This window comes from Miniopterus schreibersii (assembly GCF_964146895.1).
Source record: "Miniopterus schreibersii genome assembly, chromosome: 5".
NCBI lineage: Eukaryota > Metazoa > Chordata > Mammalia > Chiroptera > Miniopteridae > Miniopterus > Miniopterus schreibersii.
The window spans coordinates 57,792,871-57,864,959 of NC_138106.1; the positions used below are offsets into that span (position 1 = coordinate 57,792,871).

The following is a 72,089-nucleotide window of genomic DNA, read 5'->3' on the forward strand; positions in this document are numbered from 1 at the left end:
ATCATTATGTTCTCCAACTAGAGCAAATGCTTCAAAGCCACAAGGGCAGGTGGTCCATCAATGCCTTTGCAACTTGGGGTTGATGTCGGAGGGGTAGAAAAAAAGAACGAGAAAACTATGTTCAAAATCAATACACATTTGCCTCTCTCTGGGGAACACGCCCGTGCCTTGCCTGCTCCCCCCCCCCCACGTCTCCTTCCCCTCAGGTGCATTACCTTTGCCTTTCCCTCTCCTATGCTCCAAGCACCCTTCTTTTGCTTCTGTAACTTGTTTCCTGAGCCTACACAGCCAAGCTGGCTCACTTCTACAACCTCTGTAACTTTCTAAAATGAACTTTCTCTTATAATTTGGAGGGGAAAAAATCACTACACATTGAATTCTAGAGTTGCTTTAACTCAGTATCATATTTGAGAAAGGAAACACTCAAGAATAAGGAAATGTCCCAGTTATAATTTTCCACTATAACACAGCATCAGGTACATTTTGCCTTCCTTTGAGATACTCAGATGAAAGGCAGACGTGTATGAATGCGAAGGGTTATTACCTATCTTCTCTTTGAGACTGCGGTTATTTAGTAATCATTCTCATTTAAGTTACTCTTACTGTTCTTTGGATGGCTATGCTTCTAGCTCAGGAGGAAAGCAATTCTTATCATAAAAGCCACCCTATTTGAGAGCCCAGTAAAATTTAAAGCCACAAGAAAATGAATTATATTGAACAAGAGTTAAGGCTTCCAGGCAAAAAATGCATACATGCCAGCAGCATTAAGTCTGCTTTTATCAGCTCTCAATGCTAAGTTCCTGGGGACAGTTATCTAGGGGAAAAAAAGCCTCATGTACTTATGTTTTCTATCCCCTGAGTCCTTTGGACATTAGAGCTAAAAGGAGGCCAGGGGCCACCATTCACACCATGCCCAGGTCCCCTGGAGGATGACAACACAGCCTTACATAGCAGACCTCATGTGGAAATACTTGAAAGGAGACCCAGTGAAGATTAACACCTCCGTAAAGAGCTATTGCAGTGGGGCAGGTGAGAAGACACGAAATCCTAAACACAGACATTAGCTGTGAGGCTGAAGGTGAGCAACCAGTGCTGTGAAACGCTTAGGAGGTGGACTCAGCAGGACTTGGTGGGTAACAACGAGTTGGTACGGATTCTGCCCTCACACTGGGAACTTCGGAGTGTTCTCAGTCACGTCTCATCTAAATCTTTGTATTCTCCCTCCTTTGCTTCAAAGTAGGTCACTGTATCTAGGTGAGTTCTTGTGATCACAAAGACTAGAACAGAGCCAGGTATGTCACCATTTTCAGATAAAATTGGTTCTTTAAGGCCTGCAGACTCACCAATGAATGCCTCTCTCCCCCAGCAACATGCCAGCAAACAGCCTGGGAAATCAACACTAATTAAACTGCTGGCAAGGCACTCTCCGTGGGCTTGGTGAAGAGCAAACTTTGGGAAACATCACTATCCTCAGTGGCAGTGAAGAATCTCCTTGAGAACTGATAGGCATAATTTGTCTTGGCTTCAAGATGTATTTGCATGTGTCCTCAGCAACATATTTGAAATAAGCTAGGGACACAGAGCTGCCATGGTAATTGTACAGGTTGTGGTCTTCATGTGGATGCTCCAGAGAAAAACTAATGGAGATGGAAATAAATCTCATGAGCCACTTGCCATGTGGCCTGTTCGAAGCTGAATCATCCAGGAGGAAATGACAATGTTTTTTGCTAATTGATTTACTGACGGAATGCTTTTCTGCAATCTGTCAGTGCCAAAGTATCATCTTTTTCGAATGTATGTTAAATTTTATATCTTGAAGGGGACCAAAAATCTTGCCTTTTGGGATATTGATTTTAAGGTGATAATTAAGGGAGAAGACTCAGAAAGAACCATTGACTCTCCATGCCCCCTTTCCTGTCGGAAAGATTCAAAAAGAAAAATCTGCTTCTGGAAGGAACTCTTAGGATACTTGCCTTAGCCTAATTTGAATTAAGTACAATAATAGGATCCTAGCTGGGTAGCTCAGTTGGTTAGAGCATCTTCCAGATGTGCCAAGGCTGTAGGTTCCACCCCAGTTAGGGCCCAAAGAGGAATCAACCAATGAATGCATAAACATGTGGAACAAACCGGCGTCTCTCTCTTTCACTCCCTCTCTCTCAAATCAATTTTTTAAAAAAAGTATGATACATAGGGCTTCCGGCAACGGTGTGTTAGCTAGGTACACCCTGTGTCCCATCGTTTCTGCGTTGCCTAGTAAGAATTTGCCAGCCCAGCCATGTATGTATGTGTGTTTCATTCTTCCTCAACTACCTGTAAATCCTTCATTCTCACTTTTAAAGTTTAAGTCCCCAAGCCCCAGCCCCCTTTTCTCCTTTATCCAAAATGACATATATACCCAATGTTGTCTCACTGTCTGAAATTTTCATGCTCTTTCATGTTCATGTGAATTCCCTATGTGCATATATTAAAATTTTTAATTTCAAAGAATTTTTTTTCAAAAAAAAAAAAAGAAAAGGGGGAGGGGGAGGGGGAGGGGAGGGGGAGGGGAGGGAGGGGAGGGGAGGGAGGGGAGGGAGGGGGAGGGGAGGGAGGGGGAGGGGAGGGGGAGGGGAGGGAGGGGAAGGGGAGGGAGGGGGGGAGGGACGCGCCCGCACGCCGGCCGCAGGAGGAGGTGAGGGCGGGGGCCCGCTGCCAGCAGGCGGCTCCGACCGGCTCCGCGGGTCCCCGGCTGGGAGGACCACAGGGGCGCCCGGCGGGTGCTGTTTTTTGCTACAAAGCAGGTCGCCCCGGAGGCGCCGCGGGAGCAGCACTCCGCCAGGGGCCAGGCAGCGCTTAGGGCCCGGCTGCTGCGGCCCCGATGTCCAGCCCCGGCGGCCGGCGCGGCGGTGCGGACTCCCGCTGGGAAAGGCAATAGTGCTGCGGTCGTGAGCCCAGATCTCGGGGACTGCGGGCGTCGGGAAGGCGCGCGCCTGCCCGGGGCCGCCCTGGCTGACCCCCAGCCCTACCTGCCCCCCCCCGATGCCACGCCGGGGCGGGCGCTTTGCGGGCACCGCTCCGACCCAGTCCTACCACCTCCCTGCCCGTCTGCGCGTGAGGAACGCGGAGCTGAGCGCGCAAGCGATTGCCCAGGGTGAGCAGCTGAGCGGCTGGGACTAAAGCGGGGGCTGACTTCAAAGTCCCCCCTTTCTATTGCCCCGGATTCATCTCACTTGTACCCTCCAACCCCTCGGTCTGCTCACCCAGCTCAGGCGTCCCCTTGCACACCCAGGTCTTTTCCCTCCTCCCTGTGTATAGCCGGGCCTAGTTTTCTGGGGCTGAAACGAGGACCTCATGCAAAAGACGAAGTTTTCTAATAAATAAGTTTATAAACCAGAACTTTTAGGTGTATATTTAGTATTTCTAAAATTTAACAAATCTTAAGAAAAGAATTTTTTTAAATTTGATTTTTCCTTCTTAATGTGTCTTTGGTAATTTGATTGTTAGTGCAGTCAGAACTTAAAAGGTGGGAGGAAAGGACTACAATTTTTTTAGCCCCCACATGTGCTAGTGATGGTCCTTAGCACAAACAGGAAGACCAGAAGCTGGAAACCTAATAACCAAGCAATGCTTCTCTTGGTGCAGGATTGAGAGGTGACTGGGGAAAAGTAGGGGGAAGCAAAAGAAGCATATTAGGTGAGATTTTCTAGGGATGTTATGGTTTTATACGACCATTTCAGTATTTATGTATCATCACTGGGGCAGATCTGAAGCTTATACAACTCTGGATGTCCCTTTTTAAGAAAAAGAATATAAAATATGAATGCAAAAATTTTAGGGTCCTCACAAGCACAGGCCGGCACCAGTACAGTACCTGAAGCCTTAAACTTCAATAGCTTCAGTGGTAAATCTGCCTGATTAGCGTGTCCTGTTCTTTAAAGCAAAAGCCTAGCCTGGCCAGGCGTGGCTCAGCGGTTGAGCATCGACCTAGGGTCCAGGCAATCGGGGTTCAATACCCAGTCAGGGCACATGCCCGGGTTGTGGGCTTGAACAATGACTCTCTCATCGTTGATGTTTCTGTATGTCTTTCTCTCCCTCTCCTTTCCTCTCTCTGAAATCAATAAAGATATATTTTTTAAAAATAAAAATAAAGCAGAAGCCTAAGGAAAGGAGGTGTGTAACTCAGTGCCACTGTTTGATGGCATTTTGGAATCCCTCCTACTGTGAGATAATTAAGGACCAGAACCACCTTTTTATCATTCTTGCCTAACAGCTGATGGGAGAGAAGGAGGGAAGCTGGAAGGGAGACCATTTATAAAGAAACAGTTTTTTTTCTGTTCTGTTTTTTCTTTTGATATCATGTCTACCATCAACCTCAAACTTTTCCCTTTTTTCACCAAAGTTATTAACTAACCTGATGATCCACCTCACTTCTAGGCTTAGTCTCTAACCTATTTCTTAAGTAACCCCATAAAGAGCAATGATTTCCCACTGCAGGAGATACCGAACAGGTAGATCGTTATACATTAGGTGTGTTGACTTTCAGTGTACTTGTCTAAATGCCAACTTCTTGGATGTGGAGAAAAGTGTTCTCATAGTGTTATAAATTGGTAAAATCATTCTAGCTATGAATTGAACTATATATAAGCTTTAAATAAGCCTAGCTTTTAACCCAGCACTTCTAGCAATACACAGTGCAGAGAGATTCAGACAACTGCTCCAATCCAGCCTCCACAGTCACGGCTCCTATAGAATCTCTCCATTCTATCAAATAGGAAATGGTGGTTATCTATGATATGATCCTGCTTTGTCTTCTGTAAATGCAGATTAATGACTTTGAAAGATTCATTGCCTCCAGCTAAACAACTAAAGGCCTCATTAACTCTGCTCACTTTATTCAATTAAAACTTTTTTTAAAGAGAAAATACACACAAAAACAAAAAAGAAAGCCCCACAGGACTACTCTACATCTAACAAACATCTTCCTCTCCAACACTCTATTTTTTTTTTAATATATCTTTATTGATTTCAGAGAGAGGAAGGAAGAGGGAGAGACAGAAACATCAATGATGAGAGAATCACTGATCGGCTGCCTCCTGCACACCCCTGCCTGGGGACCGAGCCTGCAACCCGGGCATATGCCCCAACCGGGAATCGAACCATGATCTCCTGGATCCTAGGTCGATGCTCAACCACTGAGCCACGCCCGGCTGGGCTCCAACACTCTAATAATGGAAACATCTAACATTGACCCAACATGTACGGTGCCGGACACTGTTGTTTTGGGACATGTGAGAGCCCGCTTCACTACCCTACAGTCCTCTGAGTAAGGACTATTGCTTTTATCACGCCCATTTTACAGGTAAGGAAAGGGAGAGACCTAAAGGTGTTAGATAACTTGCGCAAGCTCTCACAGCTAGTAAAGAGAAGGTTGGGATTGTGGACAAAAAAGGGGGCACATACTAAATCTGACAAGCTCAGGGGAAGCCTGCATGGCAGCCTTACAAACCTGGAGACCTAAGTAACCACATAGGATGGTCTGAAATGAAAACTTTTCTTTTTTTTTTTTTAATATATCTTTATTGATTTCAGAGAGAGGAAAGGAAAGGGATAGAGAGATAGAAACATCAATGATGAGAGAGTCATTGATCGGCTGCCTCCTGCACACCCCCGACTGGGGATCGAACCTGCAACACAAGCATGTGCCCTGACTGGGAATTGAATCCCGATCACCTGGATCCTGGGTCAATGCTCAACCGCTGACCCACGCCCGGCCGGGCTGAAATGAAAACCTTTTAAAAGTGAGTATGGTGGATAGTTGTGTCCTAGGCAGAGATTTTCCTTTACAAAAGTCAGTCTTTATCATAGAAGCATGGAACAGACCGATGAATCTCAGAGGGAAGGCAGGGGCAGGTGGGTGGATGGGGAGACATTAACCTAAGAATTTATATGCATATATGCATAACCCCCCACGGATACAGACAATGGTGTGGTGAAAGCCTGGTGGGAGGGGTGCAGGGGGGAGGGGATCAATGGAAAAAAGGGGACATTTGTAATACTTTCAACAATAAAGACAACTTTTTTTTAAATATATCCCCATTGATTTCAGAGAGAGGAAAGGAGAGTGGGAGAGAGAGAGAGAGAGGCAGAAACATCAATGATGAGAGAGTCATTGATTGAGCCCACAACCTGGGCATATGGCCTGACCAGGAATCGAACCCCAATCGCCTGGATCCCAGGTCGATGCTCAACCGCTGAGCCATGCCCGGCCTGGCAAGATGAGTTTTTAAAAAGTCAATCTTTACCTTAACTAAGCCTATTATCTTTTTTTTATTGTAAGACATATTTTATTATTTTCACTACTGAAAGGAAGGTAATCTTAATATATGCATTCTTTTTCTTCTTTGTTGAAATTTGTAGACAGCATTTCTTGTATGCAAAAGGTTTCAGTAAGACCCATTTTTTGGTACTTTGAAAAGTTGGTTAGACCTAGCTGGTGTTGCATAGTGGTTAGAGCGTTGGCCTGTGGACTGAAGGGTCCTGGGTTTGATTCTGGCCAAAGGCACATACTTCTGTTGCAGGCTGGAGGCAACCAATCAATGTGTCTCCTTCACATTGATGTTTCTATTTCTCTCTTCCTTCCACTCTCTGTGAAAAACAATGGAATAAATATCCTTGGGTGAGTATTAAAAAAAAAAAAAAAGTTGGCTTTGCTCTTGAATAAACTATGTCTCCTACCTAATTTGTTTTTTAAATATACCTTTATTGATTTCAGATAGAGGAAGGGAGAAGTAGAGAGAGAAACATCAATGATGAGAGTCATTGATTGGCTGTCTCCTGTACGACCCCTACCTGGGATCAAGCCCTCAACCCCGGCATGTGCCCTGCGTGGGAATCGAACCTAGATCTCCTGGATCCTAGGTCAGTGCTCATCCACTGAGCCACGCCTGGCCAGGCTTACCTAATCTATTTTATTTCAATTGTTCATTTGCTGAGAAAACCCTTTTCATCCACTTTATAGAAATTAAATCTCAGTCATAGCCTTTTTGCCTTGTCAACACATCTTACTTAAATACAGACATGCAGGTCAGACATGCTCTGCCTGAGAGCTCACAGAAGTTATGGGCCAATTAATCCAAAGGATAAGGTTACTGTGCCTATTATCTTTTGCATCTATGATAAGATACTAGAATATCAGAATAATCCTCTTTTTTCCAGACCCCTCAGGGCACAATTTCCAGCCAGAGCCTGAGACCATGGAACTGCTCAATATTATCATGTGCTCAAATACCATTGCTATATGCTGTAAATGTTAATTGTAAACTTTCCTATACCCAACAATGTAAAAGTAGTGTTTGTCTCTTCCTTTTACTCTTTTTTTTTTAAATATGTTTTTATTGATTTTTTAGAGAGGAAGGGAGAGGGAGAAAGAGAAACATCTTCTGCCTCCTGCACACCCCTCACTGGGGACTGAGCCCTGAGGGAGAATCAAACTGGTGACCTCTGGGTGCTTGGGGTGACCCTCAGCCAACTGCGCCACACCAGCCAGACTCTTCCATTTATTCTTTATCCAATCTCAGATATTTCTTTGCTTTGCTTTCTTCCGCCTGCCTAACCTACTTTAGGGCCTCCTCCATTGATTGCAATGTATAAGATAAACTGCAAAACTGCCATTTTTCACAGCATTTTCTCAATCCTTTGAGATGTTGCCTCCAGGCAATTGTCTATTTGCTTCAGATAAATTCATAAAACTTCTCTACAGGTTTGGACATTTCTTAAATCAACAGGGTTTAAATACAGTCTGGGTTTCAGCCTGTGTTTTATTTTTATTTTAATATTTTTCCTTTTTTTTTTTAAATATAACTTTATTGATTTCAGAGAGAGGAAGGAAGAGGGAGAGAGAGATAGAAATATCAATGATGAGAGAGTCATTGATCGGCTGCTTCCTGCACACCCCCGACTGGGGATGGAGCCTGCAACCTGGGCATGTGCCCTGACCTGGAATGGAACCGCGATCTCCTGGATCCTAGGCCGATGCTCAACCACTGAGCCATGCCCGGCAGGGCCAGCCTGTGTTTTAATCACAACCCACTTTATTACCACTCCAGTCGCCGCATCTCAGGCCTAAAGCTACCGGAGTAGCCCCTTAACTCACCTTCCTCTTGTCTACTCTGATCCAGCTGAGAGATATTTACAAAATGCTCATCAGGGCCCATCCACCCTACCCCCACTTTGAAGTTTTCTTAGTTTTTCATTGTTCTCAGCCTAAAGATCCAAAGATCATCCTGTCTAAAATACTATACTATTTCACTTTTACGAGGAATCTAATAAACACAATAAACAAAATAGAAACAGACTCACAGATACAGAGAACAGACTGATAGCTGTCAGAGGGGAGGGGGATTTGGGAGCTGAATGAAAAAGGTGAAGGTTAGAAGCAAAAACAAAAAGGCAAACTGATGGACATAGACAATAAAATGGAGATTACCGATGGGGGGAGGGAGCGGTAGGAGACCATAAAGGGGGGATAAATGGTGATGGGAGGAAACTTGATTTTGGGTGGTGGATACACAGTACAATATACAGATGGTATATTATAGAATTGTACACTTGAAACCTATATAACTTTATTAACCAATGTCACCCCAATAAATTCAATGAAGAAAATTTTTTTTAAAAAAAGATCATATTGTCTAGATTCAGCTTAGACTTTCCTCCTCCCCCTCTGAGCTCTAGCACACAGTCCTTTTGTTGTAGGCGGTGGCGAACAGCACCAGGTGTCTGACTGGACCTGGGCTCAGCAACCTCAGTACTTGAGTTCTGGCTAGGAAAGAATTCAGAGCCAAGACTCCAACTAGAAGAGAACGTTTATTTATAAAATCACAGAGTTAGAAGAAGTAATTTGTACAAGAAATGGGCTTAGGAAACAAGTTATAGAGGTAAAGGAAGGCCCTTGGAGCTTGGAAATGAGGAAGCTAGAGGTAAGGTGCCTGGGGGGAGGGAGAGGGTAAGGGAAATACATTGAGCATGCTCCCAGGAAGGAGAGGCATTGGGTCCTCCATCCTAAGGGTTTTAAGGGTGGAGATTTTAGGGACGTTTCCAGGGGAAGAACTTAATAGAATATTTAGCAGCTTTCCAGGCGTGTCCTTTTAGGTTTCTGGTCTCCACTGATTAATTGGTTGGCACCAGGATAGGGGATCATTATCCAATACAGCTGGTCCTGAGGTCAGCTGTGGCAGGTTTGCTGCTCATCAGGGCCTGGCGCTGAAATGCAACTGAGGCCTAGATGTTATCTCTAGGAAGGAAAGGTCAGGGGGGCTCAAACCGCAAGACCAGTGATATACTAGGAGAGGAAAGTCACCCTGGGGGCTAGGTCCCACTCCACAATTGCCCGTTGCTAGGCCCCTGGGACTTTCTTCCGTGGTGACCTTCTGTACCTGGCCCGTCATCTCTGCTCTGCTCTTGTCTAACTGCCTACACTTTCATTTTTTTAAATATGTTTTTATTTTTTTAGAGAGGGAGAGAAACATCGTTCGGCTGCCTCCTGCACGCCATCGAACCCACAACCCTGACGTGTGCCCTGACCGGGAATGAAACTGGTGATCTCTCTGTGCATGGAACAATGCTCAACCAGCTGAGCCACACTGGCCAGGGCAGGCCACACAGTCCTGAGTTGAGCTGGCCCACCTCAGGGATGCCACCAGTCTGGATGCCACCAGTCTGGATGCCACCAGATCCTCCCCTTCCTCTATTCATTTAGTTCAGTTCACCTGGTCCTTTAAGTTTGATACCTTCCTGACTTCTTTTCCCCCAGTTTTATAATTTTATTCAATAATCAGCAGTTCTCGTCCACATTAACTGCTTGTAGATTTTTGGAAGTAGTGACAGGTACATAAGTAACCAAAGTATAGAGCTTGTTTGGTGACTTTTCATCCTCATTATGTCTTCAAAACAACCGCACCGGATTCTTTGTGGGACATTCCTTATTCCGTTGGCCTGGACAGCTTTGTTGAGCCTGGTGTCAAGAGGCACTTTTGGAGTTCCCATCTCCTTCATGACACACTTCCAGATCCCCATGAGTGCCCTAGCAGCAAGCTTCTTGCAGCCCGTTCCATGGCTGTGCTTGTGAATGCTGATGGTGTGCCCTCTGGTCACTACCTTGCTCATGAACGTTAGGTCAGTGCTTCTCACCACTCTTCTTTTCGGGAGCCACTCTGCAGGGCCCAAGTTGGAAAAAGCCCCTGATTTCTTGATGAGATCACAATCTCTACTGCACGATGTTGTACTTAGGGAGTTTTCCTATTTTTTAAGTGTCATAATTGAACAGTTTATCTTTGTTTTGATAATACATATAAATAAATAATACATTTAAAAAGCATGCAGCCCGCTGAGCGTGGCTCAGCGGTTGAGCCTCGGCCTAGGATCCAGGAGATTGAGGTTTGATTCCCGGTCAGGGCACGTGCCCAGGCTGCGGGCTCGATCCCCAGCTGGGGCGAGCAGGGGGCGGCCCATCGGTGGCTCTCTCTCATCATTGATGTTTCTATCTCTCTCTCCCTTCCTCTCTCTGAAATCAATAAAGATATATTTAAAATAAATAAAAATTAAAAAATAAAAAGCATGTATATATGCATAACCCATGGACACACACAATAGTATGGGGAAGGTCTGGGGGTGGGGCAGATGGGGGGTGGAGGGGATCAATGGGGGAAAAAGGGAAAATGTGTAATACTTTTAACAATAAAGATAAATTTTTTTAAAAAGCATGTAAAGAGTATTTGCTTATTATTGATATTATTTGCTTAATGCCTGTTCTCTCTTAAATCCATGAAGTCAGGGTTCTTGTTTGCTTTTGTCCACCACTTGTATCTCCTGTGCAGAGCACATAGTAGACACCCAATACATTTTTCTTTAATAAATGAACAAGAGAATCAATTAGGAATAATTTTGGAACTCAGGATAGAAATTAGTGATTGATATAATAGCATTTTATTTATTTATTTAGTTTTTAAAAAAATTCTCACCCAAGAACATGCTTATTATTGATTTTTTAGAGAAAGGGGAAGGGAGAGAGAGAAATATCTATGTGAGAGAGAAACATTGATCAGTTGCCTTCCCATACATGCGCCAACTAGGTATGGAACCCACAACCTAGGTATGTGCCCCGATCCAGAATCGAGCCAGCAACCTTTCAGTGTACAGGATGATGCTCCAACCAACTGAGCCACACCAGCCAAGGTCACACAATAACATTTTAAAAAGAAGCAAACAGTTTTTCTTCTGACTACTAAACATTTGTAAGAAATTTTACACAAAAATTTGTTACTTCTCTAAAAAAAATACAATAAACACAGTTATTTCTATTTTACATTTGAGAAACCAAAGCACAAATACACTGTACTTTGCCCAAAATTGCTTATAAATTACCACAACCCAACAAGTCCGAAGAAAAGAGATTTGGCTTGCCCTGGCAGGGTGGCTCAGTTGGTCGGGGCATCGTCCTGTGTGGGTTCAATTGCCGGTAAGAGCACATACCCATGTTGTGGGTTGGATGTTTCTCTCTCTCCCTCTCTCTCTAAAATCAATAAATATATTCCAATAATTTCCAATTACACTCAGATATTTTATTTTATTTTACTTTATTTTATTTTAAATTTTATTATTGTTTAAAATATTACAGATGTCCCTTTTTCTCCCCAATGACCCGTTCCACCCCGTTCCTTCCCCCTCGTCAGTCCCTCTCCCCACCATTGTCCATGTCCTTGGGTTGTGTATATATGCAATGCTCAGATATTTTAAATTGTACTAATCTTCTTAATATATAGGACATCACCTAACCCTTTAAAAAAATATATATATATATATTTGGTGCAATTTCTTTCGAATTGTGTTTCCGAAAATGGTGGTGGATCTAAGAATTCCTAAATCATAATCTTAACACACATTCTATCTATTAATGCACAAATTGTAGATTATATCTTGTCCAGGATCAGCTATCTCAATACTGGGTTTATACTTAATGTAGAATTCAGCAATGTTACCTTCAGTTACACTGGAAAAGAAAGGTGACTCAATCAAATACTTTCTATATAAACCTTAACTGGTAAGTCTTTACTGGTTGTTGTCTGTAAGCAGAGGTAAAAAACTAATCAAAGCCCCACCCCCAACCCCCAGTATGACCTCCCAGATCATCTAGACACTTGCTTTCCTTTTGGGTACTTTGGGGCTTGCTCAGTCCACACCTACACTTCTTTCTTTACTCTTAACTCACCTTTACTTACTTCCTACGTCCATGTATTTCTTTTTTAATATATCTTTATTGATTTCAGAGAGAGGAAGGGAGAGGGAGAGAGAGAGAGATAGAAACATCAATGATGGGAGAGTTGTCATTGATTGGCCGCCTCCTGCACGCCCCCGACTGGGGATCAAGCCCACAACCCAGGCGTGTGCCCTGACCGAGAATCGAACTGAACTTTGATCTCCTGGATCCTAGGTCAATGCTCAAACTCTGAGCCATGCTCGGCCGGGCGAGGATATGTGTTTTAGAAAGAGGAAGGGAGAGAGAAACATCGATATGAGAAACATGGGTCGGTTGCCTTCTGTACGAGCAAGACCAAGGATTGAACTCGAAACCTGGGTATGTGCCCTCACCAGGAATCGAACCTGCAAACTTTCCATGTGTGGGAAGATGGGGAAACTGGAGTTTTAAATGGTTGAGTAACTTCCTTAAGACATAAAATGTTATGTGGTACATGAAAACATTTTTGCTTACCTCAAGCCACCAGCCTGGCCCTGAAATTCTACAGTTTCTACAAGTTCTGGCTTTCAACCCTTTCACACATCCAGTTCAGAAGTCTCCAGTAACTTTTGTTTTTCCCTTGGAATTTTTCTGAAGTTTTCAACTTTCCAAGGTCTCCTGATCCACCCCTTAGATAATTATGTTAAAAAGGCTCACACACAAACAAAGGCGAGGAATAGTATTAATTCATTCATACAGCAGTCCCCTTCTGAATAAAAACATACGTACATTTAGCATTCGCAAATTGTGGGGGAGGGAAAAGAAAGGAAGAGGGGGGAAAGTGCCTTTGGACGGCAGGAAGTGGGAGGAGACTTTTAAAAAAGCAATCTTGGGCCAGGGGCCATTTCAGAAGTAAGAAGATTTTCTTTTTCTAAACCTCAACTTCTTTTCTGAGTATGGAAAATGCAAAAAGCAAGAAGGTAAATACATTTTTGTGGCTTTGTTTTCTGTCTTTATGAGTCTTTTCTGTCTTTGTGAGTCTCACCATGAGCGCACTTACTCTTTTGAGAGTTTAAAAAAAAAGTGCCTTAGAATTTTCTTCCCTACACTTGACTTTTTAAGAAGTAAAGTTCTAGACAAGATTGCAGCCTGCTATATTGGAGTGAGGAGATAATAAGAAATGGGTTGCCTGTATTGGTTTTGAAGAGGTGCTTTATCCTGTCAAAAGAATCAAGTATCAGGGCTAGAAGGAAATAGTAACAGGAGAAAAAGGGAGGTGAGGAAAAGACTTTAGAAAAAGGCAGTTGACTGAGGCTAGGGAGATCCTTTCATTTCTCTTCCACAGACATGGATCCTAAACTAAAGGTGCTGGGTCTGAGCTCGCCTTTTTTTCCCCCCTGGGGTTGTTAGAGCCAAGAAATAATTAGAAGCCACACATACTGATGAGCACTGCAGACAGAAACCAAAGGTGAAGAGGCTTTGAGGCTTAGTACTGTGAGGGCTAAAAATATTAAACTTTTCCTCCTACCTTCTAAGTTCTTCTAGCTGGGCTTATAATCAAGTTAGCGGAGACAGATTAGCAGGAGAAAATAAAATTTTAATACATGGGCATGGGGAATTCACATGAGCATGAAAATTCCCAAAGATAGTGAGGCAACATTGACATTTTGGATAAAATAGAACAGGGGGGAGTAGTGGGATCTTAGATTCATAAGTGAAAATGGGCAATTTACAGGTAGCTGAAAAAGATCTGAACTTACATGGCAGAAAAATCTTTGTCAGGCAACTCAAACTATGGGACTCGGGGATATCTTTCCAACACACCCCTGCCTGAAGCCCTCCTATTTAGCACACTTAATTCAAATTAGACCAAAATGAACATCTTAAAATCTCCTTCCTGAAGCATGTTTCTTAGACTCTTGGGAAGGAAAGGGGGGAGGGTCAAAGTTCTTTTTGAGTCTTGTTTCTTAATAAACAGCTTAAAATCAATATCCCAAAAAGGCAGCCTCAGGGTGGCAAAGTTTGGTTTCTTTCAGTACAGAAGAATTGAACTCAGCCAAGGAAACATGACCACTCTCCGGGGCCTCTTTCCTAGATTTTTGCCCTCTCAATTTTAAGGCTTTTGTGAGGCCCAAAAGTATTTGGGAAGAGAGTTTTGCAAATGTAAAATCTGACTATGAATGTTAAACTGTAATAGAGTTGTATGAGTGCCATACAAATGTTAATTTGTCCCACCTTGATGGATGAGGGAAAGGCTTTAGATTTGGGAGCTAGTTGACATAGTTGGATTTAATTTTATCTAAAATGCCTATCTGTGTGTCCATAGTTATGTAACCTCTCATTCTCAGCATTTCAAAAACAAAGTAATAAATTGTCACCAGATGGCTGTGAGGTTTAAACAAAAGAAAATAAGGAATGTGTCGAACAATACCTGATAGAAGATAGAAGCTCAACAAATGTCAGTTTCTCGAATTACCCAACATCCCAACTGTCCTCTTACTTATTTTGGTTTATTTTGATTCAATTAACCAGTATGTATTGAGTGCCTACAATGAAAGGAAAAGAAATTCTACCCTGTGGGGCTTACAATCAAATGGAGTAACAGACATTGATCAAATCCCAAGCAAATGTAAAACTGCAGCTGACAAGTGGTGGCTATGAGGAAATACGTCGTAGATTTGACCTGGTCCGCAAATACCAGAAAGGGTTACCAAAGTGAGATTCTAAAAGAGTACGATTTTAAAATATAAATAGAAGTGGGTGGGTGGGTGGGGGAAGCCGAGGGAAATCGCTTTAGGTCAAAGTAACTGGGCTGGAAAGGAATGCTGTGACTGGAACTTAAGTCACTGCAGACAGAAATTAAAGGTGAAGAAGGAAAAGAAGCTGGAATGGAATATACAAGGCTGGTAGGTTGTATTAAGGACATTTGATTATCTTCATATTTCCCTGCTAAGAACAATAAACGGAATGGATGTGTAGCATCCCTCGGGGAAACATTGATTTGGAACAGGTCAAGAATAAAGAAATGGGGGGAAGAAATCTTCCAGGTGAGAAATGAGGATAATGTAGGTGATATAAGGGCTTCCTCCAAAGCAGAGCATAGGTCCCTCTATTTTATTTGTATCCATATTTTCTGTCTTTTCTCATACATTCAAATCCTCCTCCCATTTCTCCGTTATTGCTTCGCTATTTTAGCTAAACCTGAGCCTTAAGATGATTCCCAGAGAATGCACACTGCTAGCGAGTTCAGGGACTGTCTTGGTGTCTTGGGTGTGGGTTACCTTCAGGCAGGTAATGTAATGTGGTGGGTCAGGCACCAGAGGAATGACTGACTGGCTCCTCTGTCCCCAGCGGAACTCCTCAAAGAAGTCAGGGGAGGGGAAAAAGTCTTGCAAATCCCAACCGGGGCAAGCTAAAGAGAAACATCAGACTGCTGATGAGCCAAGTGTACAAAGAACCTCTGGGAAGGAGACCAAGCGAAAGAGATCTTTGAAAGAAGACAAAGGTAAGAAGAGCACAACCCCTCAGATCCCATTGCCTTGGGTTTAAAAAGCCTGAGGAATTTTTCTGGGGTAGGAAAGAAATGTGTCCCTCTCTTCTGCAAATCCCACACTTCACCTTTGAAGCCTAGCTTCAGCCTCACCTCCCTGAAGCCTTCTTCCGGTCACCTCTTAAAACTTGTTACTTGTCTCCAAACTCCCACAATACATTTCGTTCCATCTTCTTTTTAGCTAGCATTTTTGGCTCAATAAAACCTTTCTTTAAAAAGAGACTTACGGCCGTGGAAATTACAATTTTTGTTTTAAAACTAACTGCTTGGAGTTAAGGACCTCGATGTGCAATGATTTGGGACAGACGGATGTAAGTTTGAAATAACATTCTTGAAACTCCACTTCCTGTTTTTTAAATCGAGGATAATACCTACGGGGCTGAGTCGGGATGGGGTGGAGGGTTGGTTGTAGTTTACGTGGAATGATTAGGTGAAATGCCTGAACTATACCTAGTGATTATTAGTGTCGACATAACTGTGTGTTCTGTAGCTGTGTTCTCTAAGTCTTTTCCTGAGTGGTGTGTGCGAGGTGCCGCGGGAGACCTGTGTGCCCTGAGAACAGTGCTCCCTGATGGGGAGGGCTGGCAGATTTGGGTAATAGTGGCTGTGCTTGTAGCATTGCTGACTGGTTTATCTGCTTTGTGGGAAGACAAGGCATCACTGAGTGTTTATGATCTCAGGTCTAAAACTTTTCTCATTCCCCTGGAATGGAAGTACAATCTCTAGGCAACCTCCTTGGAGTCTGTGGGTTAAGGAGCTCACAAGTGTGTGAGGGACTTTTAGGAAATTAAACAGTGAAACTCCGTAGTATTAAGTCCTAGGTGTGAGGTCTGTCCCTTTGAAGTTTTGTGGTCTTTGGTAAGTCATTTAACTAAAATGGGAACTGTACTATGATAACTAAAAGTGATTGTACTTTCGACATTTTAAAAGGTTACCCAAAAGTTAATTATTACTAATTTTATCCCATTCTTTTTCAGCTTCCTTTCCACAAAAGATGGCACAAGACAATAAAAGAGTAAGAGTTCACAAGAAGCCACCAGTTCCTCCACTGCCCATTAAATTGCCACCAGTTAACCTGCTTCACCGAGACATCCTGAGGGCTTGGTGCCAGCAATTAAAACTGAGCACCAAAGGCATGGTGAGGGCCAGGGTGTTAGACAGTGCTGCTGGGAGAAAGGGTAGCAACCTTACTTTGATTACTAACTCATTTTTCTCTTGTCTTAGAAATTGGAAGTATATAAGAGGCTGTGTGAACATGCTTACCCTAATCAAAAGGTGAGTAATTTGTGGGAAATTTGGCAGAGTGGAAGCTTTAGTTTCATCCTAATTACCTATTTTAGTATGAAAAAGTAGTAAAGGAATTTTCCTAGCCCCTCCACTTCTTCTAAGAAGGCACAACTTCCTTGTCTTCACTTTTCACCAGCTCTGCAAAGAGTAATGAAAATGAGGCTACACCTTTTTTTAAAATATGGTTTTGTGGGTTTTTTTAAATATATCTATTGATTTCAGAGGGAGGAAGGAAGAGAGAGAGAAACATCAATGATGAGAGAGTCGTGATTGATCGGCTGCCTCCTGCATGCCCCCAACTGGGGATCGAGCCTACAACCCGGGCATGTGCCCTGACCTGGAATCGAACCTCCATCTCCTGGATCCTAGGCTGACGCTCAACCGCTGAGCCACGCCCAGCCGGGCTTAAATAAGTTTTTATTGATTTGAGGGAGAGAGGAAGGAAAAGAGAAACATCGAGCAGTTGCCTCCAGCGCATACCCCAACCAGGGATCAAACCCGCAACCTGGGTATGTGCCCTGACCAGGAATCGAACCATAAACCTTTCAGTGCATGGGACTGAGCCACACCAGCCAGGGTTTGGCTGCACTTCTAATAGCACTTTAATCTTTCCAACCCTATTTGTAGGATTTTCCTGACACAGCAAAGGAGGCCAAAATGTTGACAGTATCACAAAGGAAATTGAAGATGAGAAAGGAGAAAAAGACTCTGAAACGTTTGGGTCTTCCTGAAGTGACTGCACCCCTTGAGGAGGGGATGCCTGGTCTTGAAGGGGGTGCTACTGCTCTCCTTGAGGGAATGGACAATATTTTCGTGACAACTTCCACCCCAGATGCTGTGTTTGCCTCCTGGAGCAGAATTGCAGCCACAACCGGGAAGGTGGAGACCATGGCCTTGCCGCAGGAGGCCTCTGGTAAGCCCAATATCAAAGTTGGTTCTGATTCAGATGAGGAAATAAGTTTAATTGATATTAATCTCTGATCAACTTTAGGGTGTATCAAAATGACCTGAAGGGCTGGCGATTCCTGCCACCCCAAACCCCCCTCAGTTTCTGGTTCAGATCTGCGGTAGGGCCTGAGAACATGCATTTCTAACAATTTCCCCGGCCCTGCTGCTGATGCTAGTCATGGTGCCACCACTCTTTGAGAACCACTGCTTTAAATTATTGATGTCATCATGAGGGGATGGCAATCTGTTAGAATTAATTTCTTTCCTCTTGAAAGAATTAGAAGGGAGGGCTCCAAAATCAACTGCCTGAGCTGAAACCCTGGATCTTCTAACATCCATTGAGAGACGTTGACAAATGGTTTCAACTAGTTCCCAGTTTTCTCACTGTAAAAGGGGTTAAGAATACTTATAATGCCTACCTCATAATGTTGTAAGAATTAAGGAAGAGCATAAACTGGCAAGTTCAATAAACTGCCTGTTGAAGTGTTGACATCCCTGAACCTATTTCATGAAGACCATTTCAGAGCTCTGGTTTAGTCTTTTTATTGAAGGAAACCAGAATAAGTCATCCACAAATATACCTCTTTGACATTTAAAAAAAAAAAAAACTATTTTGAGAAGGCAATGAAACTATCTCAGGAAGAAAAAAAACCAGCCCCGGCCGGGCGTGGCTCAGTGGTTGAGCGTCGACCTAGGATCCTGGTGATCAGGGTTCGATTCCCGGTCAGGGCACATGCCCGGGTTGCGGGCTGCAGCCGATCAATGACTCTCATCATTGATGTTTCTATATCTCTCTCTCCATCTCCTTTCCTCTCTCTGAAATCAATAAAGATATATTTAAAAAAAACAAAGAAAAGAAAAAAAAACAAACTCCCCCTTTCCTGCCAAAAGGTAAGATATAAATTCTCCTTTTGCTTGAGACAACTCGTATCAACTGAGAGATGACACCAGAGGAACCTGCAAGCAAATCTTATTCCATTAGTGTCTTCCCATATATTTACCTCCCCACAGTTTGCCACCCTTTGGGGCCTAAAACTGCTTTCCCTTGTCTTATCATTTCTCCACAAATTTATTGTTCTTTGTAGAAAAAGATATACAAGATGGAATTCTAAGCCTCCATCCTGAGTTATTTTTTGTTGTGTTTTCTCCTACATGGTGTGCACTGCTACGCTGTAACACATTACTAAGCTGTTTTTCTCTTATTAATCTGTCTTGTTAAAGAGTCCCAGCTGAAAGCCTAAGATGACGGATGGAGGTAAAGTTTTGCCTCTCCTACACCACCATCTACCCACTTGCAACTATACCACTTCCAACTATAGTTTTTCTTTTTAAAGTTGTAACAGGAACTGTCTTGCATTATTTTCTAAAGGGAACGGGATAGAACAGGTTAAGTTAGAATTCCAGGGCTCATATCTCAAGAGCTAGCACATGAGAAAGAATGAAAGGCTGTGACGCAATTTCAAACATGATAAGATAATTTGGTCTTGCTCTGTTCATACTTCTCTTTCCTTCCCCAGGTGTCATGTGGTGTGTGGTCCATGGACAAAGTCTCCCTGCAGACACAGAGGGTTGGGTTCAACTACAGTTTTATGCTGGGCAACCCTGGGTTCCTGAGAAACAAGGGAAAGTGTGTGCACTCTTCTTGCCACCTTCTTGCAACTTTCCACCCCTACACCTGGAGGACAATATGTTGTGCCCCAAATGCATTCATAGGTAATTACCTAGTGCTTTTCTCCAAACTAAAAGTGGGCACCTAGATTTTGGTTGAGGGAGAGGAGTTCTAGAGAAACATATTGATAATTACTATATCTCAAGTATATGCATTACACAGAAGAGATTTCTTTTTTTTTAATCCTCACCAGAGGATTTTTTTTTTTTTTCATTGCTTTTCAGAGAGAATGGAAAGGAGAGAGAGAGGAACATCGATGTGAGAGGGACACATTGATTGGTTGCCTCCCGAACGCACCCCGACCAGGGCCAGGGATGGAGCCCGCAACTGAGGTATGCACCCTTGGTAGGAGTAGAACCTGGGACCCTTCAGTCCACAGGCCGACGCTCTAACCATAGAGCCAAACCTACTAGGGCCAGAAGAGATTTCTTAACATGATGGAAGAACTGACTAGATGAAAAGCAGTAAGGTCATTTTTCAGTATAGGGACCAGGGCCAAGGCTGTGAAAGAACTTAGGACAACATAGAAATTGCAAGTAGTTCAGTGAGGCAGAATATGGTGGGAAATACACCTCTGATTTCTCAGTTACAAAATGTACATAATGGTGCCCATCTAAAGATACTGTGAAAAATAAGTAAACAAGAAAAATGTACGTCTGCAAAATTTTGCAAACAGTGTCTGTCAGTTGGACAGACAAGGAGTCAAGTCTGGCAGCTCATCCCTGGGTGATGGGCCACTGAAGGGTTTAAGCAGGTAAATGGACTGAGGCTTACATTGCAAGGAGGGAAGGGTGTAAGACCTATTAGAAAAATCTTGTGGGGTAATTCAGTTTTTCATGTTTAGTGAGCCTGGCACCTTCTATAGGTGGAAAAAAAAATCTGGCATCTAGATAATTATTTGGTGGTTATTTAAATATTGATAAAGATAATAGTTGCAGTGGGGCTGAGCACAGAGCTTCAAGGAACAGCAGTATTGGGGGGACATGTTAAAGGAGGCAGAAAATAAATGAGGAAAGCTGGATGGAGTATGAAGTTCAGGGGGAGTTTGCAGGGAGAAGTTTTCTTAATCCCAAGTAAAGCTTGAGGAAGGTACAAATAGTATACTTGAGAGATTCAAAGCAATGAAGGGTATGCAGAAAATTTGGTGTTGGTTGAATTGGGGAGGAAAAAACGAGAGACTGCAATTGAAGGTATTTTCTGAAAGTACAAATGGAAAAGAGGAGCAACAGGATGCTTAAAGGGAATTTTCGTTAAGGGGAGGGAAGATGGGAAGGAAAGAAACCCTCCGAATAGAGGAACTTGGTGCAGCCTGTCTTGGCTCCGAGGGATCCTTTCCTCCACCCCTCAGTTGTAAGGAACCGCCCTGGGCTCCACCTCGAGTTCTCTGTTGTCCTGCTTACCCTCCACCCCTTGGGGTCGTGGTCACTGAACACCAGAGATCTGGCACACCTGGTAGAGGGTTGCAGTCTGAAGGGGGTGGGCCTCTCAGGCCAGTCTCCTCCTCTATCTAGGAGTGGCAGCCCCCTGGGCCCTGGCTCAGGGAGTGTGTGCTTGTCTTTTCTGCTTCTGGCTGTCCTGCTTCCGGCCATAGTTCTATGCCAAGAAAGTTCAATGCAATTGAGGTCACTTTGGATAGCTCTTTAGTGACAGACTGGGGGAACTTGGAAAATGGTAACCAAAAAAAAAAATTTCACTGAGGCCATGTTAGACATAACTTGGCTGAAAATGCCATTCCTAGAGGACCTGGTCAGATGCCTTCCACACACTATGCTAAAGTTTAAGGGCAATTTTATTGGCAGTTCAGCAGTGGGATTCTTGATATTTCATGTGTGGTTTTTAAAGGATGACTTTCTTTTGCTTTATAGGAATAAAGTATTAATGAGAAGCCTCCAGTGAGATTATAATGCCAAGAAAAAGTACATCTATGATTATAATTAATGGTAGAAAGGTGGCTACAATCATCCATGGTGCCACTGACAGCTGAACTCCAGGCCACTGGACACCTTCCATGCTCCCCGCTTACAGGCCCACAGACCAGTGGGGAGCAGATGTTACCTTCAGACTCCTGACAGTGCCTGCTGGGATATAGACATCTGTGTTTTAAAATGGACAAGCATTTCACAAATTATCATTCATTGCAGTTAAGATGAAAAAGTCATTCACATCGTCCGATGATTACCCATCTGAAACAGAAGTGACCCCAGCAGCTCTCTCACAGCAGGAATCTGAAGCAAATTTTGTGAAGGGAGTGATGTGGAAGCAGGTGTGCTCCTGCCAAAGCTGGACTCCAGCCTCTGAATTCTGAACCCTTAAGGGGCTGCTGCCTCCTAACTAAGTTGAACAACTTCTAACTGCTGACTACCTTAAGCCAAAGGAAAAGCCGTTATTGTCTCCACTCCCCAAAAACACTTTCTTAAGATACAAAGCGTTTTTCAAAGTTTTCTTAACCTGAGATTTCTATGGTGTGTCTCTGGCATAAAAACACAGGGCACTTTGCCGGTGTTATTTCCAGTTGTAACTGTTTTGTATATTTTTGCTGTTTAAAAATGCTCAAGGTTACTTCTGAGTCATAAGTACATAATATGTTTAAAATGTGTATGTAAAATAATTCATCTGCTGTGTTCCGTAAACTTTGTTGTATGCAAATTGTTAATGCTCTTAACTCAGTAAGATTAAGCCAAAAGGCATGATGATTAGTGTTCTTTTTTTTTCCCAGTGTAATAAATAATATACACTTTATCCCTTATTGTATGTATATTATTTTAATTTTGTTTTTTTAACTTTTTCCCTGTTTACATTAGATTGCTCAGGTTTCTATTTTCCTTTCTCTCTTCCTTTATTTGGGAATTTTACTTTGCTTTCCAGTTCTGCTTATGGATAGCTCCCTGTTCTTAACACACTAAAATAAACTTAAAATTCTCTTTAATAAGTCTTATTCTACCACTAAGATTATTTATTTACCCCTCCTTATTGCCCCTGGCAGAATAAAATCTCTAGTTGCATTCTCCAATCCTCCCTAAAATCCACAAACCTCCTCCTAACTATAAAGGAGATTATGTTTAGAAAATTGAACAACTGTAAAAAAGGGGAGAGAACAGTAGTTTAAATACATAGTGTTAAAGGAGGTGTGTGTGTGTTTTATTTTAAGGGGAACAGGCTTAAAAATGTTTGTGTGCTGGTAGGGCAGAACTTGTGAAAAGGGAGAAGTAGAAAACTCAAGAAGGAACAAGTGACAGATGGGGCCATGAAAGGGAGCAGCCCGCGTTTACTTTACTTGGCCTGAGTCCCCACCCTTCTTCATCCGCAATCCTCAGATAGCAGGGCAGTTGCTAGGGGGTCCAAACATTTTTGACACCAATGTTCAGCCTTGTCAAGAGAGAAACATGAACTGAGCTTTCCAACTCCAATACATTTAACACATTCCATTTGTTTTATAGGAAACAGATCTGGATGAAATGCATTCAATATGCAGAGGAGGGTGAGGAAGGACTTGGCTTGACCAGCCAAGAACACAGCTAAGGACACAAATTTGGGGTAGAGCTAAATTTGGGACACTTTTTTTTAAAAAAAAAAAAACTTTTTAAAATATGTCTTTATTGATTTCAGAGAAAAGGAGAGGGAGAGAGAGAGAAACGTCAATGATGAGTCATTGATCGGCTGCCTCCTGCACGCCCCCTACTGGGGATCAAGCCCGCAACCTGGGCATGTGCCCTGACCGGGAATCAAACCACGATCTCCTGGATCCTAGGTTGATGCTCAACCCCTGAACCACGCTGGCCGGGCTAAATTTGGGACTCTTATTGGAGAACCTATGACCAAATCAATTCTCTGTCCAGCCATCAAAAGTTGCCCTCCCCACTCCTCCCAGTTTTCTGCTCGGTCCTAACCCCACCCTCTGAATGGAGTAGGACAGACCTTACTGGTCTGGATGCTGAATTTGAGATCCTCCCAATAGTTACTGTTGTGCATAGGTTTAATATGATTTCAAACCCACTTGTTCATGACTTAAGTTGTTTTAATCCATTTGTTTATGACAATAACAAAGACAAAAAATTATTTTTCTTTAGAAGCAAAGTTGTTTTGACATAAGTAAAGTAAGGATGTCATCATTCTACATCTGTTGTCATTGATAAGCAGTCAGCAGCCCAGCAGCTAAGGGGCCCCACGGGGGCTTATGGATATATACAAGCGGAGAAGCAACTATGGCAAGGCGATATTTATTTATTTATTTATTTATTTATTTATTTATTTATTTTTAAGCCTCACCTGAGGATATTTTTTCCATTGCTTTTTCAGAGAGTGGAAGAGAGAGAGAGAAATATCAATGTGAGAGAGACACATCGATTGGTTGCCTCCTGCACATGCCCTCGGCCAGAATTGAACCCAGGACCATTCATTCCCAGGACAACACTCTAACCACTGAGTGAAACCGGGTAGGGTGGCAAGGGGACATTTAGACTAAATACTGAGAGTTTGTGAGGAGTATTTGAGAGTTTAGTTAGATCTGGACAAAGTGACTCTTCCCTAACCTAAAAACTCTCCAAACACCCTTGGAGCCTCCTCTCTTGCCTTGCAAGGGCATCCCACCTAGGTGGTGGTGATAAACCACCCCAGCATGCAGGTGACAGACATCAGTTTGCCTATTAACACTGAAGTCTTTGTTCCCTAGCAACAAGCTCTAGCAACAGGGAACTTTTGCTTTTGTGTTGGCAGCTGGAAACCAGCTCTAGCTTGGATGCCATCTCTCCGAAGTGCCTTCTAGCACAAAAAGGCACACTTCATACTAGATGTGGACTTATAATTGTAATTCCCACGGAGAACCTGGGTTAAATAAATTGCTGGCAAAGACTATCCAGTCTCTGAGCATAACATTTGCTGTCCTTCAAAACAAAAGACAAAACAAAACACTATTGCTTCATGATTCAGAAGAGATACTTTTCAAAAGAGAAAAAAAAAAAAAAGAAAAAATGCCCATTTAGTCTCAGTCAGAAGGTTAAGATCTGTAACTATTGCTCTAAAGTAGAGATTAGTTCCATAGTTCTTTTAAGTGGGAAAATTCTTGAAATGAAGGACGTGGCAAAAGTTGGTAACATCTTTCAGTGCAATTTCATTTTCCTCCTCAGAAAACGAAAGAACTCAGTAGCCATCCCTTCCACCTGAAAGCGATACTGAACCATAGTTTCCCAAGTGCATCTCAGAACCTTAGGTTTCTGTGGGTGCCTTAGGGTTTTATTTCTCAACCAGAGTTACTCCACTTTTATCTATTACATATTGGTGCACCACAAACATTTACCCTTTAGAGCATGTTCCTCCAATTTTTTTTAAAGGATTTTGAAAATAGAATGCATTTATAAATACTTAACTTATATATAGTAAATAAAATATATTTGAAATAGGTAATGCATTTTTATTTCAGAACTCTGTTATTGAAATAAATATTAAAAAACAAGTGTTCCACCTGGATGGCATGGCTCAGCAGTTGAACATAGACCTATAATCCAGGAGATCTTGGTTCGATTCCCTGTTGGGGCACATGCCCGGTTTTTGGGCTAGATCCCCAGTAGGGGACATGCAGGAGGCAGCCAATCAAGGACTCTTATCATTGATGTTTCTATCACTCTCCCTCTCCCTTCCTCTCTCTGAAATCAATAAAGACATATTTTTTTAAAAAAGCAGCAAGTGTTCATAAACAATTTTTTTCTTTCTTTTTAATATCTCTCCCTGCAGCCTAGGTTCTATATATATATAGCTTTATGTCCTTTTAGTGGCTGCTTTTGAGCTTTGAGGTATATATTGAGCCCCAAACTTACGTTGGTGTAATACGATTGAGAGTAATTTGTTGCACCTCATTAAGAGCCTTCTCTGAACCAGGCGCTGTGCTGAAGGCCAGGAGAATGAAGATGACTTTGAATGTCATAGTCTGGTAAGAGAGAGGCATGTCAGTCTATGATCAGCATTTCCACCATACCTTTAGCAGCAGCACAGAGGAGCTTCTACTCAAAAAGGGGTTGGGTGGGATGAGGGAGACAGGAGGAAGCTTCAGCAATCTGAACAGCACTGACTGAGCCTCCATTCTGAGCTAGACACAGCGCAAGGTTCTGCACAGACCGAAGGGGACCCAAACATGTCTGGCTGTTGCCCTCTGGAACCTGCTGTCTAACTGAGGAAATAAAGTTAAACAAATATAATCCCAAATATATACAAAAGTACACATTCAAATGAATTCTAGTAAAGAAAAGAATGAGAGAAGAACAGGAGCAAACCCTCAGGGACACTCCAAGAAATGGACATTTAGGCTCAAAGAACATATTACAAGTGCTAATTATCACTACAATGGCAATGGTATTACAATACAGTAATGTTTCACATTAACATGTTGTACACCTTAAATTTGTATAATGTTATATGTCAAGCATACTTCAACTTTAAAAAATATAAACTTAAACAATGAGGAGTCAGATGAGTGAAGAGGGAGGGAAAGAAAGTTCTAGTTTAGAAAAAAAAAAGCCATTCCTGAATCTGATCAAACCAACTTAGAATAAACACAAAGGATAGAAGAACAGGCTTAATAGAGGAACAAATGAAATTAGCAAAATACAGATAGGAAACTCCAGGAAATTCACATGATTCTTTAAACAAGATCAAAACAAAAATTGTAAGGACAATAAAATGAAGGGGGAATTTACAGAGTAAAGAAAATTTAAGGCACATATCAACAAATCACAATATGCAGACCTTCTCAGGATCCTAATTTAAACAGATTGTTAAATAAGAAAATGAGAGGAAATGTATGAGACAATTGGGTACTTAAATACTGCTGGATATTTGTCAGACTGAATAGTTTGATAATATTAAAAATTATTAAAAATTATTTTTAGATATGAAAAAGATATTGTAATTATACTTAGAAAAAGTCTACCCCTACCCCCAAGTTTATAAATAAAATGACATGAAGTCTGGTAGCCCCTTCAAAATAAACCAGGGGAATCGGTGGTGGTTTATTTTTATTTTTTTAACTATATTTTTATTGATTTCAGAGAGGAGAAGGGAGAGGGAGAGAGACAGAGAGAAACATCAGTGATGAGAGAGTCATGGATCAGCTGCATCTTGCATGCTCCCTACTGGGGATCGGGCCCACAACCAGGGCATGTGCTGTCACCAGGAATTGAACTGGGACATTCTGGACTCAACCGCTGAGCCATGCTGGCTGGACTAGGTTGTGATTTAGATTAAATGGGACTGGCTGGAAATCAATAGTTGTTGAAGCTGGAATGATGGGTTCATGGGGGTTCGTGATATTATTGTCTGGTTTGTACCTGTTTGAACTTTATCACAATATAACATTTTCAAAAACCAAGAAACCAAATAAGATAATTATATTGTAATAAATGCTAAGAAGGAAAAATAGTGATAATTAAAGTTTTCCCATTTGAAGTTCTGTCCTAGCCTAAGGCACTGGGATCAGTTCAGGCTTACTAGGTCAGTTCCTCCTTAAATTACTGGGGACTAGCCCACCAGGTGGGGCCACACCCAAGTGGAAAGCTGGAGTGCTTTTCTGGCTGAATTTCTATGGGTTGATTCAGTTTCTAACCTGAAAGAAAGGAGCCAGGAATTCCAACCATTATCTGCCTAATCTAAAACCATTTGGTCACACCCTGATCTAGCCTCTGCTTCTAGACTTTTAAGTGTTTTTACTTTAGGTAATTATTTACTTGAAGGCGTGGTTGAAGCACAGATTCCTGAAGGTCTGGGGTGCGGTCTCATAATTTATTTTTTCAGTCATTTCTTCAGTAACCTGAAGCTGAGCCCTTGAAGACCACAATTTGAATATAGTACATGTAGACAAAATTAAACTGATCTGGGCTCCAAGGTCCTGAGACTAATGGGCCAAACCATTTTCCCAGGGCACAGAAAGCCGGGTGCCAGTGCTGGCATATTGTCTGCTAATGTTTTCTTTAGCAGCTCTGGCTCCTTAGAATGCCATGGAAATATCTGTGAATTCTTCAGTCTCATCTCTTGTCACACCCTGCCTCCAACATTATGCTCCTGCGATTCCACGTGCTTGTAGTTCCTTCTGCATTCATCAGTCTATCATTTGCCTTAATTTTTTGGCTCTTGCAGCTCCTATTCTAAATGGCCAAACCCTTTCCTTCTACCCGGCTCACCAGTACTACAAGCTTATTTGTGTTTAGAACTAAATCTTCCAGGAGGGATTATGTTATTCAAGCCCTACAATTTAAATCCAGTCTCCCAGTGAGTGACACACTGGGGCATCAATCAGTTATAAAACACCTCCTAATCTTTTTTTTCTATTCCTTTCACAATAACATCATTCATCGACTCTATTAACTGACAAATGTTTAAACCTGCTCTGTTCAATTGTAACTTGTCTGCAAGAGTTTTTTTACTTCCAGTTTTCTCCCAAGTCTTTATTCCTGAAGGATAAAAATGTCTCTTTTTAAAAGTATTTCCAGGGATGTTATTTACCCAATAATTCAAAGCTCACCTAATAGACAAGATAGGGGATAAAACTGATAAAATGATCCCATAGTCAGAGAATGGAGGTGGGGCAGGAAGAGTGGAAAGAAAAGAGCTCTTTGGAGAAACAGGAAGTAGAAGGAGACATTTGCTTATAAAAAGAGAAATCGGGCTAGAAACCGTCCGGTTAAAAGGAGAGACCTGCAGGCCTCCTGGGCACTGGCGGCCCCGCCTTCCTCGGAGCGGCCCTGGAAATGGCGAGCCCGAGCTCTCAAGGCAGCGGGAAGGTAAGCTTAGCTCGAATAGGATTCCTTTTCCCGCGGGTTCGCGTCTCAAAGCCTTTCTGCAGCTCGCGTATGTTCCCCTCTCGCCCTGAACCTTAATTTCTGGAGATAAGGAATCTCCACCTTGCATCCCCTCTTTGGGGGAGTGATTGGTTTTCTTCCACGTGATTGTGGCTCTGATCTTTGGGTGAGTAAAAGGGAGACTCAAAGGCTCTTTCCATAGTGCAGAGTGTGAGGTTTATTTTGCAGAAAGGCGTGCTGTGAGTGGACAAGATAAAAGTGGTAAAGAAGTGCAGAGCTACGGCAAAGAGAACGTGGGGAAGGGTAATGTGGAAAAACCCAGAAAGTGGAGTGACGATCAGTTAGCTTTACTTTCCTCCAGGAGTGAGATGTAATGTACTCTCACTGGCTTTGGGATCCACTGGGTTTCCAGACTGGGCTTGGGCCACCCTGGACTGGAGGGGAGGACAAGAGGCTTCCTGGGTATTTTCAGGGCTGCTGTACCAGGCTAGAGGACTGAATTGGCCCACATTAAGTGTACGGTTATGGGCCCGTCATATAGCTGCTTTGAGCCCTCATTTATCTCTAGAGTGGAGTATTATTTCCCCAGTCATGTCAATGCTTTTGTGAAGCTGACCATTGAATGTGTGTGAAAGTGCTTTGAAAAAGTGGCATACAAATGCAAAACCCCTATGCAAGCGAGGAGATGGCGAGCACGAGGAAGCCGTTGAGATGATTTAAATAGGGAAAGGGGGTGGCCGCACCAGATCCCGCTTGGCTGCCGTAGGGGACAAGTATTACAATCGGGCTGAAATGGAGTTTATTCACCGTTGGTCTTGAGAGGAAAAACTAAATTGAGAGATTTACTCAAGCATGTGTTACTCTGAGGCATTGGTCATTTAATTTCTGAGACCCAGTTGCCCAATTTGTAAAATAGGGAAAGTAATAAATTACTACAAATATGCTATGAGGATTAAATGAGAAATACAGGAAGCATCTAGCACAGAGCAGGTTTACTGTACAAAAACAATAAATGTTACTTCTTATCTGTGCACTTCATCTTCCCGTCATTAGGTCATTAAAGAGCACTGAGGGCCCAATCTGTGACGGGCACTGTGTATTACTGTGACTGCAACGGGGGTAAAACAGATACATGCTCCCCCCTCAGGCCCTGGGCTGAAATGAGGTCAGCATGGCCGAAGCTCAGAAAGCTCTTAAGCTGGAGTAGCCGGCAGGGGGCCACACTGCCTAGGAATGTGCAGGCTACACAATGGAAGTTTTGTCATTTACCAGAAAAGCAATGGTAAGCGATGGAAATATTTTAAGGAAGGAGAGCAATCTGAAGAGTGGAATTAGAATGGATTTTGGAATAATAGAAGATTCTTGCATCTGTCAGTGAGAGTTATGATAGCTTGAATTGTGAATCATGTGATGGAAGATGGGAAGGTAGCAACACATTTCATACAGATTTAGGAGATAAAATGAAAGTATTTAGTGTTTTAGCTGATGGAAAGAAAGGCCATGAGGAAAATGGTTTCCACAGACCCCTTCCATTTGTAAATGTTTTTGTCCATTTTCTCATTGTTTTTTCTTTTTAATCTAGTAAAGGGTCTACTAATTTACATCAGATTTGAGGAAATCTCAGGTCCTTATTCCATCCACCTTCTCAGTGTCTTACTCATTAGTTGTGAGTTGAAGGTAAGCAGTTTAATTGTATACATCAAATGAGAATTTGTGATTGACCCTTCCTTTTTCAGGATTTCTTTGAGGATAAATTAGATGAACAAAGTGTGATTCTCACGTTGGTTCCATTTAATGAGGAATGTAATGAACACCAAATGGAACCAAGTGTTTCTTCAACCTCAGAAGGCAAATTGACGACTCCTAGGACAAACAATAAAGGTAAGAGGACAAGGATTGCTCTAGGAAGCCCAGGAAAATTGATTTTTCTTTTCTATTCTTTGACCTTACAAGTCCTAGCTTAAGTCTCACCTCAGTTGCCTGTGGTAAGAGATTTCTCAAACTCGCATGCTTGTCATTTGCTAAACACTATGTACTGCTTTGCTTTTAAGACCAAAATAAAATAATAAAAAAATAATCGGCTTGTGGAGTGCTTTGGACAGAGTGTAGTCTTATGGGGCAGCTAGATAGGAGTTAAAATTTCCAACCCATGAAGCTCAACCTTCTCTTCATTTTGGTTAATACATTCTTTTTTTTTTAATTTTATTTTTGTTTAAAATATTACAGATGTCCCTTTTTCTCCCCAATGACCCGTTCCACCCCATCCCTTCCCCCTCCCCAGTCCCTCTCCCCACCATTGTCCGTGTCCTTGGGTTGTGCATATATGCTTGTTAATACATTCTTTACGTACCTCTTACAAAGACTAATTTTTCCCCAGCTTTATTGAAATACTGACACATAACACTGTAATTTTAAGGTGTACAATGTGATGATTGGTACATGTATATGTTATAAAATGATTACCAGAATAAAGTTCACACAGTTTTTTTCACCCTGTGGTAAGAACACCTAAGATTTTACTCTCTTTTTTCTTAATTCTCACCTAAGGGTATGTTTTTATTGATTTCTAGAGAGAGAGGAAGGGAGAGGGGGGAGAGAGACATCGATCAATTGCTTCCTGTGTGCACTGGGACCAGGGATTGAACCTGCAACTTGGGTGTGTGCCCTGACCGGGAATGGAACCTGAGTATAGGATGATGCTCCAACCAACTGAGCCACACTGGCAAGGGCAAGATTTACTATCTTAGCAACTTTCAAGCATACAATATACTATTGTTAACTATAGTCACCATGCTGTACATTAGATCCCCAGAACTTATTCATCTTATAACTGAAAATTTGTACCCTTCGATCAACGTCTCCCCATTGCTCTCACCTCAAAACCTCTGGCAACCACCACTCTACTCTGTTTCTGTGAGTTCTGCTTTTTTTTTAAATAAATATATCTTTATTGACTTAAGAGAGAGGAAAGGAGAGGGAGAGAGAGAGAGATAGAAACATCAATGATGAGAGAATCATTGATTGGCTGCCTCCTGCACTCCCCTGACTGGATCAAGCCCGCAACCCGGGCATATGCCCTGACCAGGAATCAAACCCCGATGGCCTGGATCCTAGGTCGATGCTCAACCGCTGAGCCACACCTGGCCGGGCTAAGTTCTGATTTTTTAGAGTCCACATATAAGTGAGATCATATAGTATTTGGAAGATAAAATCAAAAACATCTAATATTTTGCTGGGTGAGTAATTACTGATCAAATAGCTAGCATCTCTTAATATCATGACCCTATATGTCCTCAGTCCTTCATATAAAGGCATTGAATAAGTATTTCCAGAACTTTTTTTTTTTTCAGGGTCAATAATAAGGACTTAAAGATGAAGTAGATAATGACAAGTTACAGCCAAGTAGATTGAGCACAGACAAAGTGCTGTAGAGAAAAATAGGGCAGCCTGTTCACTGTTGGTTTGGGTGCTTTCTTTGATTTCTATAGGTCCAAAAGCTAGATTAGATATTTTGGAGGAGCAATCCAATGTAATGTTCTGTTCAGGTGGTGTTGATGGTCATAAAAACAACAGGTTGCTGTATGTAGTGTAAAAAGCATGGGATTTTTTTTTTTTTTTAATAGTATCTTTTATTGATTTCAGAGAGGAAAGGAGAGGGAGAGAGACAGAAACATCAATGACCAGAGTCATTGACAGGCTGCCTCCTACACCCCCGACTGGGGATCGAGCCCGCAACTCGGGCATGTGTCCTGACCGGGAATCAAACCCCGATCGCCTGGATCCTAGGTCGACACTCAACCGCTGAGCCACGCCCGGCTGGGCAAGCATGGGAATTTGAATGTCAAACTTACATTTGAGACCCAAGTCTGCCAAGTCCTTTATTCTTACTCTGTTACCTTATCTGTAATACGAAGGAAAATATTTGGTACGCATATACACAAATTGGGTTGTAAGAAATAAGTGAGAACTTTGTAAAATTATAAAAGAATCTTACAAATTTTAAATTATTACTACTTTGGTTTCTTTCTATTCTCAGTTAATCTTCCTCAAACGAATGGACAATTCCAAGATCGCCCCAAACCAATCCTTCCCTTGCCAACCACTCTGCCATCAGTTCATAAAGTGCGTTTCGACACTTTGCAGAACTGGTGCCAACAACTGAATCTGAGCACTGATGGCAAGGTGAGTACCTTGGCGAGAATCTCTGCTGCTCAGAGCAGATATTGGAAACTTCGTCAATATATCAACTTGTACTTTTTCTCCCCTTCTTAATTTCCTTAGAAAATGGATGTTTATCTGAGGCTCAAGGAACATGCTTATTCTGAAGAAAAACAAGTGAGTGGGAACTATGGAGACAGTGTAAATGTGAGTTCTGACTGAATTTTCCCCCTTCTCCCAGGATCTCTGCATATGTTGTACCTCTAAGCAAGGTTTCTCAACCAAGGCTATTGACATTTTGAGCCAAATAATTTCTTTTTGTTTTGGGGGCTGCCCTCTGTATTTTAGGTTTTGTAGCAGACTAAACATCCCTGGTCTCTACCCACTAGATGTTGGTTAGCAACCCTCCCGCCCCACAGTTTTAGCAATCGACAACTTCTCCCAGTTGAGAACCCTACTCTAAGGGAGCTAGCATTCCTAAACCTTTCCCACGCTGACCCCCCTGGGTCAATGCATAAAGAATGATGACACTGATACAAGTCATCATGTCAGGAGCAGTTCACGAAAAACTCACCGTGAATCCCATTTGCAGAGTATTGCTGAAACACCACAGGAGGCCACACTGCAGTCATGTTCTGGGAAATGCAAGAGAGCAAGGAGTGAGAAAAGTCAGAAGAGTAAGAAGAGACAGGAATGGACCAATATAGTTGAAGTGACCAATACAGTTGAAGTGACAACTTCAGCTCAGGAGGCCATGTTGGCAGCGTGGTCAAGAATTGCTGCAAGAGCCGTGCAACCTAAGGCTGCGAATTCCTGTTCCATTCCTATTTCTGCTGAGAATTTTCTGCTGCAAACATCTGGTAAGATCAACCTTAAACAGTGAATACCATTCCAGGGAAAGAAGGTTAACATTTATTAGTCCAATGCTGAAAAGTAGTACAAGGAAAACAGTTAGTTAAAATATCTGTAGATTGAATATTAGGTTCATAGAGGACTTTTGATTGATAGTCAGCTTTTGCCTGGATGAATTTCTAAGCCAGGTAATTGAGTTGTGACCCTTTCAAATCACTAAGCAGAGTGCAAGGAGGGAAGAAAGCATAATCTTGTAATGTGGTCAGCCACAGCCTAAGGTCTTCAGCTTTTTCTCTCCTTTCCCTCAAGGCTTTCTTCATAGCATGGTGAGTAAGAGTGTGGGGATTTGAACAGCCCTGGTTCAAGTTCTTGTCTAACGACTTCCTTGGTATGTGGCATTGGCAAGTCACTCAGCGTAAACCCCGGTATCCTGATTTATAAAATAAAGATTACATCTATTCAGTCTCATAGAATGATTGGGAGATTTATGGGATACAACTTGGTACATTAAAAGCAGGCAATAATAATCAAAATGTTTGGGGGCCCTGTCCTCTTAAGAAATCTTGAAAATAACTTAGCTGTGACTTCCAACTCTTCCTCCTTGATATTTTGTTTTCATCTCTGTTAGCAAACCCTAGCTCAGGTCAACACAAAGTGACCCTTGTCCTTTTTGCTTGAGTTATTTTCCTCTCCAACTCATTTCCAAAAGTGTTCTGGATCCTCTTTTTATCCAGGGCTGACTTGTATATAGGAATGAGCATTGTTTGTTACACAAGAAACCCAGCCAAAAGGAAGGCAGAAGCTGAGATCGGCCCATTGTCTGCTCTCCAAGCTGCACTCCCTCCTGTGAAAAGGAATGGGCCCCCTTTGCTAATTTCCAAAAGTGCCTTCCAGCCACCAAGCTGTCTCTGAAGGACTGTTTACCCAAAGATGACACCTCTAATTTTCGTTAATGTGCCATATGACCTAGTAGCATCTGATACTAATTCATCCTTTTAGTATCTCTCCATTTAGCAGTTATTAAGCACCTATGATCCAGGAACGTGCCTAGTTATTGGATATGTAGTGCTAAACATAATCTATTGTTTTACAGTCTGACTGGGGAATTTTTATGAATATTTAAGCTCACAGTGCCTGCTTCTTTCTCTGTTTCAGACACTTGATATTTTACCTTGTTTTTTTCTTAAATATCCGTCTCCCCAATTAGATTGTTCCTTGGGCATTTAAACAAAGATCCTTTTTCCTGTTTTTATATTTGAAGCAGTACAATGTAGTAGCTAGACAAATGTGTTGTGAATCAGAATACCTGGATCCGTGTCTTGGTTCGGGGAAAATTATTTAGCACTGCAAGCTTCAGTTACCTCACCCATAAATAAAAAAAGTAAATAGAAGGTAAATATTAATAATGTTCTTAATAAATGTATGAATACATGTAAACCACTTAGCAATATTCTGGACACAAAGCAAGCATTTCTAAAACTTAATTGTTATTATTCCTAATGTTATATAATTTGTGAAGTTAGATTATCATGTCTTTTGGTCTACATTTTTCATGATTTTCATTCAGTTGATCCATCAACAGAATATAAGAGCAAAGTCAAGAGTGATATGCTGAGAGGTTGAATGGAGTTGAATTACTTGATCTTAGTTGTTTATATTTGTTTCTCTTTCCAGGTGTCAGGTGGTGTGTGGTCCATGGCAGACCTCTCTTGGCAGACAAAATGGGTTGGGTTCGCCTGCAGTTCCGTGCAGGTCATGCCTGGGTGCCTGACACTCCCACGAAGATGATCTCTCTCTTACTGTTACCAGCCTGCACTTTCCCATCTCCAGACCTAGAAGATAATATGTTATGCCCTGAATGTGTTAAGAGGTAACTTAAATATTTTTCTATATGGTACATAAAAAAGTAGATGTCTAAATGGGTTTCTGAACAGCTTAGTAGGAGAAAACAGAAGGTAAACATACTGTTCTATTAATTTGCTTTATAGATCAGGCAAAGATAGGAAGGAAAAAGAACTTGGTGTAGTGGATTAAACCTCAGATAAATGTGGCTTCTTAGCAATCTTAAAGTATCTGACAAGTTAGAATATTAATTGCCTCAATTTTAGAGACCTGTTTTAAGAAAAAACAGACTTCTTAACATGTCAGATATTTAGCTGTGGATAAGAAAAATGAGTATGGCAAAATCCATATAGCATGCTGAAATGAGAAGAGATGCTCTGAAAATATATGGGTAGTATATATATTGAGATAGCTTAGAGAAACTTCAGAAAGGATTACCTGTACTGAGGAAGACCTTATCGGTTGGAAAATAATAATTTGAACATTTTGGTAGTGGGAATAGCCCATATAAATACCTGGAAATAAAAGAGCATGACATACTTAAAAATTGCAAATAGGTCAATATGATTGAAGCTTGTATTGACATAAGTCTAGGTAAGGGGAAAGTAGACCACTGACAGGTTTCTATCTGCAATAAAGGTCTCATATTATCTTGTGAGTCATAATTTCTCAGTTACTTTTGGGACATAGATTCCCTTGAGAATATAATGATAGTTATACACCCACTGTTCAGGAAAATATACATTGGACATACACAAGCAATGCTTTAGATTTTCTATAGACTATAGACCTCCTAATGGTCACCCATTAGTAACAGCTTTTGCTGATGGAATTGGGTGGAGGTGATGTGAGGTGTGGGTATGGAGGGAAGCTAAGGTTTTTTCTTTTTAAGTGGATTGAAATCCTGAAGCAGAAACTAGGTTGCAGGGTAAATAAGAGATTACTATAATAATTCTGAAAAAACATAATTTATGACCTTGGCAAAGAATTTAAAGAGGAATGGGACAAATTTAAGAGATGTAGGAGTAAAAGGAATAAAGTGTTATCTTATTAGATGGAGGAAAGGTAGAAATCTGTCCAGTTTAGTGGGAAGAATGTGATACCTGGGAGATGTTTGACATGGGTCTAGAAGCCTGAGATATAAGTATGGGTTACAGGGAAATATTTTTGGGAGTCATTAGCATTTAAATTGTACATGAGAGTATATAGGAATTAACAGGGACGTAGGAAAGAACTCTAAAGAGAATCAATATATTGATGGCAGGTGAGCAAGGAGAGTTGGAAGTACAGTTAGAAGCTGGGAAATAAGTGAGAAAAAGGAGCAGTGGGCAGAGTTTCTGGAGGAAGTGGTTGGCAGTGAGATGGACATGTAAGATTATGGATAATGCAGTGCTTTTTTTTTTTTTTTTTTTTTTAATTGATCTTAGAGGAAGGGGGGTCGGGGAGAGAGAAACAGTGTTGAGAGAAGCATCCATCGGTTGCTTCCCGCACATGCCCTCGGATCTGAAGCCCTGGCTGGGAATCAAACCCACCACCCTTAGGTGCGTGGGATGACTCTCCAACCAACTGAGCCACACTGACCAGGGCTGCAGTGCCACTGAGAATTTCAGTTTAGTCCATAATTGGTGGCCTTTCTGAGAGTAGGTTGAGACGGCCAGTAGAAGCAGGTTTGTGACAGTGACAAGTTAGGGTAGAGCAGAAGGACAGGACAGGACATATTGATAATTACAACCTGAGTGATAAGGAGGAGATAGCAGTTAGTTGAAATTAGTAATATCAAGGGAGCTTCCTTCTTTCCTCTTTTTTTCTTTGTCTTTTTTAATGGGAAAACCATGAGCATGTGTGAACAGAAAGGGATGGGGGAGAAACTGGGAAAGGAAGGGAGAGTATAAAGTTAAAGAAGTGGAACCAACTGTGTACAGAATGTGAGGCTTGATATATATATATATATTTTTTTTTTTTTTAGAGTTTATGCCCCCCATTGGTTCTCAACCAGCGGCACCTTTTATTTTTTTATTTTATTTTTTAAAATTTTATTTTTGTTTAAAATATTATAGATGTCCCTTTTTCTCCCCAATGACCCCTTCCATCCCGTCCCTTCCCCCTCCCCAGTCCCTCTCCCCACCATTGTCCGTGTCCTTGGGTTGTGCATATACACATATAAATTCTTTGGTTACTCTCTCCCCCTCCACCCCCAAGGCTTGATATCTTGTTTCTTTATTTACCACATAAAATTCTTTCACCTACCAATCAATATGTATATATTGATTGAGAGAGGAAGGGAGAGGGAAAGGGAAACATCAATAAGAGTCATTGATGGCTGCCTCCTGCATGCCCCTGCTGGGGATCGAGCCCAAAACCTGGGCATGTGCCCTGACCAGGAACCGAACCATGATCTCCCGGATCCTAGGTTGATGCTTGACCGCAGAGCCACGCTGGGCTAGGCTCACCTACCATTCTTAGGGGAGGTTGAGGGTGCGGAACTCCAGAAGTGGATTCCTTGTTTTATTGGTCATTTCCAAGAGGTTGATATGGAATGATTATCTTATTCTAAGTTTTAAAAAATTCTTTTCTAACTTGTTTTATAGGAATAAAAGGATGATGGAAAGATTAGTTAAAGTGAGGAAGAAAAAGCAACCTGGTTTGGATACTCTCAATAAAGAATAAATGGTGGAGAGCTCACAGCTCAATTAACTTGTATCTTGATGATTGCTGATTTGGATATTCTCAGTGTTGCCTGATGCCTTGAATACAGATGTGAATGTCGATTCTGTACTTGAGATTTGCCCAAAAAGTGACAGCCACCGCTGCTTCAGGTACTTAGCTATATAGAATATAATTTGGCTTTGTTTTAATTAATAGATTTTTTTTTAGCAGTTTTAGGCTTTCAGAAAATTGAGCAGAAAGTAAGAGTTCCCAAATTCTGCCCCCTCCCCCCCAACCCCCATTTCCCCTACTACCAACACCCTGCACCAGAATGGTAAATTTGTTGAACTTACATTGACCCATCATTATCACTTAAAGCTCATAATTGACATTAGGGTTCACTCTTTGTGTCTTACATTCCGTGGGTTTCGACAACTGTCTAATGAGATGCATCCACCACTATAGAGCCACACAAAATAGCTTCACTGCCCTAAAAATTCTGTACTCTATTTGGCACTCCCTGCTCCCAGTCCCTGACCCACTGATATTTTAACTGTAACCATAGCTTTGCCTTTTCCAAAATGTCGTACAGTTGGAATTATACAGTAGCCTTTTCATATTGACTTCTTTCACAGCAATATGCATTTAACGTTCTTCCATGTCTTTTCATGGTTGGATAACCCACTTTTTGGCACTAAATATTCCACCGTCTGGATGTGCTAGAATTTGTTTAACCATTCACATATTGAAGGCAATCTTGGTTGCTTCCAAATTTTGGTGATTATGAATAAAATGGCTTGTGTTCAGGTTTTTGTGGACATGTATTTTCAACTTATGGTTATATAGCAAAGAGCATGATTTTGGGATCTTACATTAAGAGTGATTCTTTTTATAAGAAACTGCCAAACTGTCTTCCAAAATTGGCTGTACCGTTCTGCATTCCCAACCAGCGATGAATGAGAGTTTGTATAGCTCCATGTCCTCACCAGCATATGGTGTTATCAGTGATTAGGATTTTAGCCATTCTAACAGGTGTGTAATGGTATTTCATTGTTTTAATTTGCAATTGTTTAATTACAAATGATGTGATTTTTAATATGCTTTGTCATTTGTATATCTTTGCTGACTTGTCTGTTCAGGTGTTTTGCCCATTTGTTTTTCACTTGGCTGTTTGTTTTGTTAAGTTACTTTTAAGGTTAGTAATCTTTTATAATCTATTTAATTTTTTTATTGACTTTTAGAGATAGAGAAGAGGCAAAGAGAGAAAGAGAAACATTGATTTATTGTTTCACTTGTTTATGCATTCATTGATTTTTTTTTTTTTTTTTTTTTTGTATGTGCCCTAACCAGGAATTGAACCTTGACATATCTGGATGATGCTCTAATCAACTGAGCTACTCGGCCAGGGCTTAAGTTTTAAGAGTTCTTTTTATATTTTGAGTGACATTCCTTTATCAGATAAGTCATTTGTAAATATTTTTCCTAGTCTTTGGCTTGTCCTCTCATTCCATTGATTAATTGGTATATTTAGATCATTGATATTTAAAACAATTGATAGAGATGGATTGCAATATTTTTTATTGCTCTCATTTTTCAGTTCCTTTTTGTCTTCTCTTTCCCTTTTCTCATTTTAATTGAAGCATTTTATTAGCTGTTAATAAAATGAATACCCATTAATAGAATTAAAAAACCACATCTGGATGCAAGGGGAAAAAGCATTTAACAAAATCCAACCCCAATATTGAATACACAAAGAATAGAATGGAGCTCCGGCTGGGTAGCTCAGTTGCTGGGGCGTCATCCTGTACTCCAAAAAGTGGGTCTGACTCCCTGGTCAGGGCACATATCTAGGTTGGGGGTTCCATCCCTGGCTGGGCATGTACAGGGGGCACCGATTGATGTTTCTCTCTCACATCAATGTTTCTCGCATAAAAAAAAAAAAAAGTCAATTTAAAAAATCCTCACCTGGTCAGCATGGCTCAGCGGTTGAGCATCAACCCAGGATCCAGGAGGTCTCAGTTCAGTTCCTGGTCAGGGCACTGCCCGGGTTTCGGGCTCGATCCCCAGTGGGGGGCGTGCAGGAGGCAGCTGGTCAGTGACGACTCTCATCACTGATGTTTCTATCTCTCTCTCCCTCTCCCTTCCTCTCTCTGAAATCAATAAAGACATTAAAAATAAAAATTAAAAATAAACATGCTTGGGTGAGGATTAAAAAAAAAAGACTAAAATAGAACAGCCACAACACGATAAAGGTCACATGTGAAAAGCCCACAGCTAACACACTGAGTGGTGAGAGGCTGAAATTTCTCCCCCTGAAGTCAGGAACAAGACAGATGCCCATTTTTACCACTACTATTCGAGATGGTACTGGAAGTTGTAGCCACAGAAGTTAGGCAAGAAAAAGAAATAAAGGTCATCTAAATTGGAAATTTGCAAGTAAAACTGTCTACACAGATGCTATGACATAGAAAACTTGAGTAATTCTTCAAAAAACTGTTAGAACTACTTAACAAATACAACAGTTTTGCAGAGTATATAAATCACAAAATCAGTTGTATATGCTAGCAATGATCTGACAAAATTAAAATGATTTCATTTCCAATAGCATCAAAAATAGCATGTAATACTATTAAAGGAATAAACTTTAAGAAGTTACAAGACATGTACACTGAAGACTGCAAAGCATCGCTGAGAGAAATTATCCCTTAGTTCATACGTATGGTAAACATGAATTTCAATGTAGAAACACTCTTCTATTTTTCTAGCTTATACAATTTATATTTCCAAAATTTTGAAGCAAAGAAAGGTTGAAAAAATAGCAGATTTTCAACTTATCATTTCTCCCACATTTGAAAAATCTTTCCCATTTGATTTTTATTGGTTACCCTGCCACAAAGAGTAAGCAGACACATTCTTTGCCCCTAAATGCTTTACCATGCACCCTCTAAGAATAAGGACATTATAATCCGTGTCATTATCAGAACTAAAAAATAATCATTTTATAATAGCATCTAATATCTAGTTCATATTCAAATATGATTAATTGTCCTTAAAATATGTTTTGTACTTGTAAAAATCCAGGATTCAGCAGTTTCAGGCATTTAATTGATTGTAATATTTTTCTAGTTCATTTTAATCAAGGATCTTTTTTTATGATATTATCTTTGAGGGAATAGGTCAGTTTTCTTGTACATTATACCAAATTCTGGATTGTTTTCTCATGGTGTTCTTTGACTAATTCTCTATAAACTCAAAAGTAAAACTAGAGACTTGATTAGATTCAGCTAAAACATTTTTTAGACCAATATTTTAGCCCTGCCGGGCTTGGCTCAGCGGTTGAGCGTCGACCTACGATCCAGGCGATTGGGGTTCGATTCCCGGTCAGGGCACATGCCCGGGTTGTGGGCGCGATCAATGACTCATCATTGATGTTTCTATCTCTCTCTCTTCCTTTCCTCTCTCTGAAATCAATAAAGATATATTTTAAAAAAAGGAAGAATACTTATACATGAGATTAACAACATATTTCATTGCATGAGAAGGTACATAATTCAGATTGAGTCATTAAAAATGCTATGACTTTCTTACAGTGATGACCACCTTACTTCTCCAAGGTCTAAGTGCAGTTTTTCACTTTGAAATTTATAACTTTGTAGGGTGCTGAGTTTGACACCATGTGATTATCTTGTCCACCACCTTTTTAAAAATTTAATTTCTTCCCCCCCCTCCCCATCACCATTTACCTCCTCTATACTCTCTTCCAACAGCTCTTCACCCAATGAATCTTAGAATCCTATGGTCATTCATGTCTGAATCAATTATTACACCGAGGGTTGCAAACTATCAGTCTTTATTCATTTTTTAACTAACATTCTGTAAAGGAACACTCTTTTTTTAGAGTACCATTGTGGCCTCATGAATCTAAAATACTTTTAAAATTAATTGATTTTTAAAGAAAGAATAATTTATTGATTTTTAGAGAGGAAGGAAGGGAGAAGAGAGAAACATCATTGTGAGAGCACAACATCGATCAGGTGCCTCCTGCATGTCCCCTACTGGGGATCGAGCCAGCAACCTGGGCACGTGCCCTGACCAGAAATCAACCAGCAATCTCTGTGCACAGGACGATGCCCCACCAACTGATCCACACTGGCGAGGGCAAATTAATTGATTTTTTAAATTTAAAAATTGATTTTAAGTTTACCTTTTAGTTGTGTGTTATGACCAATTAATATCATCATGCATTAAAATATTCTATGTAAAATTGTATTACATGAGTTTATCATTTTTTCACATACTGACTTACTTAGTTTTATAATATAAATTATACTGGTTTCATTAACAAAGTTGAGAAATGTTTTCTTTTATTCTCTGGAATAAGGTGTATAAAAAGAATTATTTAGCACTTGAAAATCTGTGGTATTATGTGAAAACATCTAAGCAAAGATGTGTGCTAAGGGGAAGAAGTATATGATCATCTTTTTAATTTCTTTAATCACTATTGGTTTATTCAAGCTTTCTATTTACTTTTATGCTACAATTTCATCTTGTATTTGTCCAGAACTTTTTCTTCCAAGTTTTCAAAGTTAACTTATCACTATATTTTTTGTCTGCTATGTCAGTAGTTAATTCTTCTCTTACATTCTATATTTTGTTTATTTTATTTTTCTCTTTTTCAGTCTTACTAGCGATTTATTCATCTTACTAGTTTTTCCGAAGACCATTGCCCACATAGGGATCTTCAGGGATCAGACTTCAGGGAAGCGTAGGATACAGGATTTGGGGGAGCAACTGTGGGATTACCACTAATAAAAGGGAAGGAAGAAAGCAAGATTGAGGAGAGAAACCAGACTGTGATGCAAGCTGAACAGAGTAAAAGCCTTGGTCAACCTCTGGAGGAAGTTCTGGAGCTAAAATGTCAGGGTCGTTTCACCTTGGGTCAAAAGTTTGTGCACTATACTCTAGCCAAGTTAGTCTCTGGTCCTGGGGTGCTTGGGGAAGACCAAGGCCTGGGGCAAGGATATTTGTCTTCAACTAAGGGTGGTACTCTCCCAGGGGCCCAAAGCTGGAGGCTTTCTGCTGATAACATTGTTTTCTCAGCAGGGGAATCTGGGCTTTCCACGTCCAAGTCCACTACAACTGATTTCTGGTTTAGATCACTGCCTTGCTGTTTTGTTTTCAATTTCCTTAATATCTTTTTATTTTCAATTTATCTTTATTGTTGAAAATATTACAGATGTCCTCTTTTTTCCTCATTGACCCCTTCTACCCCACCCCCACCCCCTTTCCCCACCCCAGGCCTTCACCACACTACTGTCTGTGTCCGTGGGTTATGCATATAAGCTTGTAAGTTCTTTGATTAATCTCTCCCACACACTCCCCCCTTCCCCTTTCCCTCTGAGATCCCTCAGTCTGTTCCATGCTTCTTTGTCTCTGGATCTATTTTGTTCGTCAGTTTATTTTGTTCTTTAGATTCCACATATGAGTAAGATCATGTGGTACTTGTCTTTCTCTAACTGGCTTATTTTACTTAGCATTGTTTCCTTCCTCCATTGGTTCTTTGAATTTATTCAGTGGTTCTTTTTTTAGCTTGAGTTGTAATTTTCCTTAAGTTCTTGGCTCATGTATATTTAATCCTTCTGTTTTCTGTTTTTGTTTTTTAATAGAACACTTCACAAAATTGTGCGGCATCATTGTTCAGGGGCCATGATGATTTTCTATGTGTTGTTCCAGTTTTAGTGTATGTGCTGCCAAAGTGAGCACAATCCTGTTTTCTTTTTCTTTTTTTTTAAATATATCTTTATTGATTTCAGAGAGAGGAAGGGAGAGGGAGAGAGAGAGAGAGAGAAACATCAATGATGAGAGAGAGTCATCGATCGGCTGCCTCCTGCATGCCCCCCACGGGGAATCGAGCCCGCAACCCGGGCATGTGACCTGACCAGGAATTGAACCCTGATCACCTGAATCCTTGGTCGACGCTCAACCACTGAGGCATGCCCGGCTTGGCAATCCTGTTTTCTGACCAGTGTTTTTAAAGCTAGAAGTTTCGCCCGGCCGGGCATGGCTCAGCTGTTGAGCATCCACCTAGGATCCAGGAGGTCGTGCTTCGATTCCCGGGCTGGGCACATGCCCGGGTTGGGGGCTCGATCCCCAGTGGGGGGCGTGCAGGAGGCAGCCCATCAATGACTCATTGATATTTCTATCGCTCTATCCCCCTCCCTTCCTCTAAGAATCAATAAAAACATTTGAAAAAGGAGTGAACTTAGCTGCCTGTAATTTCTCATATGTGTCCTCCTCTCTGGAGGGAGGGAAAGAGGGGAGGGAAGGGAAGGGAGGCGTTATGGTCCCAAGTAAGCACTTAATTTTACCCTTTACACTTTTATTACTTACATTTCAAACTCTACAAGCTTGAGAATATGAGTGTTTGTGACCTGCAATATATTTTGTAGAATTAAAGTGAGGCTACCTTGAACTCAGGCTATTGATGGCTAAAGGCTCAGCTGTCCATCAGTGTTTTATAGGGGCCCAGACTGAAGGAGAGAGACAGAAAGATCAAATGGCACTTGAAAGCCTTCCCGGAGAGTGCTTAGTTGGGCTCTCAGGGCAAAACAGATTAGGGCAAAGTGCTACGAGGTCCGTCTTAAATGTGTCACAGATGAGTGTGGCTTCAGAGTCGTGATATTAATCTATAATACTAAGCATGCAGTAGTCAGGAGGAGATATCAACTTGATGGAAACACTCCTTACCTATTTATCATTTATTGTATGAAGGCAATTAGTGGATATATGGCCAACATTACAAACTTGAAAGTGATTTTATTTTTTACTTGGAAGTTACTTTAGAATGTAAAAAAGGCTTTCTTAAAAGCCCACAGGCACTTCCCTGTTAGCAAAAAAAACCTTGTTGAAACTCTACATGTTGCCAAGTTAAGGTTTATGCATAATTTTAAAACTTAATCTGGCCCAGCCGGTGTGGCTCGGTCAAGCGTCGTCCCACGCACCTAGAGGTGATCAGTTCGAGCCCCGATCAGGATACATGTCTGGGTTGTGGGCTCAATCCCCAGCAGAGGGTGTGCAGGAGGCAGCCAAACTATGTTCCTCCCTCGTTGATGTTTCTATCTCTTAAAAAATCTTACCCTTCAAGTTAGACAATGGTATATGAGCTAAGGAAATGTACAGTTGTCTACTCACTGCATATTCATGTGTCATTGGGACACCTCACTATTCCCATCATCGCTGTTGAAGATTAGGATCTCCCATGCCTGTCTTTAGCCTCTATGAATTTTAAAGATACAGTGAAAAGAATATTAATGTTGGAATTAAAGCAGTGGGCAAATTTTAGTTTCACCACTTGACAGCTAGGAGTCCATCAGTAAAAGGACAGTGAGGTTTCTTACCAGACTGGTTGTTTTGTGAGAGAATGCCTGTAAAACTCCTCACAGAAAACAGGTCTTTTTTCTTTTTCTTTTTTTTCTTTTTTAATATATCTTTATTGATTTCAGAGAGAAGAAAAGAGAGGGAAAGAGATGGAAACATCAATGACGAGAGAGAGTCATTCATCGGCTGCCTCCTGATGCCCCCAACCAGGGATTGAGCCCTGCAACCTGGGCATGTGCCCTGACTGGGAATCAAGCCATGATCTGGATCCTAGGTCCATGCTCAATCGCTGGGCCACACCTGGCCAGGCAGAAAACAGATCTTTCCTAAAAGGTAGCTATTGTTATTTTTAGTAGACATTAGAAAGTGTGGAAAAGGAAGGAGAACCTGTGCCCTTATCAAGCAGGAACCTTGGGAAATTATGAAGCAGGACCTGAGATAGCATTTTGTCTAGTACCTTCCATGGAAATTTCCTCCTAAATGTCCTGATTGTCAGAGTCTCGAGCTTTCTTCCTTGCTTAACTCTCCTGCTTGAAGTCTCTATCTCTGCCACTCTCTTAATAGGAAGTTCATGTCTGTTCATAATCTGTTATTTTCAATTTTATTTTTCAGATTTCCTAGTGGAAATTTTCTACTCCAGACTGGCAGTAGAGAAGATTTTTTTTCTTCTCCACTTCTAGGCTGTAGTTCCAGCTGTCCTCCCACCTTGCTCTGTCATCTCCACTCACCTTTCCCTGCCTGTCCCATCCCCTCCAATAAAAACACCAAACAGCAAAGCCCTCCTCACATAAGAATTGAGAGTTGCCTCTCTTGTTTCTGAATTCTTATTGTATATACTGCGTTTTATTCTAATTTAGCTTCGCATTAAGAGTATCCCTTGTCTTTTCAATAAGAATGTTTCCTCAAGGCAGTGATTGTACTGTTCGAGTTCTTGGTGTCCAACCAAGATGCTAATATCTGTAATTTATGTTCCTTAGAGAATTCTGTAAAAGGAGTCTGTGGGTTCAATTACCCCTTCACTGATAATTTTGATAATGCCTCTAAAGAATTAGAACTTATCCAAAACCATATGAGTCTGTGGTTCCCTCAGCTATTTCTGCCTCAAATACTATTTTCTCCACATAATTATTTCACTGTAAATCATTCTATTTCAGGAGCGCCCTCTATTGGGCAAGCAGCTGTTATGTTAGATAAGCTATCTGAAATTTCAACATAGTAATTTCTCAATACCAAAGTTTCAGTCTATAGGCAAATACAAGATGCTTAGAGCAGTGATGCAACCCTAATGTAAATTAGTAGTGTTTCCCCCCCCCCCTTCTAATCCCACTATGCCCCGATGGCTCTTGATGACTTTTTAAATAGAACACTGTTCAAATCATGTCTTTGAAACACATGGATTCCTATCCTTGTTTAATTTTCTTGGCTTCAAAATTTGACTCAAGTAAAGCCAGGATTCCATTCTTACACTGCACTTTTAGTCCCCTAAGACTGTGTAGTCAATTAAGCTATCCTTCCAAGAGTGCTAAATACTCATTAACATTATTAATCACTTTAAACATACCAGTGGTCTGATTTCTCTGGGGAATGCATGAACTGCTTTTCAGTGTTTTTCATATCAGGTCTACTACAAAAAACCTTTCCTAGGGCCATATCTTTCGGCTCTGTTTTCAAATATGCCAACATTAAGTTTCCTGTTGATGGAATGGCAATTTTGTATTTTAGATATAGTTTATGGCTTCATAAATCACTTGAGACCCAACATCTGTATATATTTCCCTTTTGTTTGTTTTTTATTAGAGAGAGAGAAACATTGGTGTGAGAAACACTTATTGGGCGCCTCCCATATGTTCCCCAAATGGGGAGTGAACTTGCAACCTAGGTATGTGCCCTGACCAGGTCTTGAACCTATGACCTTTCGGTGATCAAAATCACGCCCCAACCAACTGAACCACCTGGCCAGGGTTATGGTTCCCTTTTTTAAAAGAAGATATTTTAATCATAATAGCATAGAAATGTTCAGTAACTAGAACTAGATTGAGTCAGAAAATAAGATTCACCACTGCTAATAGTAAATACTCATATAGTCCTTCATATCACCCCTATTTTACTAATAAGAATACTGAAGCTCAGACAAGTTAAAGTAGTTGAACCTAGGTCACCCAACTATAAATGATAGAGCCACAATTCATACCCCAAGGCGTTATGGGCCCAAATTTATTTCCCTTAAAAATTATGCTGGAAGAGAGTATATCTGTGAGATAAGTCACTGAAATTAAGATACGGCCACAATTTAGCATGTATTGAGTTTATCTAGTATTGAGGTTTTCAGTGTAACCTGCCTCATCCTTTGAGCAGAGACTTGATTTTGATATGCCAGTTGACCGTGCTAGGTATTAAGTTTCTAGTACTTACCCTTGACTGGAGGCAAAGTTGAATAATTTTATGTCTCCTCCACACTCAACATCTAATTAGCACAAGTCTTCCCATTTCTCACTCTAATGCGCTAATTCAGACCTTGGGCTATGCAAAGTTTTATAGATAATTTATTTTTTGACATCTAATTTCTGTACAGTACTTGTTTATTATATTAGTTTAGGAGATTATGGTAATCACAGCAGCTTGTTATTCATTGTCCTTCTATAACAGTGTTTAAATTATTACAGTTGTAATAATCTTTAGCCGCTAAGACAGACTGAGGTGGATAAACACGTACCTGCCACCGCTCCACTGCCAGCACTACCATCTCTGCCTGCACTGTGAACAGCGCACATTTATGCGGCATTTGGTTGGAGTGAGGCGGTGTTCTATGCACTTCACGTGTATTAACTTATTTAGTCTATAGGGTGTCTCTGAAAGAACATGCAAGAAACTGGTCATTGTGGCTCCTCTTGAAGGAGAGTCTAGGGCAACTGGGGCTTGGCCTAGGGAATTAGTTTTTACCGTACCCTTTTATACTGGTGTGAAATGAATATACACATTGTATTAAGTTTAATATTAAAATAATTTGAATGTAAGAATCACTTCATTAATATTAAAATAATGTGGAAATAAACATGGAATACAGGCAAGTAGGAAAACAGCATGTATTCATGTACACTATGGCTTCAGATTTTTTAAAAGAAATATGACTAACACTGAAGAGTACAGCTCAAATCTCCTTCCAAGGAAGGACTCACAGCCCAGCTAAGGAGAGCGGTTACCTGACAGCTTCCAACTGGGCAGTCCAGCCGAGGTCATTCTTTCTCCTTGCTCTCTGTTAATGGCTGAGTGAGGTAGTGGAACAAGGGCCAGACCACTTCTGCCCAATGTGGACTCCTCTAATCTTTGCTCCAGAACTTCTCCCTGGGCTGAGGGTGACTTTGTCAGGTCTGCATGGCAGTCTAACATCTCCCTCTGCCTAATCTGTGTTTACCTCTTTTTTCCCCCCTCAAGTTTTCCTCCACAATAGCCATTTGCATTCCTAATTCAGTCTCAGTTCCTGCTTCCCAAAGAACTGGAGCAGCATGTACATCCATGAATTTGTAGAGAAAGAAAAATTTTCTTCTACCCTCGGAGGATTTCTGGGTGGGCCTAAGAATGAAACTGACATTAGACAGGAACAGGAGAAAAGCATACAGGTTTGTTAATTTTTTGCAAGTATATGGGGGCCTTCATAAGAGAACGAAGACCTAAAGAAGTGACCAGAGCAGAAAGCTTTTATACCTTTTAGACAAAACTATTTTTGTGAAGCCCAGCTGGCGTGGCTCAGTGGTTTAGCATTGACCTATGAACCAGGAGGTCACAGTTCAATTCCCAGTGAGGGCACATGCCCAGGCTCAATCCCCAGTAGGGGGCCTGCAGGAGGCAGCCAGTCAATGACTCATCATTGAAGTTTCTCTCGGAACTCAATAAAAAGATATTTTAAAAAAAGAAAAGAAAAGAAGGTAGGTCAGAGCCCTTACTGCATGTACTGTTTCTCAAGAGTCAGCTTATGCCAAAGTGGTGTATTTAGGGGGAGACATGTCCTGAACTCCTTTGAGGATAAGAATAGGATTGGAAAAAATGTAGGTGATTCCTCTCTCCTTAAAATGTTACTTTATCTTTTTTTCTTTGGCAATTGTTATTTTAATCATGCATCTGTAGAGTTTAAATGCATGCACGTAGTTTAACTGCATATACATAAAGAATCAATCAGTCCCAAAGACTTGCTAAGATCAGAAGTCTCTAGTCCTTCATTTTTCTTTCCCTACAGGCCAACATTTTCAGTGTTTTAAGTTGGCCATTCCAATAAGTTCTCAGCAGTGGAATTGCTGGGTCATTCCCCCAATATTTTAAATACCATTGTATCATAATAGTGGTTAGGTCAGTATTTAATATTTACATTATGACTATGAAAATGCCATTCACAACATAATCATGTAGAAAAGTATAATTTTTTTTATGCCATTTTCTCTTTTATGCCATTTTCTGTTTTTCCTAAAGTTAATTTTTCTTGGGCAGTTTTTTGTTTTTTTTTAATTGGTGCCATTTCTGTGGTCTTGGCAAGTCGGTATGGAATAATGGCTAGAAGAAAGTCTCTGGAGTCGCATTGCCTGGGTTTCATCCCCTGTGCCAACTGCATGACTGAACTAGCTAGTTCTTCAGCTTTGCCTTCCTTTTCTGTAAAATGGGGACAATACATAATATCCATTGAGTAAGGGTCATATTCAAAGTGTTAGATTGTCTGTTCACACAGTAAGCGTATCCTCAATGTTACCTATTATTACTAAATTCAACCCCACCACTTCCATTTGCCTGAGTCTGTTTAATGTTAGCTCGCAGCAGGGAGTCTGTCAACGTCACCTTCGGGAACTCTCAGGTTCTTCCAACCTGCCCCACACGGGTGTTCGCCCTCTCCACCCAGGATGGACAGGGCCAACTCTTATTCAGAATTTTCTTCTATCTTCATCTTCCTTTGTTCCTTGTTTTGATATGTCTTCCGGACTCCACGTCTCCCCTTTTGTTGGTTTATGCTGGTATTTTATTTTATTTTATTTTATATTTTATTTTAAATATATCTTTATTGATTTCAGAGAGAGGAAAGGAGAGGGAGAGAGAGGGATAGAAACATCAATGATGAGAGAGTCATTGATCGGCTGCAGCCCACAACCCGGGCACGTGCCCTGACCCGGAATCGAACCCCAATCTCCTAGATCCTAGGTCGACGCTCAACCGCTGAGCCATGCCCGGCCGGGATATGCTGGTATTTTAATGAACCATATCTACAGCTTCCTGAGAAAGAGTATTTTGGAAAGTAATTTTTTAAAAGGAAATTGCGTGCCTCAAAATGTCTGTACTCTTGTCTGCCCTTACACTAATTAAATGGTTGGTTGGATATGGAATTCAAAAATCTAAGTAATTTGTTTCCAGAACTGAGAATGTTTCTTTCATTGTCTTCTTGTTTTCAGTAGCACTGTTGAGAAGTGTAAAGCTATTCTAACTTGTGACCCTTAACTATGACCACGTTCTCCACTTCTGTAGAATATTATAGGTCCTTTGACTCTTGATAGTCTGAAATTTCATGATGTGTTTAAATAAAAATAAAAATTGTGGGTTCCTTTCTTCTTTGAAATAAAACTCACTTTATGCACTATTCTTCTTGTTTTTTTTGTTTGTTTTTCTTACTGAGATCTCAGCTTATCAGCTGTCCAAGCTAGAAGATCTGTCTCACAAAGCACAATATGCAGAAATGGCAATGTACTCTTGGGGCAACAAATTATACACAGTAAATATGTGCAGTTATTTATATATTAATCATACTTCAGCAAAGCTGTTTAAAAATTTAGGGATTCGGGGTTGACTAGGTTAAACGTAGTTTGTCAATGTTTCTGTCTTGAATGTGACAGCCTCTGCATAAGGACTAGAAGTACCTACGCAGCCTTTTTTGTTATTGCTTGCTTTGTATTTGGATTACAGTAGTCCCTTCCCTGTAGTTTTGCTTTTCATGGTTTTAGTTACTTGTCATTAACCACAGTCCAAAAATATTAAATGGGAAATTCCAGAAGTGGGCAATTCATAAGTTTAAATTGCATGCCAATCTCAGAAGCTCTGATGAAATCTCAGGTGTCCTGCTCCCACCCACCCATCCCTTTGTCCTGTGTCTCCACACTGTGTAAGCTACTAGGCCATTGGTCACTTAGCAGCCCCCCCGGTTATCAGATTGACTGTTACAGTATGTGCTGTGTCCAACTCACCCTTATTTTCTTAATGATGGCTCCAAAACGCAAGGGCAGTGATGCTGAGAATTCAGATATGCCAGAGAAGCTGTAATGTGTTTCCTTTAGTTGAAAAGGTAAAAAGTTATTGATTTAACAGGGAAAGCAAACAGTCATCTGCTGAGGTTGTTAAGATTTATGGTAAGAATGAATCTTCTATCTGCAAATTGTGAAGAAGGAAAAAGAAATTCATTCTAATTTTGCTGTCGCACCTCAAACTGCAAGAGTCCTGGCCCCAATGACTGGTAAGTACTTAGTTAAGATGGAAAAGGCATTAAATTTGTGAATGAAAGACATGAGCAAAAAACGTTTTCTGATTGATGGCAACGTGTTGTGGTAGAAAGCATGGAGTCCACAGGAAGACTTCAGCAAGGGCTCCCCTGAAATGAGTGACATCAAGCCATTTACTGAAAGTAGGGTTTGGTCGCACAGTTTCAGGAATAGGCACAAGAAGGGTGAGCACAGTACAGTAAGACATTTGAGAGATACCACGTTTTCATAACTTACTACAGTATATCGTCATAATTGTTTTATTATTACTTATGGTTGCTAATCTCGTACTGTGTCTAATACATAAACTTTATCCTCAGTATATATGTATAGGGAAAACATAGTAGATAGAGGGTTTGGTATTATCTGGTTTCAGGCATCCATGGGGGGGGTCTTGGAAGTATTCACCACAAATAAGTGGAGACCAAGATATGTTCAATCTGCATTTTCATGGAAATTAATGTTTTGAAATCATTTGTGTATTTAGTTACATTCACTTATCAAGGTATGCATTAACTGCAGATAATTTCAATAAACTGAGGTTGCTGCTATCTAGCATAATGAGGTAGCTAAAAATGTCAACCTGAATATTGAATATTAGTATAGTCTTTCTAAAAATAAAAATGTAAATATAATTCTAATATTTTCTTCCAACACTATTGGATTGTTTTGCTCACATTCAGGGCTAAACACCTCATGTAGAAAATGGGTATGCTAGAATATGCCCTTCTTTCAGCATATAATTGTGGATTTCCCCAAAAGTACAATATTCCTGATATGTGTATGTTATGTTTTTAAAAATCTTTCTCAAACCATTATATGTTTTGTCTCATACCTATACACCTGATAATATTTGCAATTTATGAAGCTTTGTTTCTTGAGGATAATTAACACGTATTGAATCTAATGGTACAGAAGACACTATGCTAGTGTGGTAGAACAGTGTTTCTTCAAAACTTTAATGTACACTAAAATTACTTGGAGATTTTTGAAATGCAGATTCTGACTCATTATGTCTGGGGTGGAGACTGTGATTCTGCATTTTTAATAAGCTCCCAGGCGAGGGCAATGATGTTGGTCTATGAAACACACTTTGAGTTCTATGGCTGTGATGCAGAGATGTTGCCATTCTGGTCTCACCCTTAAGGGATCCAGACTAAAGTCAGGAATGAGCATGGATCTGAGTAATTAAACACCACAGGTTTATGTACATGTGGTATAGCTCTCCTTTTTTAGTGTTTATATAGTCCTATTCTTCTCAAGGTCACCAAATTTTACTTACCCTCTTGGACAGTAGCAGGGTGTGCCATGAGCTTTAAAACTCACCTGTACTCCCTGAGTATACCCTTCCTGAGATTTTTACCCTTTGAGAATTAATATGTTATTCTAATGCTTTAAATATGTTAATGTCTATTAATGCCTAATCCCTTTCAAATATTATATTGAAATTTGTACCAGGTGAGTAAAACTTGGTTAATTGCTCATAGTGAATTTTTCAAACTGTATTATCAAATGACAAACCAAACACTGTGTCCAGTAGGAGAAATGCTAAGGACTGGGACAATGATGGAAAATAAATTATGAAATAGTTCTAGGAGCTGGGACAAATCTGCCATGCAGTTCCAAGTTTAAATTAAATACTCAGGAGCTGTATACGTAGCATAGTCCATAAAGTAAACATTTCCTGAATGAGCAGGACTATAGGCCTGATACAGAGAACAAAGAATGCAAGAAAAGAGCTCTGTAGCCTCAAAATGGACTCATGAAAGGATTAATCATCAGTGATAAATGTTCAGGGTCCCCAAAGAGCTGAATGTGTTGTGCTATTTCAAGCAAATTCCATCCATCACTGTTGACCCATAATAGCTACCCATCTATTATACTGACTGGTTAAGGAGCTGCCCCAACGGGGTCAGTTTTATGACTTGCTTGGTTTCAAATGGCCACAGTGGCTGTCACACCGTTGCTATCTCCAAGCATCAGTGCCTTCACCATAATTGCCAACACACACATGCACACTCACCTCTTCATCCCAAAGAAGAAAAAAAGAGCAGAGGCATGGCTCTTTCTCTCCAAGTCTGCGTGCCAAATTTAACTGAGCGATTAAAATGTAGGCTTTCGGCCCAGCCAGGGTGTGGCTCAGTGGTTGAGCGTCAGCCTAGGATCCAGGAAATCAAGGACCTATTCAGGGTCAGGGCACATGCTGGGGTTGTGGGCCCATCCCCAGTCGGAGGCATGCAGGAGGCAGCCGATCAATGATGACCCTCTCATCACTGATGTTTCTGTCTCTCTCCCTTCCTCTCTCTGAAACCTATATTTAAAAATACACACACACACACACACACACACACACACACACACACACACACACACACACACACAGGCTTTCAGGTCTAATCAGTTATTGCACATTGGCTGAGTGCTCCTTTATAAAAGCGCTCAGTTAGTCCCCTTGGGGAATGCAAAGATGAGCATGACCTGCCTCCCACCTTCGCAGACCTTACATTCCAGTTGTTCTGATAATAAATTTCCTTTTGAGAAATTTACTGAGCTATTGATCAAGTGTTCATTTTTTTGTTTTTCTACCTGAGAAAGTGACTGGCAAATAGTAGGTGATCTGAAGAATGGTAGTTAAATAAGGATATTAAGCAACAGCTTTAGACAATGGTGAAGAACGCTCACAGGGCATGAATAGCTGACTTTAAAGGAAACATGTAGCCAGTGATACCAGATGTATGCTTCTCAAACTGGGTCCACAAGTTTGTTCCAAGAATCTTTTTACTTTATATATACATACATATATATGACAGCCATATACTTGAGGATTTTATGTCTGGTTTCATGCTTGTATGTATTTGATCAACAGTATACTTGTAATTAAAATGATTTAAAGTAATATTAGGGATCCTCAGAAATATCCATTTAAAAGAAAATTATTCAGTGCCATGTATGGACTAGAGGCTGTCTTTGATCTTAGAGGACATTCATAATTTCCTACTATGTACATAAACTTTCCCATAAGCAGTTATAATACAGGTCTTGGCTTGGGCCTGCTAAGATACACATATATCTGTCTTAGGTGATACATCTATCTTTCTAACATTATATATATATATGTATATATATGTATATATATGTGTGTGTATATATATATATATATATATGTATATATATACACACACACACACACACACACATATATATATATATGCCATAGGACTCCTAAGAGAAATAGATACATGATAGATAGATGATAGATATAGATAGATGATAGGTAGATAGATAGATAGATGATAGATAGATAGATAGATAGATAGATAGATAGATAGATAGATAGATGATAGATAGATGATAGATAGATAGATAGATAGATAGATAGATAGATAGATAGATAGATAGATAGATGATAGATTGAGTAACCTATCATGGGGGAATATCCTATGACCTTTGGCATATTTTTTTTGGTTAAAACCAAGTCACATGTTCTTTCTGAATTCAAGGAAAAGAGATCAACTCATTAGATGTCACCTTAGGTTGTGTCCAACCATCAAATATTAGGTATTATATTTCTACTATATTTTATTGTACTTACTAAGAACTCAGCACTTTCGTTGGTGATTTTACATAATCTCTTCTCACTAAATCTCAGTGTTGAGAGACAATTCTTCATGTCTGTCACACTTCTGCACATCTTTTGAGCAGGAGGTATTGACATCTCTATTATGTTTGCCCAGATGTTTGTAGGGCTAATGTCTCCCTCCAGGGCAGATAACAGATTTGTTTCCTGGCCAGGGTGATAAAGATAACTTTTTCCTTCCTAGAAAGCATTAGGAAGGTTTGCTAGCATCCTCCCTCTAAAATTGAGGGTTTCCTAAACTTGAAATTCCTCAGCTGTGACACAGATCCTCACATCTTCATCCTGAGATACAACTTGGGAAGCAATGGGAGCCAATTTGAACATGAAGGTCATGTTGCCTATTCTGCCTTGTACACCAAAGTCCTTTGTCTCTGACCAGGGGTCTCATGTCTTCTGCTACCATATATGCAACTGTGGGAAGTTAATGCTTTAGGTTAAAAGCAGTGCAAAATCTCAGACCACTTCAATGTTCTTTTTGTTTCTTTTAAATATATTTTTAGCAATTTCAGAGAGAGGAAGGGAGAGAGAAACATCAATGATGAGAGAGTCATTGATCAGCCACATCCTGCACGCCCCCTACTGGGGATTGAGCCCAAAACCCAAGCTTGTGCCCTGACCGGGAATTGAACCGTGATCTCCTGGATCATAGGTCAATGTTCAACCACTGAGCCACGCTGGCCGGGCCCCTTCACAATTCTTGACATTAAATTTTCCTCTGTAATTTAAGATACTAGATTGAGATTATTTCTAAGATTCCTTTCATGCTTAATCTTTGATATTTCAGTACTCTGGCTCTGTCATTTTCATCACTGTCACAGAAGAATGCAAGCACTTTTGTACTTGACCTCCTTAAAGGATATTTAACTATAAACACTCCACAATAGTCTGGAGATAGTAAAGATGATTTACAAACCACCTTTGGCAAATAAGTAAAGAAAATTTATTTTAATTTGCTGTTACATTTGGGAAACAAATCTGTTAAAGCTGGTTTGACTAGAGTCAGGCATTCATTTCTTAGCTCATGTCATTGTTGCAGGTTTTTTCCCTTTCTTTGGCAACAGTATAAAATTCCACCTTTTGCTTTTCTTTAAGTCATGTTTAAATGTCACTGAAAAATCCCCCCTCCTGTATTTTGATTAAACTTTTCCTTTCTCGCATTTTCAAACATTGAATTGTCTGCTGTTGTTAATTAGCATTACTTAATTGATCTTTTTTGTTTATTATGAAACAACGAAGTGCTTTGGCAGGAGATGGAACTGCAGTGAACCACAGAGCAGGGGTGGGAGCCTAAGAGGGCATCCTGAAACAGACTTGCACAGGCCGGCAAATGTGACAAGTCTGTTTTCCACAGAGCAAAGGACAACTGCTACAGGAAACCATCCTGGTTTTTCTATTTTCTTCCAGTGCAATTAAAAGTAATAAACTCAAAAGTTAACTTTTTTACATATGCAAAATTTATGGAGACTTCAGAAATCGCTAATAAACGTTTTTTATAGAAAATTATATTTGGCCTAATACTTTAAAATCTCCAAAGTCAAAAACTAACATTGTAATATCAGAGTTTGTGCCACGCATAAGCGCCCTGTAAGTGCCTGTGCATATGGGCGTGTGTTTGTGTAATAGGCCAAACTAAAGCGACAATGTACCCCTATTTCCACCGAAAGGACCAAGTTTTAGGCAAAATGATATTATTTTGGAGTCATCCTTTCTTCTCCCCTTTCAGCCTCAAACGATGATGATGATGATGAAGATAAAGATAATGACGGCAACAATAGCTAAAACAGCTAACATTTATCGAGGCTTTGATGTGTATCAGGCATCATTCTATGTGCTTTACTAACGTTACTAATTTAATCTTTAAAACAGTTTGTGGGTGGAGTATTGCCATGAAACCCATTTTCATAAAACTATAGCAAAAAGTGCTATGTAACTTGCCCAAGTTGAAATAATTTTTAAGTAGTGTCAGAACTTTATCCTCAGGATAAACAACTTCTCAGCAGACTGGGAATCCCCCCCCCCTCCACGCGGTAGAAACAGCAAAACAAAATACACCCCACCCTTGCTACTGCAAAACCAGTAATCACGGATGGGATGAGTAAAAAGAAATCCAATTTAGATTTTGAGATATCAAATATTCCACTTATCATTAATTTGGAACAATGAGCAAAATAAGAAATAAATCATCACAAAAATAAGGTTGAGCAAAGTGACAGAGGCCATGACCTAGAGGACTCTTTGGGGCGCCCTCTCCCAACAGCCTCTGGGCTGTGAGATCGGTTCAGGAGCCTTGGGCATGCCACACTGACTTTCACGGCGTAAAGCCCTCTCTCAACGGCACAGTCTTCAGATACCACCCCACTCCACTCCTCCCCTTGCCAGGAAAAAATTCCCTGAAGGGCTGCCCATGCTTACGATCACTGTTTCCATGACTTCTTTTTTCATTTTACTCTAGTCAGGTTTCTTGTCCCACATTCCATAGAAACCGCCTTTGCCAAAGTCACCAGTGATATCCTTATCATCTTCAATAGGTTTTCTTGGTTCTGGTCTTACTCTACCTCCCAACATCATCTAACAAGGTTGATGACCTTTTTCTTAATGAAACACTTCTCCCTATTTTTTGTCACATCATTTCCGAATGAGTGGCCTCTTTTCTTCCTGGCCTCTCTCTCAGTCTCTTCCTGGCTTCTCCTGCATGGACAAGCTCAGATCAAGCTTGTTCCCTTTACTGTGACTATCCCAGTGCCTGGCCCATGAGAGCACTCAATATTTGCTGGATGTGTGAGTGAGTGAATGCGTGGGTGAGTGAATAAATTAATAAACGAAGTGTTGGCGCACAGGCAGGAAAGCTTGCTTTTGCCTGTGGCACCCTGAACAGTTTTTTCTGGAGAAGGTAAAAACTGACCTGTCTTGAGAGATGAGTAGAGATTTGTCTAGTGACCAAATAAGGCATTTATTTCCAAAAGTGAGTGTTTTTACAAAATTAACTTACGATGTACCATTTCTCAGGAAGCTATGGGAGAAATGCACTATTCCACAAAAGAGAAAGTAAACTGATAAACAGAAAAATAGGAGATTCAGGAGATCCAACACAAGTGAGAAGGAAAGCAAATCCTCTGGCCCATGGGTGAGAAAGATGCTGTGATGACGACTGGGTGGGAGGCCAGAAATGATGAGCAGTCCAGGTTTGATAAGGAGAACAGAGCTGCAGGAAGACCAATAGAATGGCCTCTGATGGAATGGCCTCTGATAGAATGTACTTCTGCAGGGGAAAATTAATCAGATAGGTAGATAGAAATCCAGGTTGATTAAAAAGGGATGGTTATCAAATATAGGTAAAATTAAAAGTTATGCAAAAAGAAAAACATCATGGTCTGGGTGTGGAGAGTGTTTACATAGTCATAATGCACGTACTGAATATGTATTTTAAATTATTGAAACACGAAAGGGAAAAATCTGCACTTAAGGGAGGAATGAGCATAAAAAGGAGCTAAGTTCTCAGATACTACAAAGGAAATTCAGTAACTAATGGCTAACCTTCACATCCTTGCCAAAACTTGGTGTCACCTGACTTTGATTCCAGCCATCACAGTGGGGATAACATGCTACCTCACTTTGGTTTTGATTTGCATTTACCTTATGACATGATGTTGAGCCTTTTTTTAATGTGCCTTTGTGCATTTGTATCTTCTTTGGAGAAATGTCTGTTCACCTCAGTTAATTTTTTAAATATAAGTAGTTGCCTTAATTTCCTGTGGTGATATGTATTAGTAAAATAGAAGTAAAAACAAAACAAAAAAAAAGCTGAAACTGAAAAATTATTAACTAGCATTATAAATGTATTATTTAAAGATGAGTCAAATGCTAAAAGAAAAAACCCAGCCCGGCCAGCTTGGCTTAGCGGTTGAGCATCGACCTAGGATCCAGGAGATCGCAGTTCGGTTCCCAGTCAGGGCACCTGCCCAGGTTGCGGGCTGAAGCCCCAGTCGGGGGCGTGCAGGAGGCAGCCGATCAGTGATTCTCTCATCATTGATGTTTCCATCTCTCCTCCCTCTCTCAGAAATCAATAAAAACACATTTTAAAAGAAATTTAAATACATTAAAAAGTGAAATTAGGCAAAAGAGAGGTTAAAGAATGCTATTAAAATAGACAGTTCACTCTTCATCGCTGGTTTCTCAGTGTTGCTGCCAAAACCCTTGCTTCAATGTGGGAAAGTTTTAAAAAAGAATTGGTGGAAAAGCTGAGGGCTTTGTATTTAATTAATCTTTATAAAAATAATCATGGGGCAATTGATATAATCTCAGGAGGTGATGATGTGACCATAGGCAGATCTGACTGGGAGGATATGGTACCTGGGTCATAAGAAATGACAGTTGGTGGATCTCAGGGTTCTGTGCCTTTTAGTGGGAAATTCAGAGACCACATTCTTAGTACAATCTGGTTTATAATAAACATGTATTGTGGGTTATAGTCAAGCTTGTTGTAGGAAAATGTGTTTTCTTTTATTAAAAGCCCCTTGAGAAAAATCATTCTTTCTCTGAAGAACTATGTAATTTCATAACTCTTATGTTACAGAGTTCATTTTTAATGAGAAAAAAGTCATCCAGCAGAGGTGACCTATTAAATGAAGTTATAACATACCTAGAAAAGTATGTCTGGTGCTATTATAGAAGTGTTGACACAGGATGATAGAAATGCAGACCAGACTATAAGGCCACAGTCTCACATTTAAACAACTGCTCCCAGTTTAGGTCTGAGAATTTTAGTGTAGAAAACTACTTCTGTTAAAAAATGAAAGTGACATCAGACTGTTTGTACTTTGGCAGAAGATGATTTTCCTGTAAGCTATTTATTTCTGTGGGGTTTAGCTGTGGAGGTAAACATATTATTGCTAAATAGGGTGGCCAATGTTCAAGTACCATCTCTAATACTTATCAACTATGTGACATCAGTAAGTTTCTTAACCTCTCTGTGCCTCAGCTGTTTCATTGTACAATGTAGGAATTAAAAGTACTGATGTCATTATGTTGTTATGAAGATAAAACTTGGAAGAACTGGCACGTTGAAAGTGCTGCATACATTTTAGCCTTATAGATGTAGTCATTATTGCCAGAAAGAAGGGCAACAGGCATGGTTAGTTTATAGAGGTGCTTGACTCCAAGTCTCAGCCATTGTGGGGAATCAAAAACTACTTCCCATGCTCCCTCTGAAAAAGCGCCAATTTCTGCCCCAGGATATGCTCAGGGCTCACTAGAATAGAGTTTTCCATGCAGCCTTCTGAAGGTAATGTGCATGGGAAATGTAGAGAAATAGGAAATGTACATGGGAAAGGGAAATAGGAATCGTGTCAATAAGTTAAGTCCAACATTGAAGGATTGCAAGCACCCGAGTCTTGCCTTCAATGTTGGAGGCATAGATTTAGAAAGCTGTATCATTTAGGAATGTTTTCAGTTGTAAATACCAGAACACCCAGTGGCTTTGTCAATCATCATCTTTCATTGTCTTATATAATCAACAGTCTGCAGGTAGGTAGTTCCCAGTTGGGGGCAGAGACTTAACGGAGTATCAAGGTACCAGTAGGTTGTCTTTCTGCTCTTCTGTTATGAGCACACTGGCTTTCACTTGCTTTATTATGCGGCCAGTGAGGCTCCAGCAGCTTTAAGCATCCTCCTCACCATTGGCATCTCAAGCAAGAATGAAAGGGGACAAGTTGGGGGAAGGGGAAAAGTGCTTCTTTTAACTGCCCACATGATTTTATTTGGAGATCGAGTTTTTAGGAAGTATTAAGGCTAAATGAGGTTCTAAGAATGGGACTTCTATATGGAATCTAATGAACTAAACAAATAAACAATTGAAACAGACTCATAGATACAGAGAACAGACTGACAGCTGTCAGAGCAGGAGAGGGAATTGGGGGCTCGGTAAAATAAGTGAAGGGATTAAGGAAAACACACACTTCATAGACACACATAACAGTATGATGATTAGCAGAGGGAAACAGGTGGGGGCAGGTAGAAGAGGGCATGGGGGAATAAATGGTGATGGAAGGAGACTTGAGTTTAAATGGTGAACACAATACAATATACAGGTGATGTATTATAGATTGCACACTTAAAAACAATTTTATTAACCAATGTCACCCCAATAAATTCAATGCAATTTAAAAAATGGAAACAAGGCAAAAGCAAAGAAAACCTGAAAACAATAAAGAACTAATGAGTGCCTGGCCGGGCGTGGCTCAGCAGTTGAGCGTCAACCTAGGATCCAGGCTATCAGGGTTCGATTCCCGGTCAGGGCACATGCCTGGGTTGCGGGCTCGATCAATGACTCTCTCATCATTGATGTTTCTCTCTCTCCCTCTCCTTTCCTCTCTCTGAAGTCAATAAAGATATATTTAAAAATAAAAATAAAAATTATATATATATATATATATATATATATATATATATATATATATATGAACTAATGAGTAGCATAGGGAAAAAAAAGAATGGGATCCTAATCTGATAGGATTGAAACCTTAAAGAGGGAGGGGGAGAGAGAGATAGAGAGAGAGATCCGTTTCTCTCTCTACCATCTGAGGATACAGTGGAAAAGTGGCCATCTGCAAGCTAACACCAGAAATGAAGTCAGTTACCACCTGATCTTAGACATCCAACCTCCAGAACTGTGAGAAAAGAAATTTCTGTTGCGTAAGCCACCCAGTATATGGTATTTTGTTATGGCAGCCCAAGATGACTAATACAGGAGGGAAAAGTTTGCTAGAAACCTAACACATTTTACTTTACATTAAAAAACTTTTTTCCTTTACTTTTATTTGCAGGAAAAAAAGTCATAGCTAACATCATGCAAAGTTGGAAAAGTATATAGCAAAGTACAGTGAGACCTGCATGATTGGCCTCTCATTCGCGGTTGATCATGTGTGGCTCCACACATCTTCACCCCTAATAAAACTGGGGTTCTGTTAACTGGAAAAGAAGGCAATAGCTATCAGACAGGCAAATGACTTTCCTGCCACAGAGCCTGGAACAGTTAGAGAACTGTACAAAGAAATTACACCCAATTGATAAAATTGGAAGTAACCTTTAGGTATCTTAGGAATTAGAAAGGTAAACAGACCCTGTGGAATTACAGAGAAGACTACATGGAGTAGATAAGACTTGTGCGCTAGAGAACCTTGCCCAGCTTCAAATGCACCTGTGACTTCAAACCATATGCATATGGTTTATCCTGTAATCCCAGTAGATGCTGCATCCATCAACTCGGTAGAATGAGCCAGAATCCTGAGGTCATCCTTGGCCTCCCTCATTCCCTATATACAATCAATCACCATATTATGATTCTATCCCAATATCCTTTGTATATATCTCTTCATTCACCCAACTACTCACACCACCTTAAATAAAAGCCTTTCTTATATCTTACCTGGATTGTAGACTTCCCAACGTCCCATGTTTTCCTCTTCAATACAATCTCCACTCTCTAGCCAGTGTTCAACATTAAGTCGATTATTCCTACTTGCCATATTTCCACCATTCCTCAGGCCCTTCTGAGTAAGGCCCAATGCTTTTTCTCTTACCCTAGTCTAGTTTCCCTTTCTCATCTCTTCATCACCACCTGTCCAGCCATCCTGATCTACTTGCAGTTGTCTCAACGTGTCCAGTGCTTTCAGACTCCATCCATGGCTCATGCTGTTCTCTCTACACCCACTGAGTGCAGTCACCCACTTTTGTTTTGTTTTGTTTTGTTTTGTTTTTTACATCTTTCTTGATTTCAGAGAGGAAAGGAGAGGGAGAGAGAGAGATAGAAACATCAATGATGAGAGAGTCATTGATCAGCTGCCTCCTGCACGCCCCCCACTGGGGATCGAGCCTACAACCCGGGCACGTGCCCTGACCAGGAATCAAACTGCGATTGCCTGGATCCTAGGTCGATGCTCAACCACTGAGCCACGCCTGGCCAGGCCCAGCTGTTTTACTTGTTAAACTCTTATTTATTCTTTAAGATTTTTCTCATGTCATCTGATTCTTCACATTGCATTTGGCCTCTTTAGGCTTTGTTTCCCTTTTTTCTGACATAACTCTTGGCAAAATCCTTTATTACAGGGAAGAAAAAGTTTTGTTGAGAACATACTATGTGCCAGACATTAGGTTGGGTACTTTACAGACTCTCATTTAATGCGCACAATACTGCAACCTAAGAATTACTACAGACAAATCCCATTTAGCACAGGGTAATCCCATTTGATGTGGAAAAGCTAACTGAATCTGGACTACGTGGGATCTGAACAACAAACAGCTATGGGAATGTTTTCCCCAATATCATATATTGGCAATCACCATTTGCTTCTTTTCAAATCAGAAGTTGTGACATAGCTCCAAGCATAATTTCTGCAAACTACCATACAATTGTTGGCCATTTCCTCCTAGGCTATTTAAGATGACCTTCATGTCAAAGGACCTCCGCCAACCCCTGATGGACTGCTTAACTTTACCATTAGTTGCCACTATCAGTTTTTTGAGGGTGCTCACATGCCGTAAAATGTGCATTTTGATATTTATTCTAAAACTCTGAGTTAGCATCTTGCAGCATCACCAACACTTACCAATTTGTTTGCCGTTCAGCCATTAAGAGTTCACACTGCTTAACAAAACATAAAATGTCAGAAAGAAATATCGTGTCAGAGTAAGCAAATAAATTGGCTTGGAGCATGTGATATTGCTTACTCTGTGTGCTGGTTGATGGGTCAGGAGAAAATATATATTAATTTTACTGCTCAGTGGAGTAATAAATACATTCTTCCCTTTAAAAATATAAAACTATTTCTGAGGGGGAAAAAAGCCTGAAACAATCCAGAACTATACAGGACAGATCTAAACAAGGAGTGTTGTCCTTACAAGAGACAGAACTGAGTCAGAGACTGAGAACTGGCCCAAGGCCTCTGCCTTAGGAATCAGGCAGAATTCGAACCCAAGTCGACCGTGTTCAGCAGCAGGTGTTTTTTCACTATACCACCTTCTCCCTCTACAGCAATTTGTACATTCTTTTGTAATCATTATTATTTTTAATCTTCACCCCAGAATATGCTTTTTGACCCTTCATAATCCTTGAGGTCTCAGTGTGGTCATTCCTTCCTCTGAGAAGCCACCCTTGTCTCTCTTCTTTCACAGCATAAGGTACCCCCTCTCCCCCGCTTGCTCCCGCCCCACTCCAAGACCCGGTGCTATCACTGCATTTCTCATTGTATTGAAATTGCATCTATGTAGGCCTGTTACTCCCACTAGACTGTGATATCTTTATAAACCTTATATCTTCAACTCTTAATAGAATCCCTGCATATTAAAGAGTGTGAGCTCAGTTTATTAAACAGTATGAGTTTGTTGAGTGAGTGAATGATATATTTTAAATGTTTGCTCAGTACTCAAAACATTGAACGCATTCAATAATTTGCTTTTGACTTCTTTGGTAAATTTGTGCCCCAAAGTTTTATCAAGGGGAAGATTTATCTTTCGCCTGTGATGCTTTAACTACAGAAATGCAGAGTTAGGACTGCTTTTGGATCCATTCTAGGTAATTAGATACACAGTGAGAGGCTTGATTCATGGAAGGTTGAGATTTATCAGACTTGATGAATAATGGGACAAAAATTGCTTCAGAGCTTTAACCCTAGACTATGCACATACATCCAGAAAAAGTTAATTGTTTGACCTTTTGTCCCTATTTTTGTAAATATATAACTTGGCAGTGTCAATTTCGATAATCAAAGCAATGTGCTGGAGACCTTATTGCATTTGTCTCAGCTGCCTTATTTTATTGCGTTGCAAATGATGTTAATTCTGTGCTTAATTATGCTTAATATAATATATATGCAACCCAGTGTTTATCATTTGGACATAACAAAATGCTTTTGTTTCTTCCTATCTTCCTTCTGCTTATCATTTGTTGATTTTTGAAAGCAGCTGGAGTTGTTCCATGTGAATTGAAACAATTACAAGCCTGTACAATGAATGTTTTCTCTATAAAAACCTCATATCAGTCCTGGTCTTAATCTTTTAAAGAACTGGTGTACAGCCCTAGCCAGTCTGGTTCAGCGGTTAGAGCATCGGCCTGCTGACTGAAAGGTCCCAAGTTTAATGCTGGCCCTGCCTCAGTTGCAGACTTGGCCTGGGGCATGCAGGGGGCAACCAATCGATGTCTGTCTCTCCCCCACTCTCTCTGAAAAGCAATGGAAAAAATATCCTTGGGTGAAGATTAAAAAAAAAAAAGAGTTGGTGTACATTCTCATGCAAACTTTTAACATAATCTTTGCTGTTTTTCCAGATCAGAAGAAATCTCTCTTTAGATCAACCAAAAAAAGTTCACATTACCCAGAATTTTTCAAAAGCATGCATCTTTCATCTACTGAAATAGGAACTTTCATCTCTCCAAATTGCCTATCATAGTCTGTTGGGTACGTGTTGATTTATGTTTACATAAAAGACCATGTTAATATAATGACTGGATATTTGTGGCTTGGGTTCTCATATTTTCAACTATTAAATGTGACTTAGGAGATGGAAAGAGTAGTTTTGGGTGAGTATTTATTTTAAAAGTATTATTTCTTCTAGCTTGACGATGAAAGATGAATTTATTTCAAAAGTGTTCTTTTACATTTTTTTCAGTACAAGATCAAAACTACAATTAGAGCCTAAGTATTGAAAAACATTGTAGCATACGTGATTTTTTTCCAGGAGTTTTAAGATTAATATTCATGAAAATGTTTTTTGTGTGGCTATCGATACTTCTCAAAAATTAACATCATTTCTGAAAGCAGTTTTATATGTAAAATTTAGGTCATTGTAAAATTTGAGTTATGTTATAATAACTATGCTTGTTACACAACTATTCTGTCTCAAGTGCTTTATATACATTATACTTACCCCATATATTCTGCAGAACAATCTATTTAAAATATGAGGACCAGAAAGCTAAGACTTTTGTTCAGATTTAGTAAGTGGAAGGTGCGGGATCAGAAACCGTTTGCCTGTGCAAGATCCTTGCTCTCTCTGTTCCTATTGATACTGCATATCTTGCTTTCACCCATTTTGTCACTGGGGGACCCAGGAGATAAGCCAAAGGAAAGCTTTAGCCAAATGCCCACTTTTCTGAATATTGATCCCACCCTAAATCCTTGCTATCTTTTCTTCTCAGTAAACACATCTAGAAAGGAATTTTTTGACGAATGTTGTCTCTTCCTCCTAAGTCTCTCTTCTTGTTCTAGCAAGTTCTAAATACTAGAGAATCTAATCTCTTCCTTTAAAGGTGATAAGCACCATTAATTGTCACAATTTCTTCCTTTTTTCTTCTCTTTTCCCTTCTGATCCTCTGTCTCCTTTGCCCACACAGACTGCCTTGAATATAGTAAGTGCTCAATAAACAGTTACTATTACTATCCAGGTTCTGGGGCTCCTCTCTGAAGGGATTTTTAATTATAACAATAAAAAGCACAGCTAGTATTTATTGCATAACATGTGCCAGAATCTCTTCCAGTACTTTGAATGTATGTGCTCTGTCATTTTGTGTATCTTTATCAAGCAAGGAAAAAGGTGACGTTCAGAGCGTGCATTACTTGTCCAAAGTAACATGGACAGCTGGTTGGTAGTGACAGGTTTTGACCTCAAGTTTTCTGATTTCTAGTCTTTTACTGACTTGTGATAGCTGCAGGAATGTGCTGCTCAAATCTCCTTCAAGAGAACCTGCTCTGAGGAGCTTAGCTGATGATAGACTCCAGCTGCCAAGCCATTCAGATTTACTCTGGTGTTCATACCAACACTGTCCCTGGGCTGCCCGCAGACAATGACTGAGCGCGGTGGGGATAATAGCACCGGCTTATTCCAGGAACGGGAAAATGATTCAACATCAGCAGCTCTCTTAATATAATTCACTTAGTGGAGCACAGCTAAGAGAGATCATATAATCATACCAATTAAGTGTTGAAAAAAACTCAATAAACTGGGGTCTGCGTGGTCACGTTTTAAACTAATAGTTACTACCTAAAAGCCAGCATCATTTTTGATGAAAACACACTGTGAAAATCCACATCAGTGTCAAGAACAAAGCCAGAGTGCCCACCGTCACTGCTACTTTTTAAACACCGTTCTAAAGATATTTGCCAATGCAATTAGCAAGGAGGAGAAATGAGGCATATACAGTTGAAAGAGAACATAAAATATTATTTGCAAATGTTATACTTGCTTACATGAATATACAAAACAATCAACTAAAAACTGTAAAAAATAATAGGGGAATTTAAAAATGGCTGATATGCATATATGCACAACCCAAGGACACGGACAATGGTGGGGAGAGGGACTGGGGAGGGGAGTGGGACGGGGTGGAATGCGTCATTGGGGAGAAAAAGGGACATCTGTAATATTTTAAACAAAAATAAAATTTAAAAAAATAAATAAATAAAAAAAAATAATAAGGGCTGAATATAATCATAAATAGCAATTGAAGGCTTTCATAACAACAGACAATAACCAATTGAAAGCTATAATGGAAGAAAACATTAACAAAAGCAAAATATTAAATAAATTTAACAAGAAACATTCAAAATCTGTACAAAGGAAGTACACATTTTCTTAAATAGGAAAATTAAATATATAGGTGTCAGCTCTTCCTAATGTAAGAAATAAACAATTCTATAACAATAAATACAATATTATTAATTAGTTCATTTTTGTTTTTTAAACTGGAAAGGTTGATTCACATGGAAAATAGAAAAAATATTCAAGAAAATTCTGGGAATAAAAGAGTAATACGTTGCAAGATCTTTGATATCTTAAAATATAGAATCGTAGGAATTGTCCTAATGTAGTAATAACTCATGAATAGACATGCAGATAAATGGAATAGACAAGAAAGTCTATAAGTAGACCCAATTAATATGTATTGGATATTAATGTATGGCAAGAATGGCATAGGAAATCAGTGGGTAAGTGATAAATTATTTAATAATTGTATCGCGACAACTAGGTAGTCGTCTGGAAAAAAATCATTTTTCGGTCGTTATCTCATTACTTATATCAAAGTTCCAGGCATTTCAAGGATTTATTTATTTATTTTTAAAACACATATCTTTATTGATTTCAGAGAGAGGAAAGGCGGGGGGGAGAGAGAGAGGGAGAAACATCAATGATGAGAGAGTCATTGATCGAGCCCGCAACCCGGGCATGTGCCCTGACAGGGAATCGAACCCAGATCGCCTGGATCCTAGGTCGACGCTCAACCGCTGAGCCACACCTGGCCGGGCATTTCAAGGATTTAAATAGAAAAAATAAAAGTATACTAGAAAAATATTATATATGTATACGCACAGATGTGTATGTACATGTGTGTCTGTGTGTGTAAATAACTTTGAACTTGGGAAGACATTTCTTATGGTTAATCCAAAACTAAGAAATCATAAATGAAAAGATAGGTTAATTTGACCATATGAAATTTAAATAAAATTTTCATGGAATTAAAACACCATATACAAATGACAAACCAGGGGGAAATATTTGTCTGCAACTCCTCACACAGACCAAATGATGTGTTCCTCAGCATATAGCAATAAATATGTAAGAAAAAAACAATAATCCTACAAGAAATGAACAGAGGATAAAAAGTTTGTATCAAAGGAAATATAAATGGATCTTATATGAAAAAAATTCACTATATATAAGAAAAATATTACTTTAAAAATTAAAACATTAAAAATTAGAACAATGAAGTGCCATTTTTTCCCTGTCAGTTTTGCAAAGATAAAGTAATTTGATAGCATACTGTATAATGAAAGGGGTGTGAGAAAATAGGCACCCAATACACTGCTCTTAGAATATAAATTGGTATAACCTCTGTAAAAGGCTACTTAGCAATACCTTGTCATAATTACAAATATACATATTCTTTAATTCTGCAATCCTACTCTAAGAATTAATCCATAGATATCCTTACCATGACTTAAATGACAGTCATACAGGATATTCCTCGCGGCATTGTTTGAAATATCACAAAGAGCCCTGCCCATGTAGTTCAGCAGTTGAGCATTGGCTCAGCGGTTGAGCATGACCAGGAGGTCACAGTTCCATTCCCGGTCAGGGCCCAGGCCCGGGTTGCGGGCTCGATTCTCACAGGGGGCGTGCAGGAGGCAGCTGATCAATGACTCTCATCATTGATGTTTCCATCTCTCTCTCTACCTCTCCCTTCCTCTCTCTGAAATCAATGAAGATATATTAAAAAAGAAAGAAAGAAAGAGAGAAAGAGAGAGAGAGAGAGAGAGAGAGAGAGAGAGAGAGAGAGAGAGAGAGAGAGAGAGAGAGAGAGAAAGAAAGAAAGAAAGAAAGAAAGAAAGAAAGAAAGAAAGAAAGAAAGAAAGAAAGAAAGAAAGAAAGAAAGAAAGAAAGAAAGAAAGAAAGAAAGAGCAGAAAGATTAGAAACAGCATAACTGTATTAGCGGACAGGTTAAATAATCTGTGTATATGTATGACACGGGATACTAATTATACAGCCTTTATAATGATTTATAAAGAATGAAGCTGTTCTGTATGTATTGATTTTGAACAGTTTCCAATATACAGGGGTGGGGGAAAATAGATGTTGTATAATAGTAAAAGGGTAAAGTGTAAAGTGAAGAATACCATATATAGTATGTGATTTTTTTTGGTTTTATACACATATGCTTTTATATTCACTGAATATATGCAAACTGATAACGTTACCTCTAGGGAATGAAACTAGGAAACTAAAGAAAAGGAGAGGTGAAGTAGGCTCCATTTTAACCTATGAATTTTCATTTGAATTTTTTACTGCGTGATGTAATTCTCAACTGCAGCACTAGGCATACTATTCAATTCCGTTGACTTTTGTACCCAGACTTTCTCGATGGAAGATGGCATGTCTTGTCAAAGATCGGTGTGTTTGTTGGCTGGCTGCTGGTTTGGACCGTGTCTGAAACAGAGAATGTATGTTTGCACTTACTGGGACTCTGGTGATTTGAACTGTGTTTGTTGTGCAAGGGGTGAAAACCTAGAGAGTAATAGGCGGGCAAGACCAGGGATTGTAATAGGTGGGGTAGACACAGTTGGTAGGCTTTGGGACAAAGAGGTGAAACTTTCACCCCTTTTATTGAAGTATTTTTATCTTGGATGGGAAAAGGCATCTGGATGTCTACTTTGTAATCTGAAGAAATAGGAAATCATGCCACAACCAGAGCCTGGCATTCTCTCTAAGGAAGCCAGGCTAAGAAAGCACAGCAGAGACTTAATGCTTCTAAAGAGTGGACTGAAATAACTACAGTATACCAGAAGCAAATACCTGCTGTGGAAATTGGTATATTTTAATTAGGCTCAGACTATATTCTACATGTTGTGTCTGTACTGTAATGTACTAGTTTGTATATAGAGCTTAAGTATATAATTAATATAGCTTTGAAGCTAGTCCTATCCACATGATTAAAACTTATCATGGAATTAGCTCCCAAATAAACTTTTTAACAAGTTATAGTCAATGCTATAAATTAGATCTTGTCTGATGAACTCTGAATAAAGGGCTGTAATTTATCTCAATGGTATTTTATTAGAGACATTTTAATTGCTGTGGCAGGTGAAAAGCACCATCCAGGATCTTTGCTAAACATTTCTGTTAATGAAATCATTTTCTTCCTAACACTGTTGGTTTAAGAATATTCTGTTTTATTGAAGATGAACTAAAAGTCTTTATTTTATAAGCACGATTCAGCCTCACTTTAAATACCAGGCAAATCTACTTTGTGGGGCCTTTACTCCGTAAAGGAAAAAAGGAATCTTTTAACATTTGTGAAGAATTTGATAGGTCCTTGTCAGTGAAAGATAAAAGGAAGAAATTCCAAATTTTCTTTTCAGTGACTTAAAAAGTAAAGATCTGGGGATTGATTGCTAGTGAATGATTATGGTATTTACTTTGCTTTCCAATAATTATTTGTATTTTTTCTTGTAATAAAGCATATACAGTACATTTTAAAAAATCAAAATTATAGAAATATACAATTTCAAAGAAAAATCTTCAATAATCTTTTCTCCAAGAGATAACTGCTATGAACATTTTGACACACACTCTTCCAGAATATATCTACAGGGTATTTTTTTTCTTCTTAAAATTGTGAGTCTATTGCCAGCGATGTCTGAATTCTTCCTACTGTGCCTTCTGCATCTTATCAAATTTGCCCACCCCTGCAGTTTCAATCACTTTGTTGGAATGACATATTAAGTAAATATAGCCAAAATTCCCAGTTTCTGGGCCTAAGGACAGATTCTGTGCCAATGCATCTGTGCCTAAGAGCAGATTTTAGATTGTGTGCCTGTGCCCAAGTAGAGACTGGGTGCCAGCTTGTTGAAAGCTTAGCAGAATGCAGATCCCCACGTGGAGCCAGGCTGCTTCCTGTGGCTCCATTTCCTCAACCCCAGACTTGAGTATCTGGTGGAGTATAGGGCTGAAGGGCCGGGTCCTTATAACACTTCCTCACATTTGTTCAGTGAATTAAGCAAGGTCCTTCACTTCAATTTCGCCCTTGTCAAAATGATTACCACGTTTATTCCATCTTGGGTTGTATGTTTCCCAGCTTCTAA

At 40.2% G+C, this 72,089-nt stretch overlaps 1 protein-coding gene across 1 annotated transcript; it reads left to right on the forward strand.

The window, feature by feature from the left end:
• The first annotated feature begins 13,162 nt into the window (after positions 1–13,162).
• On the forward strand, positions 13,163–38,030 carry LOC308557479 (uncharacterized protein). Its single transcript, XM_081137992.1, has 14 exons — positions 13,163–13,191; positions 15,563–15,716; positions 16,739–16,899; positions 16,986–17,036; positions 17,676–17,961; positions 19,514–19,523; positions 25,537–25,588; positions 28,338–28,430; positions 30,185–30,329; positions 32,485–32,630; positions 32,730–32,813; positions 33,199–33,466; positions 35,133–35,328; positions 37,889–38,030. The coding sequence occupies exons 1-14, from the start codon at positions 13,168–13,170 to the stop codon at positions 37,965–37,967; spliced, it is 1,749 nt and encodes a 582-aa protein (XP_080994118.1). The 5' UTR covers positions 13,163–13,167; the 3' UTR covers positions 37,968–38,030.
• The last annotated feature ends 34,059 nt before the right edge of the window (positions 38,031–72,089 follow it).

What these genes read in the sequence shown, in the direction of transcription:
- LOC308557479 (XM_081137992.1), top strand. Translation starts at nt 13,168, where the DNA reads ATGGAAAATGCAAAAAGCAAGAAG. An exon ending in ACTTTGAATGTCATAGTCTG is followed by an intron (nt 25,589 to 28,337) that starts GTAAGAGAGAGG and finishes TCCGGTTAAAAG; the next exon opens with GAGAGACCTGCAGGCCTCCT. An exon ending in GCTCTCAAGGCAGCGGGAAG is followed by an intron (nt 28,431 to 30,184) that starts GTAAGCTTAGCT and finishes TTCCTTTTTCAG; the next exon opens with GATTTCTTTGAGGATAAATT.